At 44.3% G+C, this 71,245-nt stretch overlaps 2 protein-coding genes across 3 annotated transcripts in view; both read left to right on the forward strand.

Annotated features, from left to right (window-relative positions):
- The first annotated feature begins 1,147 nt into the window (after positions 1-1,147).
- Positions 1,148-34,359, forward strand: NUCKS1 (nuclear casein kinase and cyclin dependent kinase substrate 1). 2 transcript variants are annotated; one of them, XM_037155315.2, is made up of 7 exons: positions 1,148-1,414; positions 23,174-23,223; positions 25,489-25,594; positions 29,974-30,029; positions 30,675-30,827; positions 31,856-32,002; positions 33,136-34,359. In XM_037155315.2, the coding sequence occupies exons 1-7, from the start codon at positions 1,398-1,400 to the stop codon at positions 33,333-33,335; spliced, it is 729 nt and encodes a 242-aa protein (XP_037011210.1). In that variant the 5' UTR covers positions 1,148-1,397; the 3' UTR covers positions 33,336-34,359. The 2 variants fall into 2 exon arrangements, with proteins under 2 accessions (XP_037011210.1, XP_037011209.1); XM_037155314.2 differs by having other exon boundaries at positions 1,150-1,414; positions 31,853-32,002.
- A 33,321-nt stretch (positions 34,360-67,680) lies between these two features.
- Positions 67,681-71,245, forward strand: part of SLC45A3 (solute carrier family 45 member 3) — an 18,967-nt gene continuing 15,402 nt past the window's right edge. Inside the window, exon 1 of the mRNA XM_037155353.2 lies at positions 67,681-67,768. The gene's annotated coding sequence lies outside the window, so the exon portion shown is untranslated. The remainder of the gene's footprint in view (positions 67,769-71,245) is intronic.

A 71,245-nucleotide genomic window follows, 5' to 3' on the forward strand; every position in this document is an offset into this window, starting at 1 on the left:
GGGTAGACAATGATGGGTTTGTTTGTTTATGGCATATATCTTCAGTTGGTTATTAACAGGCTGCCTGCGGCAGAAATTAAAGTCTATTTTACAATGGTGGGGTAAGCCTTAGTTGTTGCCAGAGGCGTCCTGAGCTCTGCCTCTGTGAGTTTAGGTATCTAACAAACGTTTGTAAATTTTAATGGAATGATCTGGGTTACCCTAAGTCATTTGACTTGAGTTTTGAGCCTGCCTTCTGATCCCTACCCAGGGATCAGGTCACCTTTTAAAAATTGAACTTAACAATTTTAAGCAATTACATAATGTTTATTGTGTGCCAGAGACTGTTTTAGAGGCTTTTCATATATCGACTTATTTAATCCTAATAACTCCATAAGCTAAGTATTATTGCTCCCCATTTTACATTTAAGAAAACTGAGGTACAGAAAAGTAAAGTTATACAATTATTAAGTTGTGGGCCTGAGCTTCAAACCGAAGCATCCTATGGCCAGAATTCATGCTCCTCTTAATCACAGGTCCTCGAGGTACTCTCGGAAACTGGGATTTTAATGACCCTGAAGCGGATCTCAAGGTCCAGAATGGAGAATGGAAATTGGAGTTTTTTCCTTGTTTATGATCCTACCTCTCTGCTCCAGCAGCGGTTGGACCCCTGAAGGCTAAATGCTAAAGCCAGGGAATGGAGCTTATGGGTTTAAGGTCAATGTTTTTGAACCTACGGAATTTCCCTCCAATTCTGAAGCAGCCCCTTAGTGACGAATCAGCCGCCTATCTCCTAGGTTTTGATATTAATGTGGTTTCTAGATGATCAAGTAAATGAAATAAAAGAAAATTAAATCAACACTAAGTTACATTTGACTCTCGTATAAATCTTTTTTTCTAGTCGTAACAAGATGTGACCCAAGACGAATCTGCAATTATGAAGTGGAAACCAGGGGGCCGGCAGCAGAGCAACCATTTTTGTTTTGCGGCCATGCTCTCTCAGAGCATCTTGACTAACAGGACCCAATGGAGGAGGCAGGGCCTATCAAAGGGAGGGGCGGAGCCTGGGGGACGTGATGATTCAAACAGACTAATGAGCTCTGCGCAACTGGCAAAAGCTGCCAATGACCAGGCGTTTTGGGGAGGAGCCCTAAAGCCCTAGTGGGTTTGGTTACACAGCAGCTTTGGCGCATTTTCGGCTGGTTTGATTCATCCATTTTGAAGAGACGGGGGAGCGGGGGTTCGTCTGATTACGGGTCTCTGAACCAAGGACCGGCGGAGTTTGAGAAGCCAGCTGCTCGGGGTCCTGCGGTATCGGCCCCCTCGGCCGAAGTTGGGGGGGGTGGGGCGCCCAGCGCGCGGGGTGGGGGGGGTCCTGGTCTTTGGCTTCTCAACTCGGTCCTGATTCGACAGCGAACATGTCTCGGCCTGTCAGGTCAGTGCGGAGTCTGAGGCCTGGAGCGGGTTGGAGAGGTGGGTGCGGGGTGTATGGTGAAGGAGTCGGGGACACAAGCCTAGAATCTGCTGTCTCCTGTGGCCTCCTTCCTTTCCGGGCCTGAGCGCGCCCTTGAGCATTGGGGGCCTTGCTGGCGCGGAGTGCTGCGTGGGGGGTGGCGGCCGTGCGGCCATGCGCCCATGCGCGCTTCTCCCCGCCCCACTCCGCTGCAGGGCTCTGGGCTGCTCGGCTGCCTCCCCCGCCCCAGCGGGCGGGGTGTTCCCTGAACCGCCAGCGCCGGCCGAAGGGGGAGGGGTGTGAAGTCAGGGTCCCTACCAGGCCCCACCTCCTCGGGGCCAGCCTCTTGGAGCTTTCTGGGGAGACATCGGGGGACCTGGGCTTGGGGTCCCTCACCCTTAAGTGAGGAGGAGTGGAGACACCCGTATTGCCCCTTCCCCATCTGCTTGCGTGGGAGGCTGAAGGGTGGGGAGGACTCAACTCTAGCGGACCGGGAGTTCCACACCGAGGAGGAGGGCAGCGCTGCCACGGGGCCCCGCCTCCGTCCTCCGGGTTGCCCTAGGGCCCCGCCTCCCGCACTGGGTGTGGGCGGGGCCGGTCTTTTCCCCCTCTGGCAAGAGAGTTAGGAAATGGGCCCTGGGGGATGATTGTTGTTTCTCACCCACCTCGGAATTCTGAGGGTCCTTAAGCTCCGGAGTTCGCGCATTTCCCCGACCTTCGTCGGGAAAATGGGAAATGTCCTTCCTTCGGGAGGTGGGGGTTAACAGCACGACCTATATCCCTCTGGTTCTCTTTCCCCACAGCTCTCTACTCTAACCCCGAGTACCTGTCTCGATGTTTTTGTAGTCCTCTCTTTACGCCGAATAAATTTAATAATAAAGGGGTTAAATTCAGTTAAGCATTAGACTTTATTCGGAGAATTCCAACAAGTTTGCTGTTATCCCGCGGACGGTGGAATCGCCCTTTGCCGTTCTCCTGGCTATTGTATGGAATGTGCCATTATGGAGGGGTGTGGCTTAATTCAATCTGTTGAGACCTTTAGGAGAGCGATTGCAAATAAATACTACTTTTCACGTGATATCTGTGACGTTTTCGATGTAAGGAAGTGGCTACGTAGTTTTTAGTAGATAAATAGGTAAAGGTTTAAGTTTTAAAATGTTAACAAGCTGTTTCCCCTTCATTACAAGTTTTGTGAGAAGCGGAAGTATTTGGCCTAGATCTCTAAAGGGAGGTTTGGAACCCGTTCTGTTCTCGACTAGACCATCCGTCTCAACTGGTGGTGTAGAACCCACACCCTGCGCTCAGGGTGGGCATGTGGAGAACTCTAACTGCCTGACCGCTTCTCTGTCTTCTAAGTTAAACATGCATCTCTGATAACTCCCCATCGCCTCCGGGAAGAGTTTTGCCAACTTTTTGGCAGGGAGTCTGAATAGGTAATTTCAGGTTATAGTGTGCATTTCCCCCGCCCCCCCCCTTTTTTTTTTTGCATAAAAATTGAGGTAGCCCATTAGTTTTTGTAGAATGTTTTCTTTAGGATCATGAAATACTCATTTTATCTGGATTGGATCTTCTGTCTTCTGGTGAAGTTGGACTATTATTCTCGACTTTTTAACTTAAGTTCATTAGGTTTTGATGACTTTATTGTGACTTTTTTTTAACTCATGCCTGAATTTGTGTTACCAGATTTAGAAACTACAACACAAGTAGGACTTTATTTTATTTGAAAACTGGATTTTTAATATCACCAGATGGAGACATATATTATTAAGCATGTTCTATAAGATTTTTGGAGGCATTGGGATTTCTGCACTTTTTTTCTTGCTCAGTATGTTGTTAAAAATAATTTTAACTGTTTTTGCTCCTAATTGAAGAAGTTAATGTGGGCTTTTTGGGGGTGACTTTCAAATGATTAATTTCAAAGTAGCTTGGTTTTTATATATTTTAGATAAAAGCTTTTGTAACTATTTTTAAGTCTTTGATATACTCATAACCAAAAATAAAGCAGAAATAATTAAACTTGAGTTTGGTGGTTTGTTAAATTTTCAATTAAAAGTCCTCGTAGGGAAGTGCTTCTGTTTCAAGGTGTAATTGAAGACCTATGTAGCCGAGGGCACTTAACAAAATAATGATTGACATTGATATCAGAATAATTAGCCTTGTTTTTAAACAAACAAACAGGCCCAGGCCGATGTGACTCAGTGGTTGAGTGCCAGATTGCTACCAAAGGGTCATAGGTTTGATTCCCAGTCAGTGCACGTGGCTGGGTTTTGGGCCAGGTTCCCTGTAGGAGGTGTTTTGAGAGGCAACCACCCAATTGATGTTTCTCTCCCTCTATTCCTCCCTTTCCCTGTTTAAAAATAAATAAAATCTTTTTAAAAATTATTTTGGTATGTAATAGTATTAGTACATCTTATTTTGGAGTATGTTTCTTTCCTTAGGCCTATATGTAATTTTCAGGTTTTTTTATGGTTTACAGAATAGTGTAAATATTACTCACTTTCATTTTAATATCAATCTAAGCATTTAAAGAAGATTTAGAAATGTAGTAATGGCTACTTGACATTAGTTTCCAAATGGAGGGAATAAGCTACAACAAATGTGTATAACATAAGAGTATTGTTATTCTTACCTTTGATAGTATCTGAGTCATTGTGTATATGAGGGCTCATATTTCAGGCCTTGGATTTAAATTTATAGTATAAAATTACAGTCTTGGAGCTAGAAAGAAACTTAGATGGATTCATTTTTCAAGGGACTTAACAGGGACCTAACAAATGAATTGCCGTGCATCAAGCTAGTAGATGCTTGACTGGGTCTAGAACCCTGATTTCCTATGAAGTCTTGCTCATCCTCACTCTCCCCCTTTCTGCACTGTAATCACTTTGCCTTCTGCCTGATAAGTATTGATGTAATTGTACTGTATAGAACTTCTAACTTTTCAAAGTGCTGTCATGACTCATCTTTGTGAAGGAGGAAGAATGCTATTATTTGTAAGAGGTGAGAAAGTTCAGAGATATTTACTGACTTGCCCAGAAACCAGGTTTCTTGAAATTAATCTTGGTATATTTTCCAGAGATCCTTTTCTCCCTTAGAGCATCAAGTGTTTTTGATAACTTTTATTTATTTGAGATTGCAAATATTAAACACTGAAATTAACATTAAAAGTTCATATGAGAAAGCATAGGCACTTGCAGTTTGATATAAAATTACTTTTATTTTTTTTATGTTGAAAATTAACAGCTTTCCCATGATTCCAGATTACTTTCTTTCCCAAGAGAATTTTGTTTGAGATGTGTGATTATTCTAAAAATTGTTATTCTTTCTTATCAGAAAGTTAGTTTCAAAAATTTTTTCAGTTAAAGGGAAAACTTGGAAACCTTGAAAATTCCTGCTAGCTTGGGATTTATGATAACAAGTATACACAGGAAGACAAAAAAAATGAGTATCCTAGTAAATGTGGTTAAGTTGAAACTGGTGTTTTATGTCTCGTATTCTCTACTTCCAGGTTGGGGGGAGCAGCTGTTAACCTTGGGTCTGTACTTTTTATTATTACTTAATTGTTACTTTCCTCTAAAAAGACATAAACTGGTCTGTAGACTTTACCTTCAAAGATAACTCAGATAACTTACAAACCCTAAATAATGGGGGAAGTTAACTTTATAACATCACTTTAAGTTGTCACCATTTGCTAACGTTGTTAATTGAGCTGAAAATTGTAATCCAGTGCTTAAAGTGTAGTTTTAGAGTAGTTTCCTGGATAATAAAGTCACTTTGCTAGATGCTTTCACTTTGTCTTATTTTATCCTTATAACCATGTAAGATAGGATTTTTTAAAATTCCCACAAAATAGATGATGAAGTCAGCTGAAAGAGTATGTTATCTGAGGTCATAGAACTATTAAAGAAGAGCCAGGATTTTAACTCTGATTTTCTGAATACAAACCTGGAATTCTTTCCATGTGCCAGTCTTTCCTTCCTAGTATTTGGCATAAAGACGGTCATGTATTTTTTAATTTAGTAATCTTTTTGGTGGTGAATACATGTGACATACCTAGGTTTTTTTGTTCTATATAGAAAATATTTTAAAGAGGAATTTGTTAAACTCAGTATTTCAAAGTCTTTTCAGAGATACTTTTTAATTAGAAGTATTTTTAAGGAAACTAAAAAGAACTTCAGAAATTAAGTCTAGTTCCTTTAATTTACTGTTGATGACTTTAAAGCCAAAGGAAGTGAAGTGTGGACAGAGTAGCAAAGTCAGATTTAGACTGCATGAATTTTAGCTATACTCCTTTTTACTAGATTTACATTTATTGATACTTGTTTCCATGTAGAACCTATTGCAACTAAATAACCCCTCATTTGAATCCATTGGAGCCATACACATTTAGAAGTCAAATTTGCCCTGGCTAGTGTAGCTCAGTGGATTGAGCATGGGCCCGTGAACAAAAGATCACAGGTTCCCAGTCAGGGCACATGCCTGGGTTGCAGGCCAGTTCCCAGCAGGGCATGCACAAAAAGCAACCATACATTGATGTTTCTCTCCCTCTCTCCTTCCCTTCCCTTCTAAAGATAAATAAATAAATTTTTTAAAAAGTCAAATTTTTGTACAGTTTTACAAAGGTGACAGTATGTCTATACTGTATTAATGTGCCATCACCCGGAAGGCATTCCTGCCAAACATGTTACTGTGTCTGTAGTAAGACTTAGGAATTTTCACACACAAAACTGAGAAGCCCCTTATTGTTTAGGTCAAGCCAGGTTTACCATTTTACAAGTTATGAAAAAAATTAGGTTTTCAGGACTTTATGAGTTTGTAAATTGTGCATCGTAGATTTGGACCCTTAATAGAAGTTTCTTTTTGGACCCTTAATAAAAGTTCCTTTCTCAACCTTCAGTGTTAGAAAAAAATAAAATTTTGTTGGCATTCAGTGTAGCCATCACTTACTAAGCAACTCTGTACAAAAATATTCTGCCAGGTAATTTACACATATTTCAAAAATGTGAAACAACTGGTGAAGCAAGATATATATTATCCCCGTTTCATGGGTGAGGTAGCTGAGGCTTGGCTAAGTAACAGTTCACCTAACTATTTAACAGGCAAAGCGGGAATTCAAATCCAGGTGGCCAGCCCAAGCCAGGCTGACCTTTCTGGTGAGACATGGCCATGAGGCGTCACTCTGTCCCAGTCAGTGCTGAACTTTGCTGTCTCTGGAGGGGGTTACAGCTCATGACAGGACTTTTGCGGGAAGGGCCAACTTTAAAATGAGCTTAGGGGCAGGGAATGGAGAAAAGGACAATTTTGAAAAATTGTTTTTAGGGTAAGGGAGGGAGAAAGAGGGAAACAATGTGCGAGAAAAAGGTAGATCCGTCGTTACCTCCCACAATCCCCCAAATGGTGACCTGGCCCCTAATCCGGGCATGTCCCCTGACCTGGAGTTGAGCTGGCGACCTTTCAGTTTGCGGTTAACACCCAATCCATTGAGCCACACCAGTCAGGGCCGATTTTTTTTTAACTGCATGTGGGGATATGTTTTACTGGTGTTCAGAGAGAGAGAGACAGCAATGGCTTGCTTCTAGTAGGCACCAAGACTGGGGATCGAACCTGCAACTATTTTGGTGCATGAAATGATGCTCCAACGAACTGAACCACCTGGCCAGGGTGAAAAGACAATTTTGGGAAGGAATAGAAGACTATGTGAAGGGATTAAAGAAAGACTGACCTAAACGTGGGGGGAAAGTGAAGTGTAGCGTGACACTGGGAAGTGTGAATGTTAGATAAGTGGCGCTGCTCGAAGTACGCGTTTTGTAATACAAGGCCATTTCCGTGACTCAAGTAAGTGAAAAGATTGCAAACCCACCTAGAGGACGCTGCCAGAAAATTAGTGGATTCATTTTGCATGTAAGTATAGATGCAGAAATACCAAATATTAGCTAACTGAATCCAGTGTGTGTTAAAGTATATATGATTAATTAGGATTTGCCCAAGGAACAAAACTTCAAATTTATCACTGATTCATCATACTAAAATACTAATACTAAAAGAAAAACCATGGCATTTGAAAAGGTTCAACACCTAGAACACTCATAATGGTAAAGGTACATTACCTTTAGACAAATTTTGATTAAAAATGGAGTTGATTGAACTGACACAAGTTACAAGCTCTAAGGTAAGTTGGCATTTTTAGTGTTTTAAATCAATTAGCTATGAAACTATTGTGGGAGGTAACCTGGCACAGAAAAACAAACCCGGGTCTCTGGCGACTTGAGTCTCAGCCTCAGCAGAGGTTTATGTAATGGATATGGGGGACTCCATTTGAATAGTAGTACCTTGCATTTATAAAGAATTTCATAATTTTGAAGCTTTGTCTCATAGGTTTCTTTCGGCTCTAAAAAGAAATTAATACAGAGGAAGTTATTTTGAATAAAGGGAGATTGGTTCTTTTTACTTTATTCATTTATGTATTTGGTCCTTTTTTCCCCTGGAAATATAAACCAAGGCCACTAAACTGTAACTCTGGGACACCAGCCGTCCACAGTGTGGTCCATGTGAATGGTGCTCCTCTGGAGCTAATAAGATGTAGAGTCTGCACAGCCCGATGGATTACATTACAGACTTGGTTTCTTGAACTTAATAACAATGAAGTTACTGAGCATGCTGTGAAGTGTTACTTCTATTTACATTTTTGAAATTCTTAGTTGCACTTGCTCTGTTTCGGGAGGATACCTTTGCCTTTCTTTCTGTCTCCTAAACTCCAAGGGCCCTTCTTTTGCTTCTGTAACTTGTTTCCTGAGCCTATGCAGCCTATCTGGCTCACTTCTGTTACCTCTGTAACTTTATAAATGAACGTCCTCTTGTAATTTGAAAAAAGTAAATATAAGTTCTTAAACATAAAGAAATTAGTGTGACTCATTAGATGACAAGTATCGTCTTGGATTGAGGCTAGAGATAAGTTAATTTAGGAGACTGCCATGTTGTACACAGAAGGAGAAAACATACCACGGGACCATTTTGATCAAAGTAGGATATCCCTTTGTTTTGTCTTAAATGTGTTACTTCCCAGGCTGTTGTGGCTCAGTGGATTGAGTGCCAGCCTATAAACCATAGGGTTTCTGGTTCAGTTCCCAATCACAGAACATGCCTGGGTTGCAGGCCAGGTACTCAGCCAGTTTGGGGGTGTGTGAGAGGCAAACCAATAGATGTATCTTGCACATTGATGTTTCTCTCCCTCTAAAAGTAAATAAAAAATTTTAAGATGTAAAATTGCTGAAACCAGTTGTTGCCAGTAGGCTTCATATTTTTTTTAAATGTGTTACTATTTATATTCAAGGAAGTGGAACTGATTGTTTAGAGAATTGCATTACCATATTTTTATTTTTTAAGATTTCATTTATTTTTAGGCAGAGAGGAAGGGAGGGAGAAAGGGAGGGAATCAATGTGTGGTTGCCTCATGCACCTCCAGTTGGGGACCTGGCCTGCAACCCAGGTATGTGCCCTGACTGGGAATTAAAACCCATTGGATTGCAGACCAGTGTTCAATCCACTGAGCCACAACAGCCAGGGCACCATATTTTTAAATAATCACTGTATAAATAGCTATTAATTATAGGTCTTTGAAATACTTACATGAAGACACCATAGGTTGCCAAAAACTGTTTCAACTGAATATAATGTTTTGGGGTGCTTCTTAGTGCATATCTGCTTTTTGAATTGTGTACCCGTTCAGTTGCCTGCTAGGCAAGGGTCATTAGGGAGATTTCATCTGTCAAGACAGAATGACCTAGAAGATGAACTAATTAAGAAACTGAAAATTGGCTTGACTGGGAAGTAAAAACAACCCTGCTTTTCACTGGGCTGGGATAACAGAGCTGTCTGAATTCTACAGACATGCTGCATCTGTAGAGATTTATAATGAGTGTCTAAAATCAGAGACTGTCAGAAACTTTGCTGCTTGAAATTATTTCCGTAAGAATGAAAAACTGCACTTTTGTCAGAAAATACTAAATTCTTTTGACATGGAGAGCCAGATTCAATTTACAACTTCAGAGCTCCAGAGAAGGGATTGCTGTACACAGATTCCACATCTCCTTTAACTTTGCCAAGAAATAGGATGAGAAGAGGTCCACTTTGCAGTCCAGACTTCATGTTGACCTTTTAGAGTGCTGTTGAGCCTATCAAGGCACTGCTGCAGTTAAATTTCACCTAAATTGTACCCTTCCCCAAATCCTGTTAATTTTCCTGTTGGTGGGACGCTCCACGCTTGCGATGAGTAATTCATTGTAATGAGTCGATAAACCTGACTTGAAACAGCTACAGATTGTCCTTGGTGATAGGGTTAAGACAATTTGGGAAGATTTCACTAGAGGTTTAGGACACCCTCTCTGTTGCAGACAGGGCTCTACTTGGTAATGTGGGCATCTGAGACCCCTTCAGTTTCATCCACTTGAGGTTTCTCTATCCCTAATTGCATCGGTTTGCACTAAACTTCTGTAGGCAAAAATCTAGCCCATTTTATTTATCTAATACTTCATCTTACACTCAAATTTGTGTGTGATTTTTTTTTTTTTTTTAGATTTTATTTTTAGAGAGAGAGGAAGGAAAGGAGAAAGAAGGGAAGAAACATCGATGTGTGAGATGCATCAATTGGTTGCCTCTTGCATGCTCCTAACTGGGGACCTGTCCTGCAACCCAGGCCTGTGCTCTACTGGGAATTGAACTGGCAACCTTGCAGGTTAGCAGGCTGGCACTCAATCCATTGTACCATACCAACCAACACTGTATGAATTCACAGGGCTTTTAAGCAAAATATTTTCCTATATGGAAAGAACATGAATGTTTTAGGAATAAGGAGTGCCTGCCATACATACTCATCTTGATGAAAACATTAGCATGATTTTTTTTTTTTTAAGATTTAGTAGGGGATTGTGATAATAACCTAGTAGCAGATGTGCATGTTTACTTATAAATAACAGTGATATAAGATGTAGTGGAAACAATATATCTTAGCCAAAAGGAACTTGAAGCTCAAAACAAATGAAGCATTTGTAAGAAATGACTGTGAATTGAATTCAGGTATCCTGGTTTCTATGAATAATCTTTGAGGGAGAGAAGAAAGAATGAAGAAAGGCAAGTGTCTTAAGATTCAAAGGGAAGAAAATAGTTAATATGCAGAAACTTTAATAGGATCAGTTCTATGGAATAGTTAGATTTGTGTGAATGTTTAGGAAGATTTGGGAGACAGCAAGTACTGACAGTGCCCTGTAGTATGTAGAGTTAGAAAATTGACTTACAAAGTTTATTTGGAAAGTTACAGAGGTAGGAGAAGTGGGCCTGCTAGGCTGGCTAGGCTCAGGATACATTACAGAAGCAAAAGAAGCCCCTTGGAGCTTAGGAGAGAAGAAGGCGCAGGTGTGCTCCCGAGAGCGTGCACACTTAAATGAGAATTTAGGTGAAGTATCTGGCACATAGTTACTGCTATTGTAGTTATTGTTACAAGTCAGCATGGAGTCACAAAAATGAGTCTTGTAGATGGCTTTCTGAGATATCGCAAGCATTTGATTCAAATTTTGCTTTTGTAATATAGATAATTTAGCATGTTTCTTTAATGCAGGCTCTTAACAGCCTTAACATGTCTAAGGAGGTGATAATATCTAAATCGATCTGACCAGGAAAGCTTGGGAAAACCTGTCTTTTACAGAACTCATTTGTAAATTCTGTAATGAAGAAATTTTTTAAATTTCAAATAAGACAAATTTGTGTTCTTAAAATTCTTTTGACTAGCTGTGGTTCCTGGGAATATTTTGTTTGAATGAAAAAGGTTTATTCCTAAAACGTTTAATTATTATTGATGTAAACCATCTTGAATTGCTCTTTAAAAAAATTATTACAATAAAAGAATTAGAATTAAAAACTGGGCCCTGGCTGGAGTGGCTCAGTGGATTGAGCACCGGCCTGGGAACCAAGGAGTCACTGGTTCAATTTCCAGTCAGGGCACGTGCCTGGGTTGCGGGCCAGGTCCTCAGTAGGGGCCACATGAGAGGCAGCCACACATCAGTGTTTCTCTCCCTTTTTCTCTCTCCCTTCCCCCTGTCTAAAAATAAATAAATATTTTTAAAAAGAATTAAAAAGTACATTTTTTGTTCAACAGGAGTTTTTTAAATGATTTTTAGGGAGAAACATTGATTGGTTGTTCCACTTTTATTTTTTAGATCTTATTTTATTTATCTTTAGAGGGGAAGAGAAGGAGAGAAGGGAGAGAAATGTCAATGTGTGATTGCCTCTCATGCATCCACTGCTGGGAACTGGCTTGCAACCCAGGCACGTGCCCTGACTGGGAATCAACTGGCAGCCTGTTGGTTGGAAGGCTGGCTTGTAATCCACTGAGCCACACCTGCCAGTGCCATTGGTTACTTCTCAGGTATGCCCTGACAGGTTGGAACCTGCAACCTTGGCGTTTTGGGTTGCGGCTCTAACAGAGCTACCAGGCCCAGGCCTCAACAGGAATTTTGGCAGAGCATCACAGGAGGTCCTTGTGGGGGAGACAAAGAAATGTAGGCAGAATGAATGTGCCTCAGTAGCCATACCCAAGGAGGGCTGGTTCGTGGGTTGGCATCAACCTGGGTGCCTTCAAAGACCTTGTTCTTGGTCCGTGCTGATTAAGTGTGAGGATGATACTAATTTGAGAAAGATACAAATGTTAAAGTATTGGAGTACAAAAACATTTTAGATTTGGGGAAAAGGAGGTTTTAGTCATTGTTATTGTAATATCCAGCCCATTGTGTGATGTAACAGCCCAAAAGGCAACCGAGAGCTTGGACTGCATTAGTACAAATGTGGAGTAGAATAGGAAGAGGACAGTCATAATCTGATGTGCACCCCTCCCCCACACACCTTTTAAAACCATGTCGTCGTGTTTAGATCAAGGCACTACTTCCTAGACTTGACAGAATGTGAGGTGGTGTGGAGGAAGGCATCTATCTAGGTTGTGAGGATGCTGGAAAATGTGATGAGGAAGAGTTAAGAGGAACCCCGGTATTTAGCCTCTGCTCCGCGGAGGAGGGGTTAGATTTAGACCATGGTAATCCCAAGAGGTAGAGTAGAGAATCATTTAGTGGATTTTAGAGGCAGATTTCACCTCATTGAGGAGAACCGTTTAATTATTGGAGTTTTCTTAGAATAGCCTGCCTTGGGAGATCAGAAGAGGCTCTCAGTCATTCCCTGTTGATAGGATAAATTTTGAGTAAGGCTGGATTAGATTGTCTGAAGTCCAGAAGCCTAGTATATGTAATACACATGTTATAATCATCACCCTACCGCTCATGCATACGCATACACACACACACACCAAACTTGGATAGGTTTTGTGAGTGTTTAAGCTTGAAACTGATTTGTTGGGGGGGGGGTAGGGGTGGGCTGTGGATCAATAACATTGTTTTTTGTGGGAAGAGATTTTAGAAATCTCTTTTTGCAATCCAGTTTTTAGTCTAAAGCAGTGGCTTTCAACCATTTTTGATGACGTTCCAATAAATACATTTGACATTGTAATTGTACACATAAGTACACATACAGCTGGAACACAAGTTTCAGGAACTTAGTATTTAGATACAGCTTGCGCTGATATTTTCAATTTCCTTTTTCTTCTAAAATGCAGGCTATATACTAGTAAACTGATACCAAGACTCATTAAATGGGTTGTGACCTATAGATTAAAAAACATTTTTTAAGGGCCTCATTGATCTGACGAAATGATATTTTTACCACCTAGGCCTAGGTAATCTATGCTGGCTATTTCGGGTTTCTCAAAACTCAGGTTTCAAATGTACTCTGCCTAATGAGAAACTTATATTCTAGAAAATTAGCAAGGTGGTTTTGTTCTTCCCTGACCAGAACAATATAAATCATTCAGGATAAAAAAGCGTGATCGAGCTAAATAAAGTAGTAAATGTCTCTGATTTGCCTTGAGAAAATGGTTTTGTTTTCCTTAAGTGATATAAAGCTTAGGGTTTTTAAAAGTTCTGCTCCCTCACCTAGAGCTTGCTTATCTTTCTCCCTATTTTGATGTGCAGGTTCATTATAAAATAGAATTGGGTTATGTGATCTTAGTTGTTTTCTCATCCAGAAGCAAAGGAGTTAGATGAGATAACCTCAAAGGTGTGATTCCGTCTCTGGTATGATCATTGACTCTTTAGAATGTTAGCTTTACATACCTCACTTTTCATGAATATTATGTTTTGGTCTTAGACCTCTGCTGCTATAAGGAAGAAAAAGCATTTGGAGGGTACACTTATCAGTATTGAGTAGAAGTTGATGATTAAGAGTGAAAGAAAAAAATCCTGTTGTTCCTGAACTGCTGGAGTGATCAGCATTTGGTGTCCCCAACACATCTTTCAGTGTTCTTTCTCTGGCTTCCACTTTACCTCTCATTTAACTGATGCAGAAGTGGGGGCTTCTCACCTCAGCCCTCTGGCGATCACCTACAATTGGTTCATTGTGTGTGACCAAAGTACTCTTAGAACATAAATAGATTATACAGCTTTTAAAGTAAGAGTAGGTGTATCATTGGAGTTTTTGTGTTCCTATATTTTGTATTTAAACATTTATTTTCCTTATAGGGTTCCTTTTTAAAGAGGTGGGAAGGGAGAAAGAGAAACATCGGTTTGTTGGTCCACTTATTTGTGCGTTCATTGGTTGGTTCTTGTGTCAGTCTGAACAGGCCAATGCTTAACCAGCTGAGCTACCTGGCCAGGACACAATTTTCTATTCTAGTGCAAACTTTTAGACTTGTTTAGATGGAACTCCAGTTGATTTGAGTGATAGAAATTGAGCTAACTTGTATGGTGGCTTTAAAATAGCAGCTGTTGCTACTTTATTTGGCCTTAATGGTAACCTGAAAACTTTATTGTAAAGTTGGAAATAATATAAAAACGGGCATTTTGGTATTGCGTTTTAATGAGATGAGCAATAAACCTTTAAGTCATTCTTTCTAAATGGTACTAGAGCCAGTATTCTTAAGATATTTTAAAATGGAGTGACTTGTGTTCAGGTAATTACAAGCGTTACTTAACAGTGTTCCAGATTGCAGTGATATTCTGGGTGGAACAAATTAGTGCTTACACAAAGTTATAATAGCCGCTGCTTCTGGATGGTTGTGGACCTGGCACTCACAACAATTTTGAGAGTTAGGTATTGTTATTCCTATTTTACAGGTGAGAACACTGAAGTTCATTGAGGGGAGGTAACTTGCTCAAGGACATACAACTAGTAAGTGGCAGAGCCAGGATTTAAAGCCAATTTTAAAAATCTGTGTTTTTTAACCTTTATTTTATGTTGAAATTTTGTTTCTTCTTCCAGTTCTAGTTGTTGATGCTCATTTTATACACTGAAGAGTTGGCTTAGCTTTGGCATTTAATTTATGGTATTTTGAGGAAGTAAGAATGTTTCTTTGTTTTCAGCTTAAGTAAAACTTCTTAAACTTAAATATTTCTCTTAAGGGTTGTGCTTCTATCCCAGTATATCATGTCAGTTTCCAGTTTACATAGGAATAAGTTAATCAAAATGTGTTTCAACCCTAAATAAGGTAAACTCCAAGAAATGGAAATAGTGTATTGTCTGGAATAGCAACTTTAGAGGGCAGGAAATGAACCAAACTTATTATAACTCATTACAAGATTTATTGTGGATGAACCTTGTTCTCATAGATTTTTAAATTATTTTTCTCTTCCCTCTTTAGCATTTATAGATGGATACATTTTTTGACCAGTTACCTGTAAGACATGGGTGCTTCTATATTCATATTTTGCCTTCCTCAGTTTTTATAGTTTTGTGATAAAATTACATTTACTCTGGCCATTTTCATGTCATTGAAAATTGTTTAGTGTTTCAAAGGAAGGAGTGGTCTTCTAATTTGATTTTGAGAATTTTAAATTTAAGTGTGTATATGTCAGTATAGACTACATGTCATTTTTGTAGTTCTTGAAAACTGGGACAGAAGAAACTGTACTGTGCTCTGACGAGTTGGGCTCAGTTGGTTGAGTGTCCTCCCACAAAGCAGGGGTCACCGGTTCAGTTTCTGGTCAGGGCACTTGTGTAGGTTTCGGGTTCAATCCCTAGTCAAGGAGCATGAGAGGCAGCTGATCAGTGTTTCTCTCCTCGTTCTTGCTGCCCCCATATCTAAAAATAAATGAAACCTTTTTTAAAAAAGAAAAAGCACACTACATAGTTCTCTTTTTAATTTCTTAATGTAACAAGTTATTTAATATGGCAGAAACTAGATTTTCTTTTGTTAAGGACAGTGGTCATTAAATGTCTGATTGGCTCAAAACTCCACGGGCATGCTTGTCCTTTGTATTGATACCCTTTCCTACCATAATCTTTAGCAGAGGCCAAATCATTCATTCATTAAATGCATCTATTGAATTTGGTGTTACAGATGAAGAAGAGACAATCCCTGTCCTCAAGAAGTTCACCTTTGTTAGGGAACAGATGTTTAGTAATTACACAGTATAAGAGAATCAAAGGTGTTGAAGTGAGGTTGAACCTGTTATGAATGGGGAGTGATGCGAATAGCATTCTAGGCCAAGGAGCCACATAACCAATAGGAAACAACATCATTGGAGGAATTGCAAAGTTCCTGGGTTGCTTTACTATTAAATGGCAAGAGATGAGACTTTAAGGAGATGGGATTTTATTCTTTAACATATGTTATAAAATTAGGTTTCTAACAGATCTTTTCAGTTTGACCCTAAGAGCAGAAAGTTCAGAAAACATTTGAGTGCCTACTTTTTCCTTGCTCTGTCAGAAACGTGGATGTGGTTATTACTTTCAGGAGGCTCAGATTAGTGAAGGAAAAAATGGGATAGTGAGCTCTGGCTGGTGTGGCTCAGTGGATTGAGCTCCGGCCTGTGAACCAAAGGGCGGCTGCCTGGGTTGCAGGCCAGGTCCCCTATAGAGGGTATATAAGAGGCAGTCACACACTTAATGTTTCTCTCCCTCTCTTCTTCCCTCCTTCACCTCTCTCAAAATAAATAAAGTCTTCCTTAAAAAAATGGTATGGTGTTACATGTTAGAATATGTAGTATGCAAAAGAGTAATTGACTATTTCTGATTGAAAAGAATTGTTTGTCATTAAATTTTAATAATATTTAATTTATAGCATAACTTCTTAGATCTGTCAGCAACTTAAGTAATCAGTTTCAACAGAGGAGGACCTGAGGCCAAGAGGAATTCTTAATTTTGCTTGATGTTTTAGAACCAGAACTCAGGATTTTTACTAACAAAGATTCTGTACTTATTACTGTATAATAATTTTCTGGAGTGTTCCCTATTGATACACTAAGAAAGTAACTATCTTTGTCAAACTGCCAGAAAGTTGTTTATGTTGAACCCACACTTGATTGGATCAGCAACATTTACTACTACTAGTTTTAAAGCCCTAAAGTAGCCAACACATTTTCCCTTATTAAAGTTAAACGTCTAGTTCATTCAGTTGTTCTTCATATGACAATATGTTTCTCCACTCTAGCTACCCTTCTTAAAATAGTCTCATCAAATGTATTGATTTATGGTACCCAGAAACTATACTGATAAAATTTGAGTAGAGACCCCCACCAGCATGGAAAGCTGGAAGGATTATCCTGTGATTTCAGAAACTCTACATTAATTATTAGTGATTGTTTTTTTTAATTTGTAATAATTTTTATTGATTATGCCACTACACTTGTTCTATTTCCTCCCCTGCGCTCCTCTCCCCCACCACCCCACCCTTTAGTTTATGACCACGTGCCTCAAGTTCTTTAGATTCTATATTTCCCCTATTATTCTTGCCCTCCCCCTATCTGTTTTCTACCTACTGCTATTTATTTTCTGTACCTTCTCCCCCCTTCTCCTCCTCCCACTCCCCTGTTGCTAACCCTCCATGTGATCTTCATTTCTATGGTTCTGCTCGCGATCTAGCTGTCCTCTTAGTTTGCTTTGGTTTTAGGTGTGGTTCTTAATAACTGTGAGTTTGCTGTCCTTTCACTGTTCATATTTTTTTTAATCTTCTTTTTCTTAGATAAGTCTCTTTAACATTTCATATAATAAGGGCTTGGTGATGATGAACTCCTTGAACTTGATCTTATCTGAGAAGCACTTTATCTGTCCTTCCATTCGAAATGAAAGCTTTGCTGGATAGAGCAATCTTGGATGTAGGTCTTTGGATTTCACGACTTGGAATACTTCTTTCCAGCCCCTTCTTGCCTGTAAGGTCTCTTTTGAGAAATCAGCTGACAGTCTGATGGGAACTCCTTTGTTAGGGGACTGTCCCCTTATCTCTTGCTGCTTCTAGGATTCTCTCCTTCATTTTAATCTTGGCTAATGTAATGATGATGTGCCTTGGTGTGTTCCTTCTTGAGTCCAACTTCTTTGGGACTCTCTGAGCTTCCTGGATTTCCTGGAAGTCTATTTCCTTTGCCAGAATGGGGAAGTTCTCCTTTATTATTTGTTCAAATAAGGTTTCCACTTGTTGCTGTTCCTCTTCCCCTTCTGGTGCCCCTATAATTTGGATGTTGGGATGTTTCAAGATGTCCTGGAGGTTCCTAAGCCTCTCCTCATTTTTTTGAATTCTTGTTTCTTCATCCTTTTCTGTTTGGTCATTTTCCCCCTCCTTCTGGTACACTTCCTTGATTTGAGTCCCAGTTTTCTTTCCATCACTATTGGTTTCCTGTGCATTTCCCTTCATTTCAATTAGTTTAGCCTTTATATGTTCCTCTAATTTGTGACTAAAATCAACCAGTTCTGTGAGCATCCTGATCACCAGTGTTTTGAACTGTTTAGGTTGGCTATTTCTTCATTGCTTAGATTTATGGGCTCTGGGGCTCTGAGTTCTTCTTGAGCCATGTTTTGATCTGTTTGCGCCTGTTATGTACAAGGAGAGGAGCCTTAGGTGTTCACCAGGCGGGGCCACCCAGGTCGCTAGTTTGTGATGCTGTATGTGGGGGTGGGGTCAGGGAGGGAGCAATAGCAGTCCCCTCTGCTGCTTCCTGGTGCTGGGACCTGCATGGTCTGTCTCATTGCTCGCTCCTTCACTGGTTTATCTACGTGCAAATGTGTGACCGCGGTCAGCCAGCTGCCTTGCACCTTCACTGGGTCCGCCTGTCACTACCCCACACCTGGAATTGGCCCTCCGCTGCCTGGGTTAGGGGATACTTTTTGCCTGACCTGCTCTGCTACCGGCTCCACCCCTCTTACCGGTCTAGCTGAGTGGTTCCTTGTTGTCGGACTCCGTATTGTTCAATTTTCTGTGGTTTTGGCTGCGTTTATTGTTGGTAAAACTTTGTTGTTTTTAGATTTGGTTGTGCGAGAAGGCAAAGTGTTTCCACTTACGCCTTCATCTTGGCGGAAGTTCTAGTGATTAAGATTTTAAACTCCCTGTTCTGGTTGCTTTCTTTCCCCTGGTTCCATGTCCCATACTCTGCGATTGTAACACCAAAAATCATTGTCTTTGCATTATGATAATAATATTGTTTCTCATGGCCTCTGTCATTAAAAATCACTTTTGGTAGAATATGGTTGGCATTTGATTACCAGCCACCCCTCACCCAAATAGTTTGTTTTTTAGAAAGAAGATATTTTTCTTTTCCTTTTAATTATGGTAAAATAACAAATTTAACATCCGAACCATTTTTAAGTGCACAGTTCAGTAATGTTAAATACATTCACTTTTTTGTACACTCAACCTCCAGAACTCTTCCTTTTGCAAAATTGAAAGTGCGCATGCCATTAACTTGCCATTTCTCTCTACTCCAGCTCCTGGCATCTACTGTGCTCCTTTCGGTCTGTGAATTTGACTACTCTGTACAGCATATACGTGATACTAACTCATATTTTTAAAATTAGCTTTCCTAATAGAATGATGGTACCTTTGACATATAAACTCAACTTATAACAAAACTAGTAGTCTACTTTTGACTGGAAGCCTTACCAATAGCATAAGCAATTCATTAACACATTTGTATGTTACATGTAGTATAATATTATTAATACAATAAAGTAAGCTACAGAAAACTGTTACTAGGAAAATAGTACGGAAGAGAATATACATTTATAGTACTGTATTTATCGATTACTGTAAGCTTGTCTCATCTGTTCAAAGGATAAAAAAATCTCTATTAAGTATACCCGTGCATTTCAAACCTGCCTTGCTCAAGGCTCACTGTAGTTAGAGCATAGTTCTTAGTTTTGCATCTTGACTCATTGAAGTAGTAAATTGAGAAGATAACTGATTGATGTAGACTAAAGAAAAACTGAAGGAGAAAATTCCTTTAAAACCTTTCTTTTTTCTCTAAAGCAAAGGGTATGGCTATATGCTTTTCAGCATCTAAGCCCCAAATATGTTCTTAGAATTCATTCCTACACCTATCATTTTGCATACTACACACAGGTTATTTGTACCGGTGTTTGAATTCTGATCATCCTGTCTTTGAATTTAAATGGTATCTTAGCTCTGGCTGGTGTGGCTCAGTGGATTGAGCACCAGCCTGCAAAGCAAAGGGTTGCCGCTTCAACTTCCAGTCAGGGCACTGCCCTGGGTTGTGGGCCAGGTCCCCAGTAGAGGGTGTGTGAGAGGCAACCACACATTGAGGTTTTTCTCCCTCTCTTTCACCCTTCCCCTCTTTCAAAAATAAATCTTTTACTATCTTATCTTTATTATAAAACCAGGAATATCTCTCTACTCTGGTTTAAGTGTACTTGGTGGCATGTTTCTCTTCACCCTCTCAGTTCTCTTGTTAGTCACAGTGCATGTGAGGCTCCTTTGGAAGCCATGCGCTCTGGGTTCCCACATGGAAGCTTACCTGTACCGGGTGGGGCAAAAGTAGGTTCAGTGTTGTTCGTATGGAAAATAATATAATAAACAGAAATATAAGAACAAGCTGGCATACTCACAACTGTAAACCTACTTTTGCCCCATTGTGTATATTTTTGGAGGAAGGATTTTAAATGTTAGGGTTTTTAGAATGTAAAGTAGGAAAATGGGAATTAAGGTTTGTTTGAGATATTAAAAAGATGCCTTACCTAGAAGGAAGTACTTAACATCATTGAGTCAAGGAGACACATAAATTTGGTAGATTTTCATATTCATAGACCCTTTAATAAAAAGAATCTTTCGAATTCTTTTTATTCTTTAATAAAGAGTAATTCTGACTTCCGCCAAGATGGAGGCCTAGGTGGAAGCACTGTGCCTTCTCGCACAACCAAGTTTAAAAACAACAAAGCACAACCGAGTTTAAAAACAACAAAGTTTTAGCAACAAAAACACAGCTAAACCACAGAAAATTGAACCATATGGAAGTCTGACAACAAGAATCCTTCAGCCAAACCGGTAAGAGGGGCAGAGCCAGCAGCAGAGCAGGGTCGGGCAGGAAAGATACACCAGACCAACCTGGGCTTGCAGGCAGTGGGCGCATCCCAGGTGTGTTGTAGCAGCGGGTGGACCCAGTGAGGGCTGACCCGGGTCACACATTTGTGCCCAGATAAACCAGTGAAGGAGCAAGCAGTGAGACAGACCATGCAGGTCCCAGCAGCAGGAAGCAGCAGAGGGGACCACTATTACTCCCTCCCTGACCCCACCCCCACATACAGCATCACAAACTAGCGACCTGGGTGGCCTCACCCTGATGAACATTTAAGGCTCCACTCCTTATACGTAACAAGCACAAACAGATCAAAACATGGCTCAAGAACAACTCAAGAGTCCCAGAGCCAATAACTCTAAGCAACCAAGAGATAGGCAAACTTTCAGATGCACAGTTCAAAACACTGGTGATCAGAATGCTCACAGAACTGGCTGACTTTAGTCACAAATTAGAGGAACATATGAAGGCTAAACTAATTGAAATGAAGAGAAATGCACAGGAAACCAATAGTAATGGAAAGGAAACTGGGGCTCAAATCAAGGAAGTAGACCAGAAGGAGGGGGAAAATGACCAAACAGAAAAGGATGAAGAAACAAGAATTCAAAAAAATGAGGAGAGGCTTAGGAACCTCCAGGACATCTTGAAACATCCCAACATCCAAATTATAGGGGCACCAGAAGGGGAAGAGGAACAGCAACAAGTGGAAACCTTATTTGAACAAATAATAAAGGAGAACTTCCCCATTCTGGCAAAGGGAAATAGACTTCCAGGAAATCCAGGAAGCTCAGAGAGTCCCAAAGAAGTTGGACTCAAGAAGGAACACACCAAGGCACATCATCATTACATTAGCCAAGATTAAAATGAAGGAGAGAATCCTAGAAGCAGCAAGAGATAAGGGGACAGTCCCCTAACAAAGGAGTTCCCATCAGACTGTCAGCTGATTTCTCAAAAGAGACCTTACAGGCAAGAAGGGGCTGGAAAGAAGTATTCCAAGTCGTGAAATCCAAAGACCTACATCCAAGATTGCTCTATCCAGCAAAGCTTTCATTTCGAATGGAAGGACAGATAAAGTGCTTCTCAGATAAGATCAAGTTCAAGGAGTTCATCATCACCAAGCCCTTATTATATGAAATGTTAAAGAGACTTATCTAAGAAAAAGAAGATTAAAAAAAATATGAACAGTGAAAGGACAGCAAACTCACAGTTATTAAGAACCACACCTAAAACCAAAGCAAACTAAGAGGACAGCTAGATCGCGAGCAGAACCATAGAAATGAAGATCACATGGAGGGTTAGCAACAGGGGAGTGGGAGGAGGAGAAGGTACAGAAAATAAGTAGCATAGACGGTAGGTAGAAAATAGATAGGGGGAGGGCAAGAATAGTAGGGGAATATATAGAATGTAAAGAATAGAATCTAAAGAACTCGAGACACGTCATAAGCTAAAGGGGGGAATGGTGGGGGAGGGGTGTGCAGGGTAGAGGGGAGTGAAGGGGGGAAATAGAACAACTGTAATGGCATAATCAATAAAATATATTTAAAATAAAAAAGAATAATTTTAACCCTGGCTGGTGTAGCTCAGTAGATTGAGCGTGGGCCTGGGAACCAAACAACCACAGTTTGATTCCCAGTCAGGGCACATGCTTGGGTTGCAGGCCAGTTCCCAGCAGGGGACACATGGGAGGCAACCATACATTGATGTTTCTCTCCCTCTCTCCTTCCCTTCCCCTCTAAAGATAAAAAAATATTTTTAAAAAGTTTACCCCCAAAATAATAATTCGTTAATAAAATAATATTGCTTTAATAAAGAATTATCTTTTATTCTTTTATGGTCAGTTTTTTCTTCCCCTCCTGTATAAGGCTTAATTTACTGTCACCATTATTTATATATGATAATGTAATTGCATTTTAAAAATCACTTCATCTTGAAAGAACTCAGTAATAACTTGTCTATCAGGTATACGTGGATATGTGTATGTAGCAGTAAGAGAAAACATTTACAGTTTGGTTCGTGCACATGTAAACAGAAATGGTAGTTTGGGTCATTTTGCTGTTTTATGTATGTGTGTATGGGGTGGTTTAGTGGGGAAGAATAATATTTGATAACTGAGGCAAGCAATAAGAGGACTATAGTTTGAAACGCTTGGTTTAAACTGCATGTTACTGTAACAAAATGCGTTTGGCTGAGGTGGGGACTTCAAAACATTTTGGTTGCATGCAAGAGGCAACCAAAATGTTTGGAAAAAAATTTTTCCGAGAGCTAGTTCTAGTTCTGCTTATGAAAAATGTGTTCTAATATCATAGAAAATCCCTACATTTTTATAATCTTAATTTAGGATCTCTTCTTTCTACAGAAATAGGAAGGTCGTTGATTATTCACAGTTTCAGGAATCTGATGATGCTGGTAAGTTTTCTGTTTAAATTGTAAATTGGACCCCTAGTGGAAGCATCACCAGCTTACAAACTTTTTCATTATGCTGTCAGAACATTTTATTTATTTTTAGACTGTATGTCTGTAAATTACATCAAGCTCTCTGTCACACAAAAGTTGAACTTGTATAGATTTTAACTTTTCTTTGATACAAATACTTGAATAATTTACCTGGTTTTTTGTATTCCAAAGTTTAAGTGTACAATAATTCTAATGCAATGTTTATTAGTTAATATATCTCCTGCTATCACAGTTTAAACTTGTAACTTGTAATAGGGAATGTTAAGTTTTTTACATAGTAAAGTCACTAAGATGACAGTATTTTGTGAAACAACTTTGATTTGTGAACCATCATAGGATGAGAAGTGGATCTTAAATCTTAGTCATAATAGGTTTCTTTAGAATGTGATGTTTCTATTCTCTTTTAAAAAATTATTGATTGATTTTAGAGAGAGGGAGGAAGGGAGAAAGAAAAAAAGAAAGAAAGAGAGAAACATCAGTTTGTTTTTCTACTTACTTATGCATTCATTGGTTACTTTTTGTATGTCCCCTGACTGGTAATCGAGCCCACAACCTGCAACATATTAGTTTGGTGCTCTAACCTTTGGTGCTCTAACCAACCGAGCTACCCGGCTGAGTTACCTGGCCAGGACTAGAATATGATATTTCTAATCTCATTGTTTTCTAGGAGCATTTACTAGTCTTTTTTTCTTTCTTTTTTTTTTCCCAGATCTAATTTTATTGTATAAGTAATATATGCACTTTTAGAGACTTTAGAAAATTCAGAAATGTGTAAGGAACAGTAACAAATAAATAAATAATCCAAACTCCCGGAGGGAATACTAACACTTATTAAATAATTGCAAAATGTTTGCATTAATTCATTTAATCCTTAGAACAATCCAGGATGTATATTATTATTTCCATTCTGCAGATAAAGAAACTGAGGCAAAGATATTACACAAGATTCCTTAGCCAGCAAATGGACATTTTAGCCATTTTGTTGAAAGAGCTTTTGACTTTTTCCCCCCTTAAATAAATAAATCTAGTTGAAGCCTTGCCGTAGAATTGTGGACTCTGTCACTCTCCTGCCACATCCCTACTTGTGGTTTTCTTCCTCATGTTATTAGAAGTTACTTGAGGCTTGACCAGATAACTCAGTGGGTTAGAACAGTGTCCTGATACACCAACACTGTGGGTTCGATGCCCAGTCAGGGCACCAACAAGAAGCAACCAATGAAGGCATAAATAAGTGGAACAACAAATTGATGTTCCCCCCTCTCCCCCTGTCCTATCTCTCCTCTTTCTCTCTCTAAAATTAAATTTTTAAAAAAAGTTACTGAGCACTGGCTGGAGTGGCTGAGTGGATTGAGTACCAGCCTGTGAACCAAAAGGTCACCAGTTCTATTCCCAGTCAGGGCACATGCCTGGGTTGCAGGCCAGGTCCCCAGTTAGGGGCATGTGAGAGGCAACTGATCAATATTTCTCTCACACATTGATGTTTCTCTCTCTCTCTTTTTCCCTCCCCTCCCTTCTTTCTAAAAATAAATAAAATATATTTTTTAAAAGTTACTTGAAAAATTCCTGTTAATGGTAATAAGATATTCCATAATAGAATTTATAATGTTTTTCAACACTTATTAGTGGTTTGAGCTCCAGACTACTCCCAGATCCTCACCACTATGTCTAATGGTGTAGTAAACTGTTTTGGAAATACTCACCTTAAGGCCGGGTAATTTTCTTGAGTTTAATAGGACTTTTGAAATTGGAGGTATTTTCCTCAAGTGCCAGAGTATACTGTAACTGATACTTTAAAAGGAATTTATTTAATAACAAATTGTATTATGATTGTAGATTTGTGGGTTCTTTACATTCTAAAATGCTTATAATAATATACTCATTACTATAATAGTTTTAAAATGCAAAGATGAGAGAACATGGGAAAATATTTAATAAAGGGGTAGGATATAAAATGATAGGAGATATTTGGCTATGGATATATTAAAATATACACACATGAGGACTAGAGGGTAATATGCAGAAATAGAGAAGATTGAGTTAAGGTGGTGGGACCGGGACAGAAGAATTTGTTCTTAAGTGAAAATAAAAAATTATATGGGAAATCCTGCCCCTTACCATTTGAATAGCACGAGAGGTAATTATTTCAGTAAATACAGTAGTAATTTCTACATGTTAAGATGATAACATAGTTTATTGACTTTGAAAAATGCTGTCTAGATGAAGATTATGGAAGAGATTCAGGCCCTCCTGCTAAGAAAATTCGATCATCTCCTCGAGAAGCTAAAAATAAGAGGCGATCTGGGAAGAATTCACAGGAAGATAGGTAAGAGGCCTTGTTAAGTTGTCCCTGCTTACGCTGTCAACCACTCTGGGGTGAGGGTAATTTCATTTCTTTTGGGAAGACACTAATGGTCCACTTAATGTTTTGCATATTTAATCTTAACTTAGGCAAGGCTTCTGAGACTAAAGGAGAATGAGTGATCTTTTTCGTTCAATTATAAATCACTGGTAAAATCATTACTAAAGCTTAGAAAATTTTAAGTGTATAGTCTGCCAAGTTTTACTGACTATAAGCAATTCTCTTTTGTTTAAGTAATTTAATCATTCGGGGTCATTTCCCTTCCCTTAGGTTGTTTGTTTGTTTGTTTGTTTGTTTAAAACATTTTATTAATTTATTTTTAGAGAGAGGGGAAAGGAGGGAGACGGAAAGGCAGAGAAACATCAGTGTGTGGTTGCCTCTTGTGCACCCCCCACTGGGAACCTAGCCCACAACCCAGGCATGTGCCCTGGCTGGGAATTGAACCGGCCACCCTTTGGTTGATGGGCCAGCATCCAATCCTCTGAGCCATACCAGCAGGGTCAAAGTCTGTTTTTTAACCATTGAACTATATTCCAAATAGTACTATTAGGTATTTGCAGTTCAAAGACAGGAATAATATTTCTTACTAGTTCTAGATATTTACTGACACACACTAAAACCACTCTGGGCAGAAGTCTTAGCATTCTGAATTTACAGAATGCTAAGTTTGCAGGAATAATGATACTGAATATATACAGTAACCTCATTTTTATGTTTGCTTGTATTGCTAACATCTAATATTTTCTTTATTGGAGAATTTCAGAAAAATGTGGGTAAACAAATCTTTCATAGTTTCATAGTATATCTCTAATCCAGTTTTATAATAGCAGCCCAATATTATCTTATATTAAGTATATTTCTTCTAAGAATGAGCTTTCTTGTAGGCTGTTATAATGTCTTTTTTATATTATTATTTTTCATAATGTCTTCTTGATGTAATTAATATCTAGCTAAATTTTTCCTTGTTGTAGTCATTCAGTTTTATTATTCTCTCCAAAGTGTCAGCAGTGGTTGGAGTAAATACAGCTTTTATTGCCATTATGTTTATTCCGTCAGACCATATTATGTTGATTTTTCCTTTGGTCTCTACTTAAAAGCTCAGCTATGCCCTGACTGTTGTTTCTTTCATACATCAGTGTTTCTCTCCCTCCCTAAAACTAAATAAATAAAATCTTTTAAAAGTGTTTTTAAAGAAAAAAAAATGTTTTTAAAAAGCTCAGATATTAACTTGGCTCTGCTGTAATAGGACTCAAAGATTAATGGTTTCTATAAATTCAATAATAAAACAACTTGAGAAAAGTCATATAATTTACTGTCATAGACTTGTGAATAAATGCTTATTTTGCATAAAAACATTTCTATAGAACAGTTACAGCCCTGGCTGCTGTGGTTCAGTGGATTGAGTGCTGGCCTGGGAACTAAACAGTTGTAGGTTCGATTCCTGGTCAGGGCACATGTCTTGGTTGCGGTCCAGGTCCTCCGTTGGAGGCCGTGTGAGAGGCAACCAATGGATGTTTCTCTCACATATCAAAGTTTCTCTTCCTCTCTTTCTGCCTCCCCTCCCCTCTCTCTAAAAAATAAATAAAAATTTTAATAAAAGCTTTTTAAAAAAAGGAACAGTTACAGGTTTCAGAATTACAGTTTCTTGCATCAGATTGCTTAGTTAAAGAAATATGGTGGTTTTTTTTCTTCACTTAGGAATCTTGGGTTTAGTAGTTTGTCATTTGAGTATGGTCTAGATTATGGGAAATACCAAGAGATTTACAAAACCTACTGTTTAAGAAAGGAAAGTTATGAAGAGAATTTTTATGTATGACTTTTGTTTTTTTTTGTTTGTTTGTTAGAATTTTTTGTGAAATCATAAAATTTTAGCACTAAAGAAAACCAAGTGATTTGCTTGAGATCATAAAACTAATTAATGACAAAAACAGGACACTAGAACCCAGATTCCTGAGATGAGATTTGTGAGGACATAAAATATGCATCTTTGGGACTTTAAAATTTGTTTCATAAAACTTTTCATTGAACTTTGAAACTTCTTATTCTATTTTATAGTCATTTTGAGCTCACTTTCATTTTCTCCAGGGTACCAACCAGGCCCGTGTGCTCGTGTTTCTCATGAGCAGAAATAGTGGAGGCAAAAAATATTAGTTAATAATTTTATTCTTTTTTTAAAAATATTTTTTCTTGCTTATGCCATTATACTTGTCCCATTCCCCGCCCCCCTTAGTTTATGTCCATGTATCACAAGTTCTTTTAGCTTCTACATTTCCCATACTATTCTTGCCCTCCCCCCTGTCTATTTTCTCCCCACCTTCTATGCTACTTATTTTCTGTACCTTCTCCTCTTCCCACTCCCCTGTTGCTAACCCTCCATGAGATCTTCATTTCTATGGTTCACTCCTGATCTAGCTGTCCTCTTAATTTGCTTTTGTTTTAGGTGTGGTTCTTAATAACTGTGAGTTTGCTGTCCTTTTTCACTGTTCATATTTTTTATCTTCTTTTTTTTTAGATAAGTCCCTTTAACATTTCATATAATAAGGGCTTGGTGAAGATGAACTCCTTGAATTTGAACTTATCTGAGAAGCACTTTATCTGCCCTTCCATTCTAAATGAAAGCTTTGCTGGAGAGAGCAATCTTGGTTGTAGGTCCTTGCCTTTCATGACTTGGAATACCTCTTTCCAGCCCCTTCTTGCCTGTAAGGTCTCTTTTGAGAAATCAGCTGACAGTCTGCTGGGAACTCCTTTGTAGGTGACTGTCCCCTTAGCCCTTGCTGCTTCTAGGATTCTCTCCTTCATTTTAATCTTGGCTAATGTAATGATGATGTGCCTTGGTGTGTTCCTCCTTGGGTCCAACTTCTTTGGGACTCTCTGAGCTTCCTGGATTTCCTGGAAGTCTATTTCCTTTGCCAGAATGGGGAAGTTCTCCTTTATTATTTGTTCAAATAAGGTTTCCACTTGTTGCTGTTCCTCTTCCCCTTCTGGTGCCCCTATAATTTGGATGTTGGGATGTTTCAAGATGTCCTGGAGGTTCCTAAGCCTCTCCTCATTTTTTTGAATTCTTGTTTCTTCATCCTTTTCTGTTTGGTAGTTTTTTTCTTCCTTCTGGTCTACTTCCTTGATTTGAGTCCCAGTTTCCTTCCCATCACTATTGGTTCCCTGTGCATTTCCCTTCATTTCACTTAGTTTGGCCTTCATATGTTCCTCTAGTTTGTGACTAAAATCAACTAGTTCTGTGAGCATCCTGATCACCAGTGTTTTGAGCTGTGCATCTGACAAGTTGGCTATCTCTTGGTCACTTAGAAGTATTATCTCTGGGGCTGTGAGCTGTTCTTCTTCTTGAGCTGTAATGTTTTGGTCTATTCGAGCCTGTTATGTATGAGGGGCTGAGCCTTAGGTGTTCACCAGGGCAGGGGGACCCAGTCGCTGGGTTGTGATGCTGTATGTGGGAGCGGGATCAGAGAGGAGCAGTGGCATTTGTTTTGCTCTCCCTCGGATTTCGGTTCCCTCTGCTGCTTCCCGCAAGCAAATTGGGCCCTTCTGGTGCTGGTTCCGGGGTGGGTGGGCTTGTGCACCCTCCAGGACCCTGTGGGTCTCTCTAATTTACTCTGTGTGAGCCTGGGAGCCTCTCCCGGCACCTCGACCCCTAAAGTTTTTCCAATTGGTGCTTTTAGGCTTTAATTCCTGTAGCTGGGGCCCTGATTTGCTCAGTCTGTCTCACTGCTCGCTCCTTTGCCTGGTTTATTGGTCTGACTGAATGGTTTGTTGTTGTCGGAGTTCAGTACAGTTCAATTTTCTGTGTTTTGGTTGCGTTTTTGTTACTAAAACTTTGTTGTGTTTAAACTTGGTTGTGCGAGGAGAGGCACAGTGTTGCCACCTAGGCCTCCATCTTGGCTGGAAGATAAGAAACTTCAGACATAGTGTAATTTATGTAACTGAATTCCAATTTTCTCTAATAACTATATTTGGTGCTGTCTATTTATTTGCCTATTTTACCACCACTGACAACATTATACAATGGTAGTATTTCTATATTCTGCCTTTAACAACAAAGAACTTTTTTTCTTATTAAATGTTTTTGTGAGAAATTTTCAGCCTGTGTTGAGATGCCTTTTCTTTTTACCTTTGGGTTTTTAGAAGCAGTATTTTCCAAAAGTAAGTAAAAACCTGCTTAGTCACCAGCATCCCTGTAAAGGAGGGAAGTAACGGAAGCAGCTGTACTCCTCAGAATGGTTCGAATTTATATGAATAAGGTTTTCTTCAGTGTTCTTCAGACATCAGGGATCTACATTCACTTAGATTTTAATCTAATAACTTAAATTTTTTACTCCTTCCCCTTATAGTGAAGACTCAGAAGAAAAAGATGTGAAGACCAAGAAGGATGATTCTCACTCAGCAGGTAATAAACAATATTTAATGTAATAGATGTAATTCTCTTTATGTATTTATTCATTGGACATTTTAATATGCAGGGTTTTGTTTTTTGGGGGGGGTTTGTTTTTGGTTTTTTTTTTGTTTTAATTTCTTCTCTTTTAGAGAAAGGGGAAGGGAGGGAAACGTCAGTGCATGGTTGCCTCTCACATGGCCCCCACCATGGATCTGGCCTGCAACCCAGACATGTGCCCTGACTTGGAATCGAACCAGCAACCCTTTGGTTCGCGGCCCACACTCAGTCCACTGAGCTGTACCATCCAGGGCCAAATAATGCTGTTTTATATTATAGTGATGCCTGGCACTATTGTAAATACAAGTTTAAAGTATGTTATAAGAAGCATGTGTTTCCACCTAGATTCAGCTTTATTTTTACTTAAAACTAAATGCATACGTTATTTTATATGTAATAGCAGGGTACCTAATCTTATTCGAGTTCATTCTTTGAATTGTAGCTCCTCTTCTATTGGAGTTTTTAAATATATATTTTATCCTTTTTGAATGAAATAAAGCTGCAGGTTATATCTTATAATGGCCATTGCGTTGGCTTTTCTGATTAGTTGTCAAATAAACATAAGTCTTGGATTAGTGCATCATAACTTTGATATTTCAGAGGACAGTGAAGATGAAAAAGAAGATCATAAAAATGTGCGCCAGCAACGGCAGGCAGCCTCCAAAGCAGCGTCTAAACAGAGAGAGATGCTCATGGAAGACGCGGGCAGTGAGGAGGAGCCGGAAGAAGAGGACGAGGCGCCATTCCAGGAGAGTACGTATTGTTGGCCTGGTGCCTTGGTCTTTTTTTTTAAGGTTTATTATTTATTTCTAGAGAGAGGGGAAGGTAGGGAGAAAGAGGGAGAGAAATATCAATGTGTGGTTGCCTCTCATATGCCTCCTACTGGAGACCAGGCCTGCAACCCAGGCATGCGCCCTGACTAGGAATTGAACTAGTGACCTTTTGCCTCTCAGTGCAGTGCTCAATCCACTGAACCATACCAGCCAGGGCCGGTGCCTTCATCTTGATTGTAGTTTGTGACCTTGACTGCTTTGGCAGTTTTTAGGGAGGTGCTAAATGTTATAAATAGCCCCTTAAATTACTCATTGTTAGAAGAGATGATGATTTTGACATCTGTTGATATTGTAAAAGATTCGAAGATTATCATGATTAAGCTGTTCATCATTTGTACTTAAATACTCAATAAATGATTGTTAAAACAATAGTTACACAGTGGACATTGTGATTAAGATTTGTGTTCTGGTCTGGTGGAGAAGGGTGTAGAGCTCTTCCTAACAAAAAGTGTTGGGAACAGAATTTAGATGCTTCAGGGGTTATTCAGATTAATTAGTTACATGTGTTATTGCTTCATATGTAATTTTCTTGTTTTATTTATTCATGTTTGCACCAAGTACATGATGTCAATTCAGTTTTATTTCCCTGGTCTCACCTATATTATTTGGGAATGATATAAGCACCACACATTACTTGATAGCTTCGGTTTTCATTCAGATTAAGTTTTATCCCTCTGTGTTCAACCTACTTACTCTTCAAACAAGTTAATCATGTAACCCTCATGTGCATGCTAACCCCCCCCCACACACACACACACACTCACACACTTTACAGGTGGGGGTCAGTGACGACTCCCACCAAATGGGTAGTATAGCAGCAGACAGAATCCAGGAGTGTTTGGCTCCCAGATCCCATCCTCTAGTCATTCTTAGTGCTTTCTCCCTTTGTTCACTTAGAAGGATGTGTACATTAAGTTGGACGTTGAAATTCTTCTTTCCTCTCAGAAGATTCCGGCAGCGATGAAGATTTTCTAATGGAAGATGATGATGATAGTGACTATGGCAGTTCAAAAAAGAAAAACAAAAAGATGGTTAAGAAGTCCAAACCTGAGAGAAAAGAAAAGAAAATGCCCAAACCCAGGCTAAAGGCTACAGGTGAGTTCTGCAGAACTGAAGTTATGTTACTGCTTCGAAAAATCTCATGAACTAATAAACTTTCTTTACAGAAATTCTTCACTAGGGAGTGGCATTGGCCACACAGTTAGTTGAGAATACATGGATTCTGAAAGGATTGTGTATTCTACACCTGGAAGTATTGCTTATTTATTAACAAGGACTGTAACCCCCACCACACCCCCAAGAGCCTGGTGGCTTAGCCCTGTTCTTCAACTCCTGCCAAATCATCAGTAAGATTTGGGAATGACCTGTTTGTGTCCGGCACAGTGTTAGAAACACTGTGTCAACCTAGCCATCTCTGCCCTTTTTCCCCCAGAAGCCCAATCCCAGCAGCTAGTGAAGATTTGGAACTGTGGAGACGTGCGCCTGCAGCAGTTCACTGCGCACTGCATCACTGCACCGGCCTCTCTGTTAGTGGAATACAGCCACACTGACCACACGGGGTCATTTTCCCTGCAGCTGTGGTTTCTGCCTGATACTCTCTTGGTCAGAGCTAGTTTGCCATTAAATCAGAAAGCTAGGTTTATCTTTTTATTTATTTATTTTTAAATTTTTATTTATACTTAGAGAGAGAGGAAGGGAAGAAAAGAAACATCAATGTGTAGTTGCCTCCTTTGTGCCCCCAAGTGGGGACTTGGCCTGCAACCCAGGCATGTGCCCTGACTGGGAATCAAACCAGCGACACTCTGGTTCGCAGCCCTAGATTTGTCTTTTTATTCTGGCAAGTGGAACCTCATCATTTTTAAACCTTTTACTCATCACTTCTTACTGTTGGGAATCTTAGAACTGTCAAATTATTTGATGGCTTCAAATTCTACTCAGATTGTCATAGCCTTTCCTCTTCTTGACCCACTTTTAAACACAAACAACGTCCCGTTTCACAAGCCACTGGGATGATGTGCAGTGTCTGCAGCGTCCTGTTTCTTCAGTATGAGTGTCACCAACTACACGACACCACGGTTCTGGTACAGGGGTTGGAGACCAGTGTCTGCCTTGGTTTTTAGTAAATGGTCTTTATGGTTTTTATTCTGGTGGATTGTTTTGTTTTGTAGTTGATTTTTTATTTAAGTCACTGTCTTCCCTTCCCCAATTTGGTATTTCTCTTCCCTTAGTGACGCCAAGCCCTGTGAAAGGCAAAGGGAAAGTGGGTCGCCCCACAGCTTCAAAGGCATCGAAGGAAAAGACTCCTTCTCCCAAAGAAGATGATGAGGAACCAGAAAGCCCTCCAGAGAAGAAAACATCTGCGAGCCCCGCGCCTGAGAAGTCTGGGGATGAAGGGTCTGAAGATGAAGCCCCATCTGGGGAGGATTAAAAATGATGATGGTTTGGGAGAGATTTTATTTAAAAAAGAAAAAAAAAAGAAGAAGAAAGAAAACCTGCATAAGATAGAACATGGTTTTGGCTATGGCTTGACTCATGGGCTTTCAATGCTTTTTCTCCTTTTGTTGAAAATAACATTTTCTCTTTTTTAAAAATTTTTTTTTAATTAAGAAAACCATTGTATGTTTAATTTACCTTTTTGTCTATCGGTCTTTTCTTTGCCACCACCCTCTTCTCCCTTGCTTTTTCAATGAAAGCCGTGTCAAATTAATCACTGGATCAACTGCTTCATCTTTTTATTTTTAATGGATGGCATACCACAGTTGTAAAGCAATAAGACTTGTGATGAACACTATGGAAATGTTGCTTTTTGCTAGACAATAGCAAGTTGAGCAGTAATCAAAAAACATTAGAAGGGTTTTAGTTCAAAACGATTGCCTCTTTCTCTACTTAGACTTTTTAAAAAATCAATTGTCATCTAATACAAATTTATTTTTTACCTTGGGGCAGGGCAGGGAGTAGGTTACCTGACCTTGTTTGAGGGTGTGGGTTTTTGTGTGTTTTTTGTTGTTTTGTTTTTTGTTTTTTATTTTATTTCATCACTCGTTATCTCAAAGAGATTCAGAGCCAGTGACCCTTTTTTCCTGCTACAGTCTTTAAGGAATTTAAACAACAAAAACAAACAACAAAAAACCCCAAGGGCCTCTAAAACTTAAATCATGCTTAATTTCCTACTTTATTCTCTAATGGTTCATGTTTTAAAATCTATGTGTATCCTGTTTCTTGGATGAAATTTTACCAAGGATAAAAAAAAAAAAACGAACAAACCTAGAATTTAAATGGCAAGTCTATATTATCACAGTGGATTTCTTCTCAAACTGACAATGTTTAGGTTTTAAGCAAATAAAATACCGGTTAATGTGAAACTCATTCACAAAGACTTGAGATTTTTTCCTTTATGAAAACAAAGAATTGAAATTCTTTTATGCCATAAACGTGCATGCATTCAGATCCCATGAACTGTGCTGTTTTTATTTGGGGATAGAACATTTTCTTTTTCATACACCTACTTCCCCTGGTCTTCATAGAAGCATGGTGTGAAGTGCATCTCTTGGCTTCCTGCTACAGTGTAGGGTACCACTGCACACCTTCCCCCGATGCCTACCAGCCCTGCTATAGGACACAGTTTCTCCTGGCTCTGTCTTCCCTTCACATCCTGTGTTTGGTGGGCGTGTGTTAATTGCTCCCACACTATTCAGTTTGCTTTTCTTTTTACTGGTGTGCCTGCTTACTGTTCACGTTGCTTAAAGCAGGAGTTTGTGGGTTACAGCAGGGCTAGAGAAAGCAGGCGCTCGGGAGGCCTGTGTGCAGCGGGTAACAGACTCCATGCCTTATGAAAGCAGTCGGGAGAGGTCTGAAAGTTTGATCCTTCACATCCTGGCACCTTAAGCTTCTGCAAGCAAGGGTTAGGGACCTTAGCGTGCTAAGAAGTTGAAAAATTAGTGAAATTTAACCTCTGCTTTTTTATTTAGATTTGCTTCCTCAGTATTTTGCTCATGCAGTTTTTTCCCTTTCAATTACAGCATATTTTTCTGTCAGACAACGTGGCTTTCTTGCATATGTTCCTAGAACAGAAGGTTATTTAAGGAATATTTTTACTCTGATTATTAAGACACTTTAATATTTTTACTTTGTGATTAAAACAAAATAACACCCAGTGACAGTCATTTCACTGTTGCGCTATGTGTTAAAGATGGAATTTGAAGATTGTAGTACTAGGCCAAAAATGGAAAGCTTGGACATAAGTAGAAGTTGGACTGCTACCTAAAGATTATTCTGTTTGATTTAGTGGGTTTGTTCAGGTATCTCGTTTTAACAAGGTTTGTGTCTTACAGCAAGAGACCTATCAGTGTTTCCACCGTGCACTTCTATTTTTAGGGGTTTATAACTTTAAGTCTTACATTCCTAGTAACATTTGGGATTTTCTTAGATCATGTTTTGTGAAAATTGGGGGGGGGCATCTTTTAAAACTTTAGCCTTGGTATTTTGTGTAATACAGTCTCTTTAATATATTAATCTGCACTAACATCTCTGATATAGGCACATACTTTAGAGATGCTCTTGTCTTCTAAGTTACTTGTGTGCATTTGGGCTTTTTGTGTGGGATCCCTTTTTTAAAAATTCATGAGATTGAAAAATGTATTATGTATTTCTAATAGACTGGACAAGAGGATCTGTGTCCCCAAGTGAGACAGGCTCTGAATGACCTTTGTTTCCTCCACTTTTTATTGATTAAAACACTCTAGTCTTCCCCTCAAATCATGCATGCAAAGAGGAGGGTAGCTGTGGCATCTCAACTGGGAACGGGTGCTCGGTAGTCAGGCTTGACGGCGGTGTTGGGGAGCGTCACAAGCTGCAATCGGCTAGAGGCTGGCCGTGGGCACCTCCCTCGACTAAACTCCCTCTCTGGTGTGCCTATGGTGAAATGGCAGTAGCGTTCACTGTCTTGTTCTACAGTGCTCAGGAAGTGGGACGTTCACTTTGAAGGTGCTTGTTTGTGTTAACTGAATTCTTGTGTTAGCTCTGTTAGGGTTTACTCTGAAACATGGATTTCGGCATCTGTGCTGACTGACACTACATTCTAGTTATTAAGATTTTTTTTTTTAGACTTCCCAGCACACCTACAACTTGACAAGGGTAGTTTCCATGTTATCAAATCCGTCTGTACCTTGCTGCTGCTTTTAGCCCTCCCCACCCTGGATTGGAATCCATGGAGCAGGCCCAAAGGACGCCTTTTACTTTTACTTTTAGTAATGGTAATAGATTTGTTCTTTCTAAAAACCTCCCCCTTTCATACCTCCACTCCTTACTCAGTCCATAAAGGAAAATCAGTGGCAATGTCCTACTTTAGGAAGGTAATGAGTGGAAATCTTCATCTCAAAAAATAATGGTTGATTTCCCCCCACAGTAACAGTTGACCCAGGTTTAATTCTCAATATGATACTTATTGTAGGTACCGACTCAAGTAGCATTTTCTTACAGCTAACTAATCAGGAGGAATTGGAGGTTATATAATCCAGTAAAGTTTTTGACACTCATGGATGTATCTGGTCAACTAAATTGAATTGCCCTTTCTCTTTTCCCCTCAAAGATTTCTTTCTTTAGCCATGGCCATTTGGGTAGCAAGTGCATTTTGGAGTACTGGTTGAGGAAAGGGAAGAGTGCTTTTCTTTAACAAACCAGTTTAGAAGGTGCTTTGAGAGTGTTAGAAAGGCAAGAGCAGCAGTTACTACCTGGAGGAGCCACAGGGAAAGCCTTATGGAAGACTCTGTGGCCAGTGTCGCTGTTGCAGAGTGTGGCTGTTGGGGGCATCCTGTGCCCGCCTCCCAGGCCGCTGCACTGAGAAGCAGGGACAGCCACCTCAGGGGTCCGGAAAGGAGGAAGCCTGGGCGCTGGGCTCGGTGGCCTTTAGACTTGGGCACTTACACAGAACGAGTGGTGCACGTGTCCTGCCAAGGGGCAGGGAAAATCCAGTGAAAACCTGGTTGCTCTTGAGGTTAGAAAGGTGTCCTTTTCTCTGTGTGGTTGGAGCTGGGTTTTTTTGGGAAAGGAGTCACTTTCAATATTGGGGCATCAAGCTATCAATCTGCAATCCATTTTCTTTCACTTCGTCTTGGGATAAACTTGACACGAAACGAACCCTAAATCCCTTTTTTTTTTCATAGCCAAATTCACAACAATCACAGCGGTGCTGACTGTGTATTAACCACTATCGAGAAAAGTCTCTGAAACCTGCCTGTCGCCGTGCCAGTGGGATGACAACTGGTGACGTCTGTCCTGTCCGAGCATGCTCCGTGTGGCCACTGGAATGCCACCCTGTGCATACACTTTGTACATCGGGTGACGGGAGAGGTTTCTAGATTTGGGGGGAGGGTAAAATAGTTTTTTTTTTGTTGTCCCTTTTTTGATGTGGCATTAGGGGTATAGTACTAAGCTTATGCCCTAAATAATGTGTATAAAAACCCCTGAAGTATTGTATATGAGTGTGTGTATATGTCTGGCAATTAAACCTTTGTCTTCTGGAAATTAAGTCTTTTTCTCCAGAAGTATTTGTTACAAGATCTGTAAATAAGAGCTCTACCTAGTTTATTTACGGGGAACATGTTGCAGCCAACCTTAAACACCTAACTCCTGCAAGATTGAAGGAAAGAGTTGAAGACTTTCCAGGTTAAACAGCAGCCAAGTTCTCAGTAACCATTTGCCTTGACTCATCTTTCAGACTTCATTTTGCCAGCTCTAAAATTCCCAGTCTTCCTTCATTTTAGTTCTTAATCTTTAGTGTTCTGAGCAGGAAGGGTAAAAGAGGAACCCGCTCAAACATTTAGTTGTTAAGTCCATGGGCTGAGACCAGGGCATCCCTTTCTTAATACTGCAGTGTTGCTAGGTTGCGATGAGACACCAAGAGAGTTGGGCGTTCTTGCAATACCTTAACAGTGCTGAAATCTGCAGCATGGTACTAAGGAAGTTCAAGTTTGAATGTAACCACTTTATTTAAAAGTTTTTTTTAATTTAAATGAAATGGGGTTGAAGTGAACATGATTTTGTTGACCATGTTCGTGAATTATAGATGCAACATGCATTGGTAGACTTGTGTAATGGTCTTTTGTGATACTTAATTTTTACATATCCCAGTTTCTGTACGTATCTGCATAGACAAAGAAAAAACAAACTCCTGCTTTCTTTTATTGAAGGGTTTCCAGGACTGCGTGTCTGCTCCTGAGCTCTGTTTTAAGTATGTATCCTTTGCTTGTATTTTGTATTAAAAAATAAGAAAAAGAACCCATTATTGTTGAGCATGTTGGCATTGTCCCCTTTGTTTTTTTTTTTTTCTTTTTTGGGGGACATGAAGCAAGTTATTCTTTTTCTGTATCTTTTTTTTTGTAAACTTTGTTTTGTTTAAAAATGGCTTTATAAAAGGGCTTTTATAACCCAGATGTGTTCTCTGTGTACTTCTTGAAATACTCTTCACGCGAATACACTGACTTTAGAGAGCTGATCACCTTGGCCTCTCAGCCCCCAGTCCAACCCGACTTTAGGGTGGGGTGGGGGGGTTGCTGTTTCCTGAATCAATTCTTTAGAAACTAACAGTGACCATCACTTTTGTTAGTAACAAGAAAAGCATGTCTTAAGTCAAAGGAGAAAATACTTTAGATTAAGGAATCAAGAGGCAATAGTTTCACTAACTTGAATCATCAAGGGAGTACTGACGACTTGGGTCCCAGTTAGCATTTTCCTCACGTGCACATTCAAGGTTATAAACTTGTTGGAGGGCAAAATTCTTTCAACAATCATATAATTTAGGATGTTTATACTCATGAAACACATCTGTGTTCAATTTTAGATACCCATAAGAACTGTGCTATATTGCATTTTAGAATTAAATACTAAGATGGTGAACATGGTACAAGGTCCCTTTAGAATTGGGCTGATAATTAGCTATTTGTGCTTTTATTCTTTTCAACTTTGTCCTTTGTTTATGTTCTTGCATCGTCATGCAAATAATAACATAAACTCAACTTGGTTTGGAATTAGGTAGTTTTTGCATGTTGTCCCTCAGTGACTAAGTTCATGATTATTTCTCAGTTATTTGTCCCAGGTTTAAGTGGACTTTGGAAGAATGTTAACCAGCCGTTTCCTGGTAATATGTATGTGTTATGATCAACGTACCAGATTACAGTTTCAGTGCAAGAAATAGGATCTGGTTTAAAGGACTTCAGAAACCAGGTGGATGACAGAAGTTCTGTTTGGTAAAGCATTTGGAGCTCCCTCTATCCTTATCCCTGAACGTGACTAGGCAGTAATGTAAGGCACTGCAGTTTATTATAAAGTGCTTATTTACATATCACCTCATTCAGTTTTTCCAACAACTGAAATCGGCCAGCTGTCTGTTGTTCCCCAATTCTGTAGCAAACGAACTGGCTCAGATAGGATGCACTTTGATGTAACTGGTGTGGCACAAGTGTTTGGACCAGGTCGCTCTCCTGTGTGCCTGAAGCTGTCAGCTCCTGTCCCCTTGAGCCTTCCTGATGACCTTTTGAGCATTTTGCTGTTGTTCCTCAGCATCTCTAACATGGCAGTGGTAAAAAATTATTTTCAGTAAGATATAAAAATTCCTCATTAAATACTTAAATTTACTTAAAAATCCTTGTGGTCCCCCTAGATATAAAGCTTTAAATTATGTGAAAGCTTTTATTTTCTAATTATGTCAAGATAGTCATCTTAATTATATAGCCCTTACCTCTGCCAGTAGAGGGCAGTGTTCGTCCTCTATGTACTTTGTGATGGGCCCTTGTTCACCCCACCTTATTTTCGGACACCGCCCCCTGGGCTCAATGTCCACTGTATGAGGGCACCCTGCCGCCTACTTGGGTTGGAGAGGTTCTGTGATAGGTGAGCCAACTCAACATTCTAGTGTATGCAGCAGCAACATTTCCTGGGCTTTAAGTGGAAAATAGGATCTCGGTTCATGCACATCTGTCTGCTTATGTTGTCCTCTCTACAATTCCCAAATCCTATGTGGATAACACCCCAAAAGTAAAGTACACATATGTTGAGATTTCAAAATGCAGCTGTAAATTCTTGGCCCTAGTTCGAAACAGGTGTTGCCTTTCGAAATTGCCCTCCAGCTCAAAAGCCTTGTTCTTGCATAAGCAGCACTGATACGCGTTCCAATGCAATGAATACTGAGGCTGGTTTTCAGAGCGATATGGTCCCTTGTGTTCCTCATCTTGAGGGTATGCTTCCCTTCTCCATTATCACAATAGAATGGAAGGGTACCTATTTTACATGCTTTGGTTGGGCCACCATCAGAAGAGATCATTACTCATGCATGGGTGTGTCCCCTGTTTCAATGTTAAAGTCCTGGGCAAATATTGTGAAATAAACGCTGTGTTAATTCTGGGGTCAGAGAGTGAGGTGCAGCCAGAGTTTCCATCCTTGCGTAGCAGAGCAAATAATTACTTAAAATATGATAACAAAATGTTGAAAATAATAGTTTGATTTAGGTCTAAGCTGGCACCCAGAAATGAGTTGTTGAAAAATGTATGGAGCTAGTAGATCAAACGAGATCACACACACACACAATTATTGGCGATGTTAACTTGGATGTGTATAGGTGTGTACACACACACCAAGTCCTTTTGTTAGAATCTGAGACAACATCCTTGGCTAACACGGAATGTAATGTGTCTGATGATAAACTTTTTTCACCTTGGGTAGGAACAGGGATTTGTAGTCTGTGTGTCCTAAGGACTATAAGAGATTAGGGTGAATGGTTAGTCTCTGAAGGAGACAGAAAATCATTTGGAAGATGGGAAAGGATGGCCTAGGGATGTCCAACTGCAAAAAAAAAGGTTGTAAGTAATTTATGATTTTGTGTTGGGCTGCATCATTAGGCATCCGGGGCTGCATGCGGCCTGCGGGCCGGGGACACCCCTGGGAACTCTAGCTGATTGTTTATGTGGTGAGAAGTGATTCTCACCTACAATGAACTGAATGAATAGTGGTGTAATTAATAAAAAGTAGATTGGGAGCCCTGTCTGCTGTGGCTCAGTGGATTCAGCTCCGGCCTACAAAACGAAATGTTGTAGGTTGGTTTCCCAATCAGGGCACATGCCTGGGTTGCAGGCCAGGTCCCCAGTTGGGGGCATGTGACAGGTAACCAATGTATCTCTCACACATTGATGTTCCCCTCCCTCTTTCTTCCTCCCTTCCCCTCTCTCTATACGTAAACAAATATTTTTTTTTAAAGAGTAGGTTGTCGAACAATTGTCTTCACCCCAAAAATGTGCAGAGACAGTGATATCTGTTGGATCCTTGCTTTGTGACTATAAATCAGTTCTCTTGTGGTTCGCTAATTTAGCCTGATGGAATAAAATACTAAGCATTTTTAAAATATGGTTTTACCTCTAAAGTATACTGATATAGCAGAGCTCTTTTTTAAGATATTAAATGTCTTTAGGAGTCATGGAGGAATCAACTGATATTCTATTTAGATCTTGGAACATAATCCAGGGCTTCAGTAACCTGACTTCATATCTAATGCATGCCACCTCTCAGTTACAAGCCAAGTTCCCTATTCAGTCTTTCCTGTGGCCTCTGACCTAGTTTGCCCCGTCTCTCTTTTCCTTTTCTCTCTCTCTCTCTCTTTCTTGCAAATGAACATCTGAACATTTTCCATGAGGTTAGTGTTTTTGAGGCAAATATATTGTTTATAAACAAATTTAGTTTATAAACTAAACTAAATTATTGTTAATTTAGTGTAGCTCTACTAAATTAACTAAAGATAATAGTTATTTTTATGGTTTTGTCTGAAATATTACTAATTTTAAATCTTTTTGTTTTTTTAGATATAAGGGAACTTGTTTTTTCCCTAGAACAATTTGTAAATTATAGCCTCATAAGCAATATTGAAACATATTTTTCTCCCTACCTAATCCCTCCAGAGTTTGGCAACTCTTAATGAGTGAGGATTATCTTCATGGCAATGTGTCTGTTTGCATAAACCCAGTAAGAGTCTGTTGTCTTTACGGTAGCACCAGTGTACAGATGTGGTTTTAATAACCAAGACTTTGTCTGGAACGTCGTGATCGAAAGGGTCAGACCTGGACTCTGGATGTCACCAGAAAGCTTTAAGGAATTGACGGACTCTCCAAGCTCATTAGAGCCCCTTGGAGAAAGGGCCTGGGGCCCCGCTTGGTCACGTGGTTTCTGGCAGTCTTTCCAGGTGAGGAACAAAGGTTGCTTTCCTGAAAGATGGAAAGGAAGGAACTTCAAGACATTACGGGGACCTCAAGAACTTGAGGAATCCGCTCAAATTAATAGGTATTTCCGGCAAAGCCTGATGGCAGCTGTGTGGTTTGGCTCCTATGCCCTGAGAGGCTGACTAAAGCTCAATCTGAATGTTTCCTGTAAAATTCCAGCAAAGCAGACTTGAAAGAGCCTGCATGATCAATTACTATTCTTGTTGTGTTCATGCAAATAATCAGGCTAACTTGAAACTAAACTTACATACATACAGTCTCTTTGCTAAAATGAGGGTGACTTTAGGGAGAGAAACTGTTTCAATGGAAATCCCAGTGTCCAATTGTCACCCATAAGCTGATTGAATCCTAGTTTTCCTAGTTTCCTTCCAAGCTAATGTTTCATTTCTTTCATCCTCTGACTTGGAATCATTGAGAACTACCGATGCAGTGCGAGCCACACAGAATGCACCTGCTACTCTGCCTCTCCCTTTTTGGGATGTTAAGTGCGATATCCCAGTGGTTTTCCTGACTAATTCTCTTCCTAGGATCTGTAGCAGCCTTTTTCTTTATTCTTGTTTTTAGGCCACATCTCCTCAAATATCTCATACCCTGCATTCAGCAGAGCAAGATTCTCTCCACAAACAGCCTCCAGCCTCAGCTCTCACTTTTCAGGCTGACCAGTCCCACCCTCTTGTTGATGACCCACACTGGACCCACAGGCAGGGCAGCTCTGCACCCTAGCCCACCTAAAGTAAAGTAGTTATAGGAAACCTTAGACCCTGCCCCTCAAAACCAGAACTGGGCCGGGTCATTAAGAATAAATCCATTTTTTCCCTGGCTGGTGTGGCACAGTGGATTGAGCACAGGCCTATGAACCAAGGGGTTGCGGGTTCGATTCCTGGTCTAGGGCACGTGCCTGGGTTTCAGGGAGGGTCCCCGGGAGAGGGCGTGTGAGACATGACCACATATTGATGTTTCTCTCCCTCTCTTTCTCCTTCCTTTTCCCTCTCTCTCAAAATAAATAAGTAATATCTTTTAAAAAAAGAATAAATCCATTTTAGAACCAGAGGGGGATGAAAGGGAAAAGCCAGCCCTGTTTGCTATCATGTGCTGAGCAGACCTGTGGAACATGAGGGCCATTTTACTCTTCCGAGCTTGTGCCCCCAGGACTGGAAATCACTGGAAGCAAGAACAGAACTAATTGCTCCCACAGCCACAGGCAGAACAGACCATTGGAACAAACTGCAGCCTCTGTCACACCTGACAGCCCAGGGCCACAGGACAGCACCCCCCCTTTTAATCCAAAGACGATCCAGTAAAAGCTCAAAGCCCCCACCCCTCAAGCCTGGTGTATCTTCTCCACACTAGGCCCCTCTCCCTCTTGGAGAGTGAATAAAAACTTTACTTTCTAAAAACAAAACAAAACCAAAAAATGAACCAGGTAGTCCTAGAAGTGGTTGGGGCTGCCCTGCACAGAGCGCATGGTTGGCCCAAGTACAAAGTAAACAGCATTTCTTGGTAAACCTGAAACAATGCAGAGCTTGGAGTCCAAAGCTCCAACGTGGGGAGCCGCTCTGTAACTTCAGGTGCACAGGATACAAACACGGCAACTAGGTAAAGAGAGCGGTTTTTGTTCTGGCCCTTGCACAACAGGCCAGCCTTAGGCTACCAGCAAGCATTTTTTCCTTCTCTCATCCTGCATTTCTCTTTCTTTCTCATATGCTCAAGTGAAGCAGTAAGACCTAAAATTTGTCTCGTGGTTACTCACTGTCCTTTAGAAATCAGCACCACCGAAGCGTCACTGAGAACTGGGTGCCCCACTCTGAGAGACTGAAGTCTAAGTGGGGACATGTGCTGATAATGCCAGACAGTGGGAACGGGAACTCGCAGAGCGTGAGCTGCCTCGAGAGTCCATCTCCGAATTAGCCAGCAACACTGATTACAGTGACGATCGTGGTGACTGTATTCCAAACCAGGAGTTGGGGCCTGGGTATAACGAAGAGTTTTTGCCTTTCTTTCCAGTAGGAAAAATAATCTAAGTAGACTTTGGATCTCAGAATGTTGCCTTTTCTGGGATATTTTTATGGTTTAAAGAAATAAGGCATGAACTATTTAAAATAGGATCTCTCCAGGAACTGTATGTGGCGAAGAGTAAAAAGTGCAGCAGGTGCTAAGCTACAGAGTTGAGAATGGCCTGCGATGCTGTGATGCTCTCACCACAGCAGGAGCCGCTGCCTTTTTACTGAGACCCCCCACTCACCTTTCCTCACCTGTGACCTGCTTTACAGAAGCTTTGTGGCTGGTGGTGCACGAAGCAAACAAACCTCGGGCGAGTCACCTGTCGCCTCCCATCACCCCCCACCCCTTGCCCGATTCTCCTTTTTATATAATGAGAATAATGAGCAACTGATTATCCTCCCCTTCAAAGGGAGCACTGTGAGAGTGGGTGAGGCTGTGTGCACCTAAGGCCTGGAGAGAAGCCCTCTGTGCACCGAAGTTGCTCTTGGCATTGTAGACCAACCAGCCTCAAACAAAAGCAGCAATGTTCCTGCAGGCAAGGTCCCTGCCTGTGAGATGTCATTCCTGCAGAACTGAAACCCTTTTAGCTTTGTCTCTGAAGCACAAATGAGTTATTTATTAGTAAGAACACTCTTGCAAAAGGGTAAACTTTAACCAGCCCACAAATTAGGGTGGCTTCAGAGAGGACGGTGGAGTAACAGGAACTCCCAAGTCACCTGCACTAGTAAAAGGTTGTTTTTTTTTTTTTAAATAATGTAAGTACACAGTACTGATTGGAGTCTGAATATTTCTCCAGCTTCTCATAAGAACAAGTTTTTATTCAGTGGATACAAACTGTATTACTAATTATGAAATATAGATTTCAAGTTTCTAGAAAAATGATTAGAAATACTTGTCAGGGGCATATTTTTGGTATACAAAATCCTTATTTTTGATCTTTCAAATTTAATACCAGAAAGGAAGCCACAAAACTACCTACCAGAGCCATTATCGGGGACAGAACACGGCTCAACTGAAACTTGATATCAGGCGATCAATCTCCCGTGTGCTCTTGGTCCTGGGGCCTCCCTGGAGCGGTCCGTGTGGACCCCCATCAGGAGACCCTACTGTAGACAGCACCTCGACCTCTGTTCCCAGGGAGGAGCTACCTGATGGAGGCCTCCCCCTCCCTCACAAACTCTCCTCAGTCTTTGGGGAAGAAAGACCCAATTTCAACAGATAGTGAGGAGGCCTTTAAAAAAAAGAAAGAAAGAAAGTTTGATTTATGTAAGCTGAGTAACGGATGGTACAAATGCTGAAATTCTGGTCAGCAGCCTGTTATCTCGTAATCCCGTCTTCTATCCGAATTTTAAGAACATCCTGTGTGCTTCTCGGGTAGATAAGATAACTCCCAGAAGTCGAGCAGCCCCTCTGGTCCGGCAGTCTTGCTGGAGGAGATAAAACGGCCGTTTGGCTCCGGTTCGGTTTCTGCTTTTCTCAGCCCAGTTGCTATCAGTGAGCTCTGTTCATGCGCCTGCCCCATGCTTCCCCTTCATCGGGCGTTTCAGACAAGTGTCAGCATGTAAGGTCATGAGAACTGGATTCTTGTTCTCTCTTAAGAGTGTGGTATTCAAAGAAATTTAGCTGAAAACTAGGATGGCCTCCTTCCCCCGGGGCTTAGCGCTCACCACATTTCTGGAGAGTCAGAATGCCAGCTGGGTCGCAGATTCACACACGGGCAGGTCCCCCGGGGCAAAAGCATCTGATGGTGAGGGATCAGCGTGAGGAGTGAGAAGTCCTGCTTCTCCAGGTCCCCTCCCTGCTCATTTTCAGGTCAAGTGAGTTCTGTGGAATGTTCATCAGACTTTCAGAAGCGATTTCTGCCTTGGCGGGGGTTAGCTCAGTGCATTGAGCACAGGCCTGAGAACCAAAGGGTCGGTTGGATTCCCTCCCAGTCAGGGCACAGGCTTGGGTTGTGGGCCGGGCCCCCAGTAGGGGGCGTGTGAGAGGCAACCACACATTGATGTTTCCCACTCTTTCTCCTTCCTTTCCTCTCTATAAAAATAAATGGGTTATTTTTTTTTAAAGAGGGATTTCTTCGATTTGTGGTGTTTGTTTGGTTTCTGGTTTCAGTATAAAATTCTTAATTGAGAAGTCATGTCATTTTCTAACCAGTATAGTAAAAGAAAGTAAAAAGCTAATGATTGCGACTGTTACATGCATTGGAAAGCAAGGTGTTAAGGTTTGCATCCGATATACCTGGCTGTCCATAGGGAGCGCTTTAAACCAGCGTTTCTCAGAACGTGATCCCCAGGCCAGCAGCTGGGAACTTGTTCAAAACGCAGCATCTTCGGGGCCCATCCCAGACCTACTGGGTCAGACCCCACGCTCGGGGGTTACCAAGCCGTCCAGTTGCTGCGGGCACACGCCACTGCTAGACGCTCTCCTGCCAAGGGGTCGGTCGGCTGAACCAAACCCTCACCCTTTTCTTCATATTGGAACAGCAGCTCCACGTTACTGAGGCAGACCCATCGTTGCGCCCGTCTGTCCGGCGTGACAGCACCGATGAACCCTGCGGTGAGACCTTCTTTGCCACTCCTGGAGATAATTTCCGTCACTCTCGGACGCTTCGTCCCTGTGGGGAGTCACCAGAGATGACACTGACCCTTCTCTCCCACTGTCCTTACCTCCTCGGACACATCTGCTCTTCATCCTGCAACTTGGGATAAAAATCCTGCCTGCTGTTGGATTTCTTATAGATTCATGCCTTGGTTTTGAGTTTTGTTTTGTTTTTCTTCTCATTCTCTTTCTGGGGGAAAAACACCAACAGCAAAACTAGACCCTGAAAATGTCTGACAAACCACAGACGTTCGTGTTAAGATTGGAGCAAAAAGAACTTGCATGTAGCCTCTTTTTAAAAAAAATATTTTATTTATTTTTAGAGAGAGGAGAAGGGAAGGGGAAAGAGGGAGGGAAACGTCAATGCGTGGTTGTCTCTCACATGGTTCCCACTGGGGACCTGGCCCGCAACCCAGGCATGGGCCCTGACTGGGAATTGAGCCAGAGACCCTTCGGTTCGCAGCCCGTGCTCAGTCCACTGAGCCACACCAAGCAGGGCTGGCATGTAGCCTCGTTAGCAATTGACATCTCACCCTGGGTCATTTGTTTTGACTAGCTTGTACATCTTCCAACATGGTCTCAACAAGAACAGTAGCTTTCGTTTTTGAGTGCTTGTGCTGAAAGAACCAAGGAATCATCCTGAACATTTTCCATGCCCTCTACCGTTGAATCCTTACACAGTTCCATGAGATACATACACTATCACGACACCCAGTTACAGAAGAAGAAATCGAGGTCTAGAGACAGCGGAACAGGGCGCCTCAGACCCCATCGCTGACAAACACGACTCTACCATCTTTTTATCGACACATGTTGGCTCCCCTCCCTCGCTTCCCAGAATACCCAGCCTCTAGCAGAAGCATGCTGGAACAGTGAATTGACCAAAAATAGATGAAAAGAGAGGTATGATGAAAAAACCAAACACTAGACAGAAAGTCACGGACCCGTTTTTGGGGGCTTTGGTTCTCTAGCACCCAGCCAGGCCCTTGATGAGACACTGGCCCTCCCTGAGTCGACTGCTCAGGTTGTTCGCTAGGTCACCAACACACACTGCTCGGAGGCGTGGGATGAGGAGTGGAACCGCCAGCAAGAGGGCTCACAGCAGTTATTCCCGCCGGGATGAGAAATTGGTAAGGTCTCAGCAGCACAGGCAAGAAGTAGCTCAGCGGCTGAACTGCAGGGCCTTTCATTCCTGTTGCTGAGGGAAATCACGTTTCTCTGGCTGTGTAGTCTTGAGGGTGGGATGAGGGTGCACCCGGGTGGAGGGGGAGAGGGTGGGGAGCCCCCCAGCCAGCTCGTCTCAGTTCTCAGGGCTGCCCATCCTCTGTGCAGCTCCGAGTGCCTTGTTTCAGGCGCTGTTTATTTGTACTTGTCCTGTGAAGCAGCTGGCAGACAACAGGCTTCTTATGCACAGTGTGGTATTCGTAGATGCAGCCGGACGGGGTATTGAGCATCAGGAGGGGCACAGACGGTGTCCTGCCTCCCGACGACAAGACAATTCAGGTCTCGCTGCTAGAGGGCTGGGTCGGTAGGGAGGGAGGGAGTGGGGAAGGGCGGAGAGTGGCGCGAACTCCCACTTAGCCTTCCCTCTTAAGGCTGCTGTGGATTCCCGTACAGGAGGGCGGGGTGGTGATGGGAGGCCTGGAATTTGCATTCGCACCTAGGGGGGTCGACCCACTGGCCAGCGAGGACAGACCTAAGGCTCCGCTTTGAGAGTTTCAGGGGAAGAGGGATAGCTGATGGTGAGTGGAAAGTGAACAGGAAACGAAGTATGAAAAATGGATGACAAGCTAGGAAGTGGCCCGTGGCTCCTAATTGGGCAAGATTTCAAAGCTAGACCATATATGCTAGGACCCTTGTGTTTGCTTGTCGAGTGGGGCCTGCGTTTGCACAAGTGGAGTAGCCAGTGTCTGTGTGCTTTGGGGGGTGGGAGGCTGGAAGGGGGTCCAGAGCCCCTCTCGTAGTCAATTCGGCTGAAGAACGCATTCACCCTCTGGAGTCTCCCATTTCCCCAGGCTAATTACATGCCTCTTTATGAAAGGAAACGATTTCTCGGCTGAGCTGGGCACCCCCAGTCCCTGGTGCCCCGCGGTCGTGGGTATCATGGGAAGGAGCAGAAAGGAAGCAGCTGCTCAGGCTCCTCTCCTCCCTGCCCTTCCCAGCAGTGCCGGGCCTGCTCCGGAGAGAGAGGGAGTGTCCCTCCTTCCAGCAGAAGCCTGCAGACTGGTTACTGGGCAAGGCTGTGAGGTGGATGCTTTGAGGAACCCAAGGAAAAGATGAGATGAGGTGGTGGTTACAGGCAGAATGTCACAGAGGCCCCCGGGGAACTTGAGTTGTTTATTCACAGCCCCTCAGCTGCTGCCTGGGAGTGACAGGGAGTGTGGCTGTCCCCACCCCTGCTGTGTCCAGCTGCTGGGGACAGAGCTGGCTGCTTCAGGCTCGGCTGAGGGGGGGGTGGCGGGCGGTGCGGGCGCAGGCAGGAGGGAGGATGGTACACAGTGGGGAGGTGGGGGACCTTGGCTAAGGTCCTGGGACAGGGCTGAAAACCTTCCTCTCCCCACAGGGCCTCTCTCGGTCAGCACAGTGTCTGGGAGGTGGTTTTAGAAAATAGTCCCAAGAGGGACTATAGGTGAGGGGGATGGGGACATAGAGGGAGAGTTTGTAGGGACAGGAAACAGCTGGGCTGCTGCTTCCCTAGAAAATTTACTCATGAAGCAGATTCCAGGATGATGTGAGGGTTATGGGCAACTTCCCTCTTTCCGCTATTGGAGAGAGAGGACACTCCCGCCCTCCCCCCCTCACCCCACATGCAGTGGTTCAGCCGCGTCTGAAATACCTGTAGTGAACCTGGAAGCTGGTGAGCTGGGAGGGAGCGGGGCGCTTTGTGGTTCTCTCTGACCCCTGATCTCAGAGCTACTCCAAGTTTCTGAGCGCTTCCCCCACTCCCAATTCCCCTTTAAAAAATGCCAAAGTTACCTTGGGTGGGAGGTAACTCAGCTCGTTGGAGCACCGTCCCATTCACCAAATGGCTGTGGGCTCATTCCAGTCAGGACACCCACCTAAGTTGAGGGTTTGATCCCCAGAGGGGGCATATGTACCTACCAGAGGGAACCAATCGATGTTTCTCTGTTACACAGACATTTCTCTTTTCTTTCTCTCCCCTCCTCTCTCTCTCTGGAATCAGTCAACGTGTCTTCAGGTTAGAACTGAAAAATAATAATTTTTTAAAGATTCCATTTATTTCTTTATAGAAAGAGTGGAAGGGAGGGAGGAAGAAAGGGAGAGAAACATCAGTATATGAGAGAGATATCAATCAGTTACATGCCCACAACCCAGGCGTGTGCCCGGACTGGGAATCGAACCCGTGACCTTTTGGTTTGTAGATCTGCACTCAACCGACTGAGCCACACCAGCCAGGGCAAAAATATATATATATTTTTAATGCCAAAGTTGAGGGTATTGGGATTGGGAAATCAGGAAGAAAAGTGACAATTAATTTGAATTATGGTCCTTTGCTGCTCATTCAGCAATTTCCTCCCTGAGAAAAATCATCCGCTCCGCCCCGGTGACATTCGGCCTGGAGTTAGATGCAGAGGCAGAGGAAAGAAGCTGGGCACACGGGAGAGACCACAAGCCCCTGAAGGACAGGAGAGCTCTTAAGTCTTTCTTTTTATAACTGAGCTCTTCACCGAGATCGTTGTGCAGTTAAACGATGATAACAACGCGGAGAGACCCCCGTGCGCGTGGCCCGGCCCCGTGCGCGTGGCCCGGCTTCCCCGGTACCAGCACACTCTACAAGGCCCGGTACAGCGGCGCGGCCGGGGTCCTGACTCCGAGTCAATCCCCGGCCTCACTGAGGCTCCCCGTTTACTTTGCACGTGTGCTCATGCTCATGGGTGGACGTGCATGTGTGTCTTTAGGCCTATACGATGCTATCACGTGTGTACGTCTGCACTGTCCCAATCCCGATTCCGAACACTTGCAACACTGCAGGGAACAGGGACCCCTCATGCTGCCCTGGACAGCCACACCCTCCTCACCCATCCCCACTCTTTGCAACCAGCATTCTGTGCTCCACTCCTGAAGTTTCACTGCAGAAACGCTACATGAAAAGAGTCATACAGCATACGACTCGGGTTGGCTTTTCTCTCTGTGCCTCGGGAGCTCTTTCCTTTTTGTTGGTGAGTAGTTTTATTCATGGTATGTTAGGGCCAGAGTGTGTTTAACTCTTCACCTGCCAAAGGACATTTAGGCCCTTTCCACTCTGGGGCGATTACAAGTAGGCTATGGATGTTTATGTCCAGGCTTTATGTGAACATCAGCTGGTCTTTTTATCCGGTGGCAGCATGGTGTGGGCACACAGTGGGCCCACAGACCATGTTCCTTGGTAGCGACTGAGGAAAATCTGCTCTGGACCTTCTGTCCAGGTGGAGGTGAGGGACAAGAAGAGGATGACAGTGGATGGTGGTGGTTACCTTCAACCACAAACCAAAAATCAAGGCAGAGTCTGAAGAAACAATTGATCAACAGACACACGGCCATCGTTAGCATTAAGCATTTGGGCTGACAGGACAGCAAGGTTGTATGTAGGGACAAAAGTTAGGGTTCGATCCACAGGTGGAAGGGAATGAGAACAATTGACAAGTAGTGGGACAGTGTGAAGGGACACGCAGGGGAGGCACAGGGGCGCCGCGAGCTTTGGAAGCTGGCCTGATTCAGGTCCTGCCTCCACCACTTGTCACTGTGCGTTCCGAGCAGGGCACTTAAATCTCTCCGAGACTTCACTTCCTGATCTGTCAATAAGGATAAACATCGCTCTCATAAGAGTCATAAGGAATAGATAAAACAATATATAAAGTTCTTCACTCGCAGTAGCCCCAGCCCCTGAAATGTCAGTTTCCTCCCTGCCTTCCCTCTCTGTTAGAGTAGAGCTGGTCAGCAGAGGCCTCGGGAGCCTGGTTTAAAGGAAGCCCTTAACTGGCCTGAGAGTCGTGGGGGATTTGAGCACAGGTGGGGAGGCTGGACTTGGCAGCAGGCTGGGTGCGGTGCGGGCCGCCTCTCTGCAGAACAGGTGTCGTGTCCACCCACAGGAGGACGGGGCAATGGGTCTGCCTCTAGGAGTCACCAGTTCCACTGCCACTGGGCTTTTCTACGTTCAAGGCCAGCCTCTCCTGGCTTTAGTGAAAGCCCGAGATGGACAGCGGCACCCCTCTTTGGAATGGTTACGGGTGTGCTGGGTGGAATGCCTTTCTGCCAAGCACATGCAAACTGTCCACAAACCTATCCCTCCTTTCAAATTCCAGTCCCCACAGAGCCAAAGTCCTTGGTTCCTCCCACGCCTTCCAGAGCCTGCCTGGCCCCAGCACTGCCCTTCTCCTGGCCTCGGCTTGGATCTGACAAAGATGCTTAACCTTTTGATCCCATCATGGAACCTTCTTCAGCCTTAGGCCACTAGAAAAGGAGTAGACCCCTCCTCTCCTTCCAACTCGGGTTTCTTTTGAATAAGAATGGCCTCCCTTGTGGGTCCGTCCTCTGGGGGAGAAGGGGATCACAGGCTCTGGGCACCCTGCTCCCTGTTCTCATCTACTCGTCCTGCCCCCAGCGCCTCCCAGGGCCAGGCTGGGGCCAGAGCTGTGACCGGGCAGAGCCCTTGGCTTTTGGAGCCAGCGGTTGGGAAGAAGACAGAGGGCAATGGGGCACTGCCCTTCCAAATGACTTGGACTTCTCACTCTGCCAGTTCTCTCTCCAGTGGCCCTTTGGATCTCAGAGAATTCGCTTACTCTAGTGTGGGGCGGCTGCCGGGTAAATAAGAGAAGGAAGATGGAGAGAGACTTCCCCTTGGGTGTGGCCAGTCAGAAGGCGCCCTCTCCACCCCATCCAGGGCTCCCCACACCACAACAGTGGTCACAGAACGTTCTGTTCCGAGCTTTTTTGTGCCCATCATCACTTTTTTCACTGGATTTATTGATACTCCTCTCTGCTGAACGGATACCTCCAAAAGTGAACTTTAAAAACATAATTAGATCATGTCACTGTTCTGCTTGACTTCTTCTCATGTCTTCCTGTTGCACAAGAGTAAAATCTGCACACTCGTTTCTGCTCATGTATTCAACCCCATCTTGCACTGGTTTTCTTTCCATTCAGGGGACTGCTGCTGGCTGGTCCTGCCTCAGGGCCTTTGTGTCTCCTGTTCCACTTTCCTGGTGCTTTCCTCTCAGATCTTCCTGGGGTGGGCTTCTTTTTAATTTTCATGACCTAGCTCAAACGTCCCCTCCTCAGAGGGTCCTTCCTCTCCTGACTCCCTCCCCCAGGCCAAAGGCCCTGTAGCTCGGCCACCTGAAGTTATTTAGGAATGAGTGCAGTGTCCCCACTAAAATGTACACATCAACACGCAGGGACCTTGCCTGTCCCCTCGACCCACTATTCCCAGCATCTGAAAGGGGCTTACCCAATATTTGTTGGTTGCAGTAGGGCAGAAAAAGCCCATAATGAAGGCAGAATGCTGGCCACAGAGGCAAGAAAACTGAGTCTATGAGGGGGACTAAAAAATGGGAATTTATTTACAAAAAACTGTGTATTTATTCTTACACGTTTAAACTCCAGAAACCTTCAGAGTACTCTCCACTTGATGCAATACACCCATGGAGACTTTTTTCCATTGCTCAAAACAGTTTTTGAACTCGTCGATTTTGATGATGCCTTTCATGCTGCTGTTTTTTGTTTCACCTCTTCCACATTGGCAAAATGTTTCCCTTTGAGGACTTTTTTCATCTGGGAAAACAAACAAATAAACGAAAAGTTGCTGGGGGTGAGATCGGGTGAATAGGGCGGGTGGGGCACAGGGGACCTGCTGGTTTTGGTCAAAAAAACCGTTGAACACTCCACTGGGTGTGGGCAGGTGTGCTCGTAAATCACCCATCATGAAATGGGTACATGCACTGAGAGAGTCTTAAAAAAATTTCTCTGATGCCAAATGAAAGTCCTCGCAGCAATGCCAGCTGGTGCACTGGTACAGATATGTTTCTAGAACACACCTGGGGGCTGGGAGAATGCTATTCTACAAGCCTATCTATCTTCCAGAGGATAATTCTAGATTTTTTTGATGTTCCCCCTTGTAGGGTTGGACTTCAGCTTAGCCAGATGTTAATTGTGCATCTCCAGAAAAGTGACTTTACTGCTTTACATTTATTTTCCTCAGCTGTCAACTAGAAGAGCTTCTGGTTGGCGTCATGAGTTTGTCAGGAGAATGAGAGAGAGTTATGCAGGAGCACAAAATAAATATGGAATAAGCACTGGTTTAAAAAATAAATCCACAGGGTTAGCCAAAGACAGTAAAGTGGCGCCTGGCTTCCATTCCACACCAATCTCATCTCCACTCCTTTATTGGCTTCATTGCTCCTTTTATTTAAAGAGGCCGACACACAGGGCAACTCTGAGGGAAGGAAACACAGAAAACCGCCACCCTCCTGCCACACGCAGGCCACTGCCGGCTTTTGCATGGCCCATGAATGAAGAGGATCTTCACATTTTGAACTAATTGAAAAAAATCAAAAGCAGAAGGCTATTTCATGACCTGTGACAATTGTATGAAATTCAATTTTCAGGGTCCATCGATAAAGTTTTATTGGGACACACCTATGCCCATTCATTTGTGCGTTGTGTCTGTGCCAACTTTCGTGCATTAGGGTAGAGCTGAGTAGTTGTGGCAGAGACCATGTGGTCCCTAAAATCTCTCCTCCTTGGCCCTTTACAGAAAAAGTGTGCAGATTCCTAGATGATTCTAAAAAGTGGACGGGCTTCTGTGCGAGGCTGTTTGGTGGCAAGGACAGCATGGCCTCTGGGACTGGTCCCTTTCCGCTGCACGCTTTGGGAGGCCCTGTTTCACCCTGGGCTGCAGAGGCCGTGCCAGCCTCCTAGAGTCTATGGAGAGACTGAGGGGACCTGCACCCCCATGAAGCCTTTTGGGGAAGGGGCCCCCAAAGTGGTGTCCCACAGGAGCTCCATGCCCAGTCCAGCTCATCTAAACTCCCTTTTCCCTTAGTTTTTTCTAGAAAGTAGAAGGTAGGATGGCTGAAGTGGCTTAACCTCCCAGGGACATCAGTTCTGGAAGACAAAGTCTACTTCCCCATCGGAGAGACCCCGGGACCCTCTGTCCTCTCAGAGGCCGCTCCATGTCCACACAGTAGGCGCATGTCGCAGCAAGCCTGCCGGGGTGCTCACAGAGTGCTCACAGGAAAAAACAGGAGAGCCAGCTGCTAGACAGAAGTGGAAAGTCTGCTCCTAATGACAGGCTTATCTCTCTGGGGAGCTTATAATCACCTTGTCAGGCTCCCACTTCGCGTAGTAGAGATGCCGCCCCATGCAGCCCAGAGATCCCCGGAGGCTGCTGCGTGGCCTTGGGGGTGGGGATGTGTGTGCACAGTCTCCGGGCTGGGCTGTGGAGGGCAGGCATGAGAATCAAAATGCAAATACAAAGCTGGGTGCTGGGGATGAAGTGGAAGCTGGGAGCAGGAGGGGTCGTGGGCGCAATCTCTCAGGGTGAGGGCACAGTGCAGAGGTGTGCCTTTTTTTTTTAAAGATTTTATTTATTTTAGAGAGATAGGGAAGGGAGGGAGAAAGGGAAGGAGTGAAACTCAATGTGTGGTTGCCTCTAGCACACCCCATACTGGGGACCTGGCCTGCAACCCAGGCATGTGCCCCAACTGGGAATCGAACGGGCGATGCTTTGGCTGGCAGGCCTGCACTCAATCCACTGAGCCACACCAGCCAGAGCCAGAGGTGTGCCCTTCTGATTCCTCCTTCCTTCTGCTAGTCCTTCCTCCCCGGCCTCTGGAAAGTATGAGGGTGGGGTCAAGGCCCCACAACGGTTCTGTTCTCCTTAAGGAAGAAGGGCCCTTTTTACCGGGGTCTTCTTAGGCAGCCGACACTGTCCTGTCTTTTGGATGCTCAGGTCTTGGCACCCAGCAGCCTCTCTCCCCTTGAGTCACCTCCCTTAGAAGTAGATGTGGCCCTGGCTGGTGTGGCTCAGTGGATTGAGTGCCGACCTGCCAACCGGTTTGATTCCCAGCTGGGGCACATGCCTGGGTTGCAGGCCAGGTCCTCAGTTAGCGGCATGCAAGAGTCAATCGATCGATGTATCTCTTGCACATTGATATTTCTCTTCCTCTTTTTTTCCCTCCCTTCCCCTCTCTAAAAATAAATAAATAAAATCTTTTTAAAAAAGAAGTAGATGTGGTCAGAGGACTAGAGGTTAAGGCCAGGCTCCAACACAGTGGCTGTGTGGCCCTAGCTAGTCACCTCCTAGTTCTCCAAGGTTACATTTTCTTCCTTTAATATTACCTGTCTCCCAAGGTCAATGGGAAGAGCAAACAACATACTGTATGTAACCGTGGACTCATAAGCCCAGGAAGGGAGGTTCATGGCAATGACCCGTGATCCTCATGGCCAACCCTCCCGACACGCAGTGAGCCTACCTACTATACTAACTACGGGACAGGCCTGAAGTGACTAAGACAGCCTAAGCATAGCACGGCCCGAGCAGAGTGGGGGCTGCGGGGCCGGAGGCCTCTATCATTGGGGCATTATATAAAATCTAGGAGATGAGCCCTGGCCAGGGTGGCTCAGTTGGTTGGGGGTCATCCTGCAAATCGAAAGGTCGCCGGTTTGATTCTGGTCAGGATGCATGTGTGGGTCATGGGTTTGGTCCCCAGTCAGGGTGCAGGGTATGTATGACAACTAATTCACACTTTGTTCCTCTCTTTCTCCTTCCATTCCCCTCTCTCTGAAAATAAATAAAGTCTTTCTTAAAATTTTAAAATCTAGGAGATATGAGTGAGGGAAGGAGATATGAGTGTGATAAGGCCTTGGGACCTTATCCCAGAGGCTCTCATCAGGGGGCCCATCACCGCTGCTTGTGGTCCGCTGTCAGCGTGTGTCTGGTCTGATAGGTCCGCCTGGTCCGACCGGCCTTCCCGCGCCAGCCCAGCCGTTAGACCAAGACAGCATCCGCCTCCCACCACAACCAGTGTGACAGCTCCTCCTGGTTCTCCGCCCTCCTCCACTGTTCGTTCCTTTGTGGCTGGAGGGTGGAGGACAGGTTTTGAATGTGTGCATTTCAGGGGTCACCGGCCTCTCCCCTCTTTTATTCTTGGAAGGTGTCAGTAGAGTTCCAGCAACCTCCGTGTGACACCTGGGAGCTCAGCACAAAGGAATTGGGCTTGGTTCTCATTCAGCTCTGCTGCTCTGTGGCCACATAACCCTTGGGAAGTCAGTCCCACGCCTTTCCTGACCGCCGCTCGGCATGGCAAAGAGCAAATGGGAAGTATCTGTGCAAGTGCTTTGCAAATTATGTCTTTACCTGCAAGGGACTACTATGTTTGTGGAACAGATGTCAGGCATAGACTGGCAGGGTGACGGGACAGAGCCAGGCAGTGGCCCTGAGCAGGGGGCAGGAGCAGGGGGCAGAAGGAAAGGACCCAGGGCAGTGGTTATTCACTGTGCTGGGTCGGGCTCTAAATTAAGCACTCTCCGATTCTCACACAGCCATTTGGGACCCCGTGGGATGGGAACTACAATCCCCATTGCACGGAAGGCCATCAGGGCTCAGCAAAGTTACTTGCCCCAAGTTCACCTCTGGTAAGGGCAGAGCAGGTCAGCAAGCCCAAGTCTAAGTTCAGAGTCCACAATCTTTGCACACTACCAAGTCTCTACAGAGCCCATTCTGGGCGAGGGCACAGGACGAAGATGGGGGCAGGAGAAGAAGAGTGAACAAAGCAGGGGGAGAGACAGAAAGTATTTCTCAGTGCCGGGTCCGCCAAAGGTGCCAGGGCCATCGCCAGCCCCGACAGCACTTTTTATACAAATTAGGAAAAGGTCACCGCCAGGAGCCTTGCCTAGCTGTGCCTGTGAGGCAAGACCGTGGACACCACGGCAGCCCTGTGGGGTGCTCTGAAGTTAATTAAGGGAAAGCAAAACAAAGTCCAGGAAACAATAAAGTTGAACAATAAAGAGTAACTGGGGAGGGGGGAAAAGAAGAAATGTGGAAAAAATACATTAAGCGGTAGGAGTGTCAAGGGGGCTGTCCTTGGCCAGAGGGCGGTGGAGGGAGAACGTGGCCTGACTTCCCCAAATCCAGACCACATGCCTCTGTGTGTCCTCTCCATGCACCTCAGAGAGAGGAAGAGAGAAAGAGAAATGTCAATTTGTTTCCACATATTTATGTGTTCCCTGGTTGATTCTTTTTCTTCTTTAAAGATTTTATTTATTGACTTCTGCCCAAGATGGAGGCATAGGTGGAAATACTGTACCTCCTCGCAAAACCAAAATTAAGGACAACAAAGATTTAGGAAACAAAAACACAACCAAAACAGAAAGGAAATTCAACTGTATGGAAGTCCGACAACAATGAACCATTCATCCAGACCAGTAAGAGGGGAGGACTCGGCAACTGGCGGAGCGAGTCACATAGGTAAAAGCGGCGGGCAGGATCGGACCGACCCAGGAGCGCAGGCGGCTGTTGGCAGATCCCAGGCACGGGGTGGCAATGGGCAGACTCAGTGAGGGCGTAAGGTGGCTGGCTGACCCCGGTCACGCATTCGCACACAGATAAACCAGGCAAAGGAGCGAGCAGTGAGACCGACCACACAAACTAGGGCCCCAGCGATGGGAATTAAAGCCTAAAAGCACCAATTAAAAAAACTTTGGGGGGTTGAGGTGCTGGGAGAGGCTCCCAGGCTCACAGAGAGTTCGTTGGAGAGACACACAGGGTCCTGGAACATACACAAGCCCAGGAACCAGGAGCAGAAGGGCCCAATTTGCTTGTGGGAAGAAGCAGAGGGGACTGAAATCCAAGAGAGCAGAAAAAACGCCATTGCTCCCTCTCTGACCCCACCCCCAGTCACAGCCCAGTGACTGGGTTGACCCGCCCTGGTGAACACCTAAGCTTTCGCCTCTTGTACATAACAGGCATGAATAGACCAAAACGTTATGGCTCAAGTAGAAGAACAACTCAAAGCCCCAGAGCCAATATGTCTAAGAGACCAAGAGATAGCCAACCTATAAGATGCATAGTTCAAAACACTGGTGATCAGGATGCTCACAGAACTGGTTGATTTTGGTTGCAAGTTAGATGAAAATATGAAGGCTACACTAAGTGAAATGAAGCAAAATGCACAGGGAACCAATAGTGATGGAAAGAAAACTGGGACTCATATCAATGGAGTGGACCAGAAGAAAGAAAGAAACATCCAACCAGAAAAGAATGAAGAAATAAGAATTCAAAAAAAATGATGAGAGGCTTAGGAACTTCCAGGACATCTTTAAACGCTCCAACATCCGAATTATAAGGGTACCAGAAGGGGAAGAGGAACAGCAACGAGTGGAAAACTTATTTGAACAAATAATAAAGGAGAATTTCCCCAATCTGGCAAAGGAAATAGACTTCCAGGAAATCCAGGAAGCTCAGAGAGTCCCAAAGAAGTTGGACTCAAGAAGGAACACACCAAGGCACATCATCATTACATTAGCCAAGATTACAATGAAGGAGAGAATCCTAGAAGCAGCAAGAGATAAGGGGACAGTCCCCTACAAAGGAGTTCCCATCAGACTGTCAGCTGATTTCTCAAAAGAGACCTTCCAGGCAAGAAGGGGCTGGAAAGAAGTATTCCAAGTCATGAAAACCGAAGACCTACAACCAAGATTGCTCTATCCAGCAAAGCTTTCATTTAGAATGGAAGGACAGATAAAGTGCTTCTCAGATAAGATCAAATTCAAGGAGTTCGTCATCACCAAGCCCTTGTTATATGAAATGTTAAAGGGACTTACCTAAGAAAAAGAAGATAAAAAAGATGAACAGTGAAAGGACAGCAAACTCAGTTATTAACAACCACACCTAAAACAAAAGCAAACTAAGAGGACAGCTAGGTCAGGAGCGGAACCATAGAAATGAAGATCTCATGGAGGGTTAATAACAGGGGAGTGAGAGGAGGAGAGGGAGGAAGGTACAGAGAATAAGTAGCGTAGATGGTAGGTAGAAAATAGATAGGGGGAGGGCAAGAATAGTATGGGAAATGTAGAAGCTAAAGAACTTGTGACACATGGACATGAAGTAAAGGGGGGAATGGGGGGAGGGGAGCGCAGGGGGGAGGAGAACGAAGGGAGGGGAAAAGAACAAGTGTAATGGCATAATCAATAAAATATATTTAAAAAAGATTTTATTTACTTATTTTTAAAGAGAGGGGAAGGGAAGGAGAAAGGAAAGAGAGGGAGAGAAATATCAATATATGGTTGCCTCTCGCACATCTCCCACTGGGGACCTGGCCTGCAACCCAGGCATGTGCTCTGACTGGCACATGCCCATTGTCAATCCACTGAGCCACACCAGCCAGGGCCCTGGTTGATTCTTTTATGTGCTGCCCTGACCGAGGATCGAACCCTTAACCTTGGCATATCAGGACGATGCTCTAACCAAGGCGGTACCTGGCCAGGGGTTGCACGCACCTGTTAAGGACACCTGGGGTAACTGCTTGCTCACTGCTGTTTCACCTGCTAAACAGTCAGCTCTGAACAGGCGGGGGGGGGGTAGATGTTTTAGTATTCTCTCTCTTCACTTCTCATTCAGTGAAGGAAGCATCTTTTAGCCAACATGACTGGATGGTGCTCAGCACTAACACATGCAGCTGTACATGGCAGTACTGAGAAGGACTCAGAAATTAATTAATTTGCAAACAACAAAACAGGCCCTGGCCAGGTAACTCAGTTGGTTAGACCGTTGTCCTGATATGCCAAGGTTGCGGATTTGATCTCCAGTCAGACACATACATACGAGAATCAGCCAATGAATGCAAAAATAAGTGGAACAACAAATTGATGTTTCTCTCTCTCTGTCTCTCCCTTCCTCTTTTTCTAAAAAATCAATAAATGGGCATTTAAAAAATTAAAACATAGAAAAAACAAAACAAAATCTAGTCTATAGATTTTGTGGCTTCTTCCCTCTATTTCATGGCCCTGGAACCCAGCAGGAGGTGGTGGGGGGTCTTCTTCACCAAATCCTCTGTTCCTCTGGAGCTCCAGAGTCTTGGGGTGGTGGCCCTGCCCAGATACCTGGACTCAGCCCTGCCCTGTCTTTCCCGAAGGCCTGGGGATGGATTGTGTAAAAGTGGTACGATAGATACCCTGAAGCAAGAGAGGTTAGTTCACAATCTAATTACTACTTACTCACTTCTTATTATCCTGAGCATTGCATCAGGACCGTGAGAATGGCTTTGTAGCCACTTAAATTAGTATCAGCTGCCCTCACCCCGCCCCACCCCGCCCACCCCAGGACACACGCGTATGTCCAGGTACTGCAGGAAATGCTGTCAAAAAGTCACCCCATCCGCAGTCTGTCCCCCACCACTGCTGACATGTTCAGACCATCCCTTCCAGAATGGGAAAAGCTGCCCAGCCTGTAGGACCCCTGGCATCAGATCCTCAAGGCGGAGCCTGCCACAGGTTATCTCACCCCTTGCTGTACTGCACTGGACTCGGAGAGCTTTGCGTGTGTGTTGTGTGGAGGGGGGCACTTTGGGAAGGAAGGTTAGAAATTTTACATCCTATTTCAGGTGCCCAGAGAAGCCCTTGTTCTAGTCTGACTCCCGTTTCCTCTTGCTGCAATTCTAGTGTTTTCGCTCCTGTTTGGCCCTCTTTGCCTCTGGTTGAGTAAACAGTGTAAGAGCACTTGGTGGGTGTAGCAGCCTCATCCTCATTTTATTCCTGCCTCACAGCCTAGAGTCAGCCCTGGAGGAAAAATGGGAACAAGATCTTGGGTCCTTTTCCTTTGTGCCCTCCCTCCCCTCTCTTGACCCCTCTATTCTTCCCCACTCTGAAGACTGGAGACGCAGCCGCCAACCAAATCCCCTTTGAGCTCTGCTGCCTCCTGAGCCAGGCTCTGTCTGGGCCTGCTGCTGCTGTGGTAATGCACCACCGACCGAGGTGCAGCGCTGACTTGGTGGAAGCCGAGCCCTGGCTTCTGCTGCCACTCGGGGACCGCGGATCTGAGCACGCTGGAGCAAGGCACAAGGGCTCAGGCTGTCATTTGCTTCAGCTCTACCATCTTGGGCAAATTACTTAACCCCACTTCCCCATCTGTTAAAGGGGATGGCACCTGCCTGTCTTTGAGGTACTTGTGAGAATGAAACCTGATGATGTGTGTGAAAGTGCAGTGTCGACCGCTGAGTGCCGCACAGAAACAGGGACCGTCACTCACTGTCACCAGCATGCTGGCCTCCGAACTCAGTTCAGAACTTCCCAGCTCGGCCCCTTCCCTGGGTTTGTCCACTGACCTTCCCTCATTTATGACCTCTGGAGTTGGTTCGTAGCCTTGAGATTTTGTACTTGCCTACGTGCTGCTGAATAACATTTTTACTCCACTTTCTATTTCCCAGAGAAGACTATAACCTCCATAAGGGCAGAGGATGTATCATGTTACCATATATGTTCTTCTGCATCTCATTTAGTACGCAATGAACAAACACGCATTGAGATTCTCCTCTAAGTACATTACTCAGGCAGTAGCCGGCATCCTTCCCATCAATATTTCTGCATAAAAATTGAGACTCAGAAGTTAGATGCCTTACTTGCCACATAAAGTTAGTACATCTTAACCTTACTCGTACTGAGTGACCGACCGGAAGGCGCTGGGTCTTCCAGGAAGCGGCGCTGGGTCTGTCTGGTCCCAGAGCCCACACTTTCCCGACTCCAGCCTGTACGTAGCCCCTCTTTGACTAGCTGGTGAAAGGTCTCCGCGGGGTGTGTGGAGCTGGAGAGCCCTGTCCCCTCTGGCTGTGCCTCCCCATTTGCCAATCCCCCCGGAGTTAGCCCCTCAGGCAGCGGAGCTCCAGAGTAGATTTCCTGTTATTCTCAGAGACATAATCACCTCCTTGCTCCAGGCATTTCACAGCCCAGCCCAGTTAACTAAGTGTCTTTGCCATTTAGAGACTTGGAGGGAGACTGTCTGGTTCACTCCTGAAACCTTAAAGGGAAGGAGACAGCGTTACCTTTTTCTCCTCTGCCTCACTGCCCGGAACAAGTCCCATCAAGCATCTAACCCCAGTCCCAGTCCGTTCTGTTAATTTGGTTTCTAAAACTGAGCGGCTCCCATTCTCGGCTTTGAACTAGGCTTCCTTGACTTGGAGCATTCTGCTGATGCCCTCCCCCCCTCCCCCAATACAGGGAGCTAACAGACAGCTCCAGCCTTTAACTGGAGAGTGGAATGGGTTTTATTGGCTCTTGGGGCTGGGAAGGACTGCTGGGCTCGCCCAGGCTGGCCCCTCACTGGTGCCTGAGAGCCCCGCAGAGCTGCCCACCCCTCGCACCTCATCTGTTTAAAGCAGCTTCGAACCTGCCTCTTCGTGAGCTCCCTAGAATCTGGCTCCCCGGACTCTCTCCTCTGGTCTAGCTTGGCCCTCTGAAGCCATTCCCTTTCTCCACTGACTTTGTTGTTACCTGTAGAAAAGCCAGCAACTTGCCAGGACCGGTGCGTCTCAGTGGGTTGGGCTGTCATCCTGCAAAGCAAAAGGTCACGGGTTCGGTTCCCAATCAGGGCACGTGCCTGTCTCGGGCTCCATCCCTGTTGCATTCGAGAGGCAACTAACTGATGTTTCTCTCTCACATTAACGTTTCTCTCCCTCTTTCCACCTCCCTTCTCTCTAAACATAAATAAAATCTTTTTTTAAAAAGCCAACATCTCTTCATGAGTAGGGGCCCCATCGCTCTACTGAGCCAGATCTCTCTGCTTTGGGAGCAGGTTGGTTTTTTTTTTAATTTATTGACTGATTTTAGAGAGAAAGGAAGGGAGAGAGAGGAAGAGAGAGAGAGACGTCGATTTGTCGTTCCACATATTCATGCACTCATTGGTTGATTTTTGTCTGTGTCCTGACTTGTGGGGATTGAATCCGCAACTTTGGTGCGTCAGGGCGATGCTCTGACCAACCGAGCCACCTGGCCAGGGGGCTCTGCTCTGGGGGCAGTTTCGATCTCTCCTGATTCCCCACGGACCTGCGTGGGGCCAGGAAGAGGACTCAGAAGGAAGTTTAAGCCCAGAGAAAAGTTCTCTTTGTAGGATTTCTATTCCTGAAGGATGTGCCCTGGAAGGTGTTTGTGGTTGTTTTAAAAACTGCCACAAACTCCCCTACATGGGTCACCACTCAGATTGGACTGTCCCCAGTCACATCGTGGGGGCTATGTTCACCAGCAATTTTTTAAAGATTGTGTTTATTTATTGGTAGAGAGAGGGGAAGGGAGGGAGACAAACATCAACGTGGGGCAGAAACATTTATCAATTGCCTCTCCCACGCGCCCTGATGGGGGACTGAACCCATAGCCCAGGCATGTGCCCTGAGTGGGAATCAAACCGGCAACCTTTCACTTTGCTAGACAGTGCCCAGCCGGTTGAGCCACACTGGTCAGGGCTCACCAGCAATGCTAAGGTCCAACGTTCTAGAAATGACAGGGCAGCACTGGCGACCTCAGGAACTAGAGGCCATGCACCTGCCGAACCTGGCAGTTTGAGAGGGAAGGTGTGGCTGTCCTGTCTTCCTTTCAGTGGCTTCAGTTTCTCTTCTGTGCCCACGGAGTGCTGGGCGATGGCAGGAGTATGCCAGGTATGTGTGTATAACCCTCCAGTTCCTTCTCACCTTTTCAAACCCTGCTCCATCTTCACCCAGTCGTTCCAAACCTCTCCATTAAGGAGGCCTCGGGGGTGGTGAGGTCTCCTGCTCAGGCCCCTGGTCTCCTTCACCCTGTGAAGAGAAGTGGGAGTAGGGCCAGCCCGGGGGCAGCCCCGGACCATGTGCCCATTCCTCTTTCTGCCTTTGTCTTATTTTATTCTTTCCCTTTGAAAATAATATTTACTAATTTTTCCTTTCTATTTACAAAAACAATTTTTAATCCATACAGAAAACTTTGAGACCTGACGTTCACATAACCATAGTACAATTACCGAACTGAGAAACTGGTGCGAGTGGAGAGCTACTTACTAAACTACAGACCTTGCTCGGTTTCCACCAGTTTTCTATTGTCCCTTTCCTGTTCCAAGATCCAGTCCTGGAGGTCACGTTGCATTATGCATACCTACCTTAAAAAATGTATATCCCACTGTGAGTACTATTTTGTAGCCACTGTTTTCACTGGTAATGTATCATAAACATTTTCTCCATCAATTAAAATTCTCCTGTCATCACCACTTTTAAATGGCAGCATCATGTTCCATTGTGTGGAATTGCCATGGTTTGCTCAGCCAATAATTGACTGTTCCACATTTGGACTATTTCTAATTTCTCCCTATTATGAAGAATGGTGAGATAAACGTTATGTACAGAACTGTGACATACATATCTGATTACTGTGCCACAAGTGGAATCTCAGAAATGGAACGGTTGTGTCCAGGGACCCATCGCTCCTCCATTCAAGTCTAGAGCGAGGATCTGGCCCTGAGGCGGGATCTTTATACTCAAAAGACTGTTCGCCCCTGACCCTACGGTAGGCCAGGAAGAAGCACATACAACTCACAGGGGACCACAGCCTTTGTGAGGTGGAGATGGTGAGAGGAGAGGGGAGCACAAAGGAAACTCCCAAGTTCTTCACGACTTTGCAGGCTTCTTCAAGGCTAACCAGCCCCAGCGAGGTATCTCACTCTATAGAGAGAGAACAATGCTTGCTCTGAGCCTGAGTGTAAAGGGAAGGGGCTGTGGGGGAGGGTAGAGTAGAAGCTGCTAATGCATTTTTGCCAGCGTCTTTGGTTTCTCCAATATTCAGCCAGACTATTAGCAGGTCCCCAAGGATGGCCTTGCTCCTCACATCATCCCCCATTTCCTATAAATGGGAAGTGGCTAGGGAGTAGGGAGTGTGTGTGTTGTGTGTCGTGTGTGTGTGTGTGTGTGTGTGTGTGTGTGTGGTGAGGGAGGGAGAGAGGAAGGGAAAGGGACATGGCGGTACCACTCGCTTAGTGGGGAACTGAGACGCACACAGCCGGTTGCCCAGAATGACCCAGGCTCGTGAGGAGTAGCATGGGGTTGGGGCTCTCTCTAGGGCTCTGAAGTCACTGGTCAGGCTCAGCGAGGGACTGCTGCCTCTGCCTCACTTCTGAGGCCGGGAGAGACTGTGTGTGTCTGTGTGTGAAGGGGGGTGGGTGTGGGAAATAGTGACTGGACAGAGGAATTGCCTCAGTTTATCTGAAGATGGAATTCATCTCTTGAATGTCATAAGGATTAAATGAGTAAATACATAAAAAGCACTTAGAGCCATGCCTGGCACAGTCAGTAACAATCAACTGTTATTATTATTATATGAGGAGGCTTAGCCTGCAGAAAAAGGGGGAGCATTTTCACAGCACCCTGTGCAAGGTGGGGCCTGGAGAATGCACCCACCTGGCTTGGTAGAGAAAGGTCACCTGCACTGGGGAGGTGTACCTGGCACTTACCCAGGTGGCCAGGACACTGGCTGGGGTCCAGGATGTCACACCTTGCTTACAAGGTATAAGCCACGTAGGCCTCTGGCAAAAAATCAGGGAGGGGAGAGCAGGACCGTGCTCTGCAGAGAAGGACTCCCTCCTGCTCCCAGTGCTCTTTGCCCAAGCCTGGAAAATACCATGTCTACTCTCTCTTGGCTCTGTAATTTTCCGGCTGACCTGGAATTACCCTTTACTTCTGCACTCTTTTCTGGGGCAGTGGGGACACCAGCTCAGGGACCCAAGACTCTACCCTAGTCTCTTTTGGCCACAAATGGGTACACCAAAGGCTTTGGAGAGCCCCTGGGAATGTGGAAGGTCATCTGCTGCAGGGGAAAGTGCTTCCCAGGTTCCGAGTTAAACTTCTTTAGTGACTCAGAACGTAGATTCTTGATTCTTCTCTTCTCTGCTCTCTCCTGCGTCCACTCTGTGCTGCCCAGGCCACCAGGGCTCCATTGTTCCCCGGCTCTTCTCTATTTCCCACTCTTCTTTGCCTCCCAGCAGGAGGTGCCCTTAGAGATTACCTGGCCAATCCTTCTTTGTACAGAGGCCCAGAATATGGAAGGGACTTGCTCCACATCACACCTGGTTGGTGGCAGGGCCAGCACTCAGACCTAGGGCTGCAGGGCCCAGTCCGAGGCCACAGCTCACTGGGTCCTCCCTTCAAAGTCATCTTCCTGTGATTTTGTAGTATTCAAATCAACAATCTACAGCAATCGGATTTATCCATCCTGTGGATAAAACTCCATGGAGGAAAAAAAAAACCCACCAGGCCAGCCTGGGCCCCCAGTTCTCTGCTTCCTACCTGCATTGTTCTGCTCTTGTGGAAGGCATTGTGGAAAGGGGTATCTTGGGACGCTGTTCAACAGCTGACAAAGGGAACATTTTACTGACAAGTATCAACCTCTCATCCCCATCTATACCCTAAGAAGGAAAAAATGGAATTTGGCTTTTAACTCCAGGAGGAGGAATTGAGTTAACTACAACGAAGCTCTTTCGGCCTCAGAAAGCAGCAAACAGTAGGAAGAGTAACTCAAGGAGAATGTGACATCTCCTTTGGAGAGCTGGTCTTGGATGAGTGGGGTGCTGTTCTCCCCGCGGACAGGGGCATGGCCAGAGAGCACGTGCAGGTCACGGTCACAGACTGGCTCCTGAGAGGAGGTGCCCCGCGGAGCTCGGTCGTTTATACCTAAATGTTTGGGTGGCGAGCGGCGAGGGGGCGGTGCACGGCCCTAGGTAATGATAGGGCGTCTGGGAGCCACGCGGGGGCTGCCCGTCGCGGTCGCAGCTACAAAGACAGCTTGGAGACCTCGCGCTGCCTTCGCTTGGGGACCACCCCCACCCCTTGGGACCCCCCTTCAGCCCGTCCCGCCCCGCCCCCTCCTGGCAGTCCCAGCGCGCATGCTCTCTCTCCCAGCCGAGTAACCTGGAGATTTAAAAGCCGCCGGCTGGCGCGCGTGGGGGCAGAAGGAGGCCAGCTCCACCGCGCTGGCCCTGGTGACAGCCGCTCTCCTCAGCCAGGTAGGAGCGCACCCGATCTTCTCCCAGGCGATAGGAGTCCGGCGCGGGAAGGGAACGGGCGCGGCCCGGCCCCCAGATGTGGCGAGCTTCGCGCCCCGCGGGCTGGGACCGCGCTGCGGCCGTCTGGGCGCCGCAGCCCCTCGAGTCCCAGTGGAGGCGGCCAGGCGGCCAGGCTGCAGAGTGCAGGGCTCCCGCTCGGGTCTCCGCGGGACTGTTTTTTCCTGGAGGAAGGCAGGCTGGGTTGGAGGCCCCCGGGCCCGGCGGTCTCCGGCCAGGGAGCGGATTAGGCAGCAGCGGACTGTCCGGCGCTAGCTCCTGTTGCACCTCCCAGTCAGAGTTTTCTTTGGAAAGTTGCATGTATTTTCTTCCCTTGTCTCGGCTTCACCGGAAAGGGGCACGATGAGTCACCGAGGCGCCCACAGTCCGGGAGCTGGGAGCCCGGAAAGGGGCCGGCGGCCTGGAAGCCGCGGGAAAGGTGACTGAACCCTTTGGGACATTTGTCTTGCGGCCAGCCTCTGGGCATGGAGCTGAGGCTGGAGTGTGTGTGTGTTGTGTGTGCGCGCGCACGCGTGCGCGTGCGGGTTCCTCTGCCCGCTTCTGAATCTCGATCACCCCTCAGGGAAGGAGGGAATAGAGAAGCTGAGTGCTCTCATCTCCTGCCTGCCAGGGTTCAAGTAGAGATGGTGAGGATTCCGAGAGCAGCAAACAGGTGTGATGAGGTGGTACCTGTGCCTCGGACACAGCCCTCAGGGCTCTAGGCATAAGCAGGGGCCTTGCCTGCTGGAGAAGCCCCCAGGGACCTGCAGGGTTTCTCCAGAATGAGGGTCAGTTATTCCCATAGTCTCCTGGAGCCCTGCAAGTTGCTCTTGCCCTTGACCTCTGACTCAGCTTCCATCTTCCTGACAGCTGCTCTTGACCTGCTCAGCTTTTCCTTCTACTCAGCACCACTCCCCTGTGCTTCCTCTTTTCTTAAGAGGTCAGAACTGGGGGTAGGGAGAGGTTTGGCATGGTGGCTACCTGGTGAGGACTTGCCCTTCAGCTGTTGCACACACCTGATCCCAGTGGAGCAGGGACTAAGAATAGCCCAGCTGCTGTCTTGCTGCTCTGAAGTTTGCAGCTGGGCATAGCCAGCGGACCAGGGCCCAGAGTGACCCTTCCTGGGCTCCTGGAAGCCATTCTTAGGGGTGGGGGTGAGGCCCTGGGGGCTTCCGGCTGCTTCTCCTGAGGAACTTAGCAGGACTCCCTTCCTATCCAAGACAGCCCTGGTGTGGATTCACCTGCCTGGGGGGTGGCAGGGGACTGGCTGACTTACAGGGGTGGGGAGGGCCAGGGCCAGGAGGCGCCGGCTGGGTGGGAAGCCTGAGGAAACCCAGGAAGCAACTTCTCCCGGGGAGAGAGTGGAACAATATGGGAGGTCACATGCCCTTTTGTCGGGCGGGTCCCATTCCCTCATCCCTCCCTGATCTCCTCCCCCGAGCCCCGTCGTGGATCCAGGGCTCTGTTTCCTAAAAGTTCTCAGAAAAATGGAACTTGAGTCAGCAGGATGAGTCTGAAGATAAAAATACAGCTGGATGAATGTGCAGCTGTGGCCATACAGGCCCCAATTTAGTGGGGGGAGGGGGAGAGTTCTGCTGTGCGCTCTCGGAGTGTACAGTGGACCCCCCTGCCTCTCCTGGCTCTCCCAGCCACCGTGAGGGAGGGGGAAGGAAGAGGAGCAGCCGGACCAGGATGCTGGGTGGCCCACCGAGGTCGGCTAGGCCATTGGGTGGTGGAGGGATTCCACTTTCTCAGCCTGTCCAGACCTCTGGAGAGAAAAGGCAGAAAGACAGGGATGGCTGAGGACTCCAAAAGTGAAATTAAGCACTATCATCTGGACCATTATCGTCTAATAGCACAGCATTATAGATAAAAACCCAGACGGTCAGACAGACAGGGCTCGTATCTTGGCTGCTCTACTAGCCCTGGAATGTGCACTTTCCCTGGCTGCCAAACGAGGATTGTAATAATAATCAGGAGAATACCTACTGTATAGTCTTATTATTTATTAAATAATAACTAACACATATAAATATGCATAAATAATAGCTCAATATAATACGTGAAGTATAAACAAATGTAGCATTATTAAACCACTCATACAGAGCCGTGGACTGACCACGTGCCTGATGGGAAGTAAGTGCTCAGTAAGTGTTAGTCAGTAGTAACCACGTCCATCCTGTCTGTCCCTCGTGACTGAATGGACAGCGGCGCCCAGCCCGGGACTCCGTTCCTGGGTTCTGCTATAGACCTCGTTTCTTTGGGAGCAAGGTCTCCTGGACTTTGGGAAGTCGGCATGACCAGGCAAGAGAGAGGCTGAACTCCAGCACCCGGTTGCCTGGGCCTGAATCCTATCGTCTCATTTGAAAGTTACTTCACCTCTCTGTGCATCCGTTTCCTTCTCTTAGAATGAGGATAACGGTACCTACCTAATGTAGGCAAAGCTCTGAACACAGCAGCTGTAAACAAGCTCTTTGCTTGATAAACGTCAGCTGCTGTTATTTGGTGACAATGGAGACAGTCATTGTGGTTTACATTTAGAGACCAGAGTCTCTTAGCAAAGGAATTAGACCATATGTAACTACACGTAAGCTGTGAAGGACAAATGCAGCTGAATTTGGGGTGCCGTGCAGAGAGCACACCAGGACTGGACATCCTGGTCTCTCCCTGGCAGTATCATGTGACTTATTTTTCAGTTTGTCCAGTACCACTTTCCTGCCCGCTGTTGCTCTCGGGTTAGTGGTGATGGGGGCGAATCATGAGGTGATGGGGTGACTGCATATCCTGAAAGCTTAAGAGCCTTCTATGCAGAGAGGTTATTTGCTGTGAGTATCAGGATAACTGTACGATAGAGGGGGCTGCTGTGCGTGTGGGTTCAGCTCCATCCTTCCTCCCTAGTGGGATGCTCCGCACTGCTTTCTGGTGTCCAGAACAGAAACCCAGCCTTGCTTTTCTTTGAACAGTTAGTGGCCCTGTTTGCTTGACATCGAGGGCAGAGGCTGGACCAGTTGGTACCAGGCCCAGTGTCTCGAACGCTGCTGCTGCCTGACTTCCCGCAGTAGAGCTGGAGTGTGAAGCTTTGTCCAGTGTATGAAGTGTCTGTATTTGGGGGGAGGGACTGGTGACAGGGCCATCACGGGATGGTCTTGATATCTGGCCAGAACTTCCTGTTTAATCCCTTTTTCTACTGCATGTTTTGTTTCCTCCTCCGTGGGAAGAAGTGCCACTGACCCCAAATAACTTGTGGGGCCTCTCGCTTCTGAGGCTGGAGATGGGCCTGTCTCACCTGGTGGCCTTGGTGTCTGTGTCTGTAAGATGGAGAGGATAGCGCTCACCCCGCAAGGTTACAGTGAGAAAGAAGTGCAACAGGCTTGTTTAGCAAAGTGCCTGCACAGACCAGGTGCTCAATATGTGTTTATTTCCTTCCCCTTCCTTGTTAAT

The sequence above is a fragment of the Artibeus jamaicensis genome, unplaced genomic scaffold (assembly GCF_021234435.1).
Source record: "Artibeus jamaicensis isolate MK-2021 breed Jamaican fruit bat unplaced genomic scaffold, CSHL_Jam_final contig_475, whole genome shotgun sequence".
NCBI classification, from domain to species: Eukaryota; Metazoa; Chordata; class Mammalia; order Chiroptera; family Phyllostomidae; genus Artibeus; species Artibeus jamaicensis.

Excerpts from the sequence above, each read along its gene's own strand:
- NUCKS1 (XM_037155314.2), top strand. Across the intron at positions 30,030-30,674 it reads GGATGATTCTCACTCAGCAG|AGGACAGTGAAGATGAAAAA; the intron begins GTAATAAACAAT and ends TTGATATTTCAG. Across the intron at positions 30,828-31,852 it reads CGAGGCGCCATTCCAGGAGA|AAGATTCCGGCAGCGATGAA; the intron begins GTACGTATTGTT and ends CTTTCCTCTCAG.